This window comes from Phycodurus eques, chromosome 4 (genome assembly GCF_024500275.1).
Source record: "Phycodurus eques isolate BA_2022a chromosome 4, UOR_Pequ_1.1, whole genome shotgun sequence".
NCBI lineage: Eukaryota > Metazoa > Chordata > Actinopteri > Syngnathiformes > Syngnathidae > Phycodurus > Phycodurus eques.
The window spans coordinates 9,400,460-9,472,548 of record NC_084528.1 but is presented as its reverse complement, the minus strand read 5'-3'; the positions used below and the strand labels follow the sequence as shown (position 1 = coordinate 9,472,548).

At 41.0% G+C, this 72,089-nt stretch overlaps 1 protein-coding gene across 4 annotated transcripts; it reads right to left on the bottom strand.

Moving 5' to 3' along the window:
• Positions 1–15,468: 15,468 nt before the first annotated feature.
• znf516 (zinc finger protein 516) lies at positions 15,469–70,070 on the bottom strand. Of its 4 annotated transcripts, XM_061673885.1 has the most exons (6): positions 69,786–70,070; positions 33,677–35,932; positions 29,502–30,722; positions 25,662–25,766; positions 23,031–23,101; positions 18,908–19,068 (listed from the first exon to the last, which is right to left on the bottom strand). In XM_061673885.1, exons 2-6 carry the CDS (start codon positions 35,415–35,417, stop codon positions 19,009–19,011), a joined length of 3,198 nt encoding a protein of 1,065 aa, XP_061529869.1. In that variant the 5' UTR covers positions 35,418–35,932; positions 69,786–70,070; the 3' UTR covers positions 18,908–19,008. The 4 variants fall into 4 exon arrangements, with proteins under 4 accessions (XP_061529867.1, XP_061529868.1, XP_061529869.1 ...); XM_061673883.1 differs by lacking the exon at positions 23,031–23,101 and having other exon boundaries at positions 15,469–19,068; XM_061673884.1 differs by lacking the exons at positions 23,031–23,101; positions 69,786–70,070 and adding an exon at positions 57,163–57,463 and having other exon boundaries at positions 15,469–19,068.
• Positions 70,071–72,089: the final 2,019 nt, after the last annotated feature.

Here is a 72,089-nt window from a genome sequence, read left to right as displayed (position 1 = left end):
AGAAAACCAGACCTCACATCTTCTACATGTCATGGCTGTATAGTCTCCGCTTTATTCGAGTGCACACCTGTTTTTTTTGTTGTTTTTTTTCTTTTCTTGATGTGTGTCCTTGACTGCAATCAGTTTGTGCTTCCATCTGTATTATATAAGCAATGACATAGTGTGTCAGTAAGTATTGTACTATGGCATAGACAAAAAAAAAAATAATCATAAAAAATGCACGAAGTGGCATAACTCAAAGTAAACATTCAAGGCCAGTGTGACAGGATAGCTGCTCAATTATCAGATCCGCCAATCTGACACAAATACGTACACCTGATTATAGTGCAAGCATACAAACAATGCTGATTAACAAAGGCATCTTAAAATAAAATCAGTAGAGGTTTTGGTTTCAAATAAAGATTTAGGAAAATTCTGCCTAAGACAATTACTACTGTCATTCAAGATATCAACCAAAGACATCAGCATCCTGCGGCATCTCATTTCAGCTAGTATCAAGAATTTGTTCTGTGCGTGTATTATTTTGCACTTTCTGTCGCTTTTTTGCAACATTTGTTCTAAGATGAGGACAAGCCTTAAGAGGGATTGTAACGTTAAGGCAGAGTGTTTTTTTTTGTTGTTGTTGTTTTTTTTTTTGTTTTTTTTTTGGGAGGGGGGTTGTTGAAAATTGTTATAAATAAGTCCTGAGGCATATCTGTAACATGACTTAGTTTTACATGATGCCTTTATTTTATTTATTTTTTACATTTTAAAATGAATGATGGATAGCTATTTTTATACTTAAATACCAATTAAGACTGTGGAATGCAGTTAGGGTTAATAAAGGTTTTATAATGGTGACAGTTTGATCCTGGAACAGATTATTTCTCCTTAAATGGGAAACATTTTGGATTTCATTTGACCTTAGAGGTTGATCTGTATTAAAATACCTGTTTTTTTGTTTTTAATTATTATTGTCAATGCTGAAGTGTGCCAGTTTTCTTGGCGCCTCCTAGTCAGCTTGTGGTGGAGGTCTAGTTCCTCTCCTGTGTCCTGCAGCCTTCTGTTTGGGTACAGGATGACTGACGCTGTCATAACGTCTGGCAGTCAAACAGACCCACTCCTGACGGGTGGCGGCAAACGCAATGTGACACAGTCGGCAGTATCTGGTTTCTCCTGCACTACATTTCTTATGGCTCAGAGGGGCTTAGAGCGGCCATGGGGAGCGTATCTCACTCTGTGTGTGTGTGTGTGTGCTGTGTGTGTGTGTGTGTGTTTTCAAATGGGAGCATGTTCAAGACGATGATGTTAAGTAATATTGTAGTACCAGAACAAATGTAATCACACAGTCGGAACAGACTGTAAGATTCACCGATGCTTGTTCACGTCTGAGAGTCTATAGCACTAAAATAGAATAAATAAGAATTTTTTTTTTAATGACAAATTTGCTCACATATGTGCCTGGAATATTGTATGCAAAGTTCAAATCGAATACATGATTTATTTTGGACCTTGTTGCCATTTAATACATGAAAATGTCAATTTTAATCATCAACATTTCAATTGTGGCCAAATGTAATGGCTTTCCTCTGTATAAAAAGTAACATTCCTATTGTAGCATTGTTAAATAGACAATACAGTTAGCGGTCTCTGCATCGTGCAGGAGAAAAACAAAAAGGCTTATTAAGGATGCTTACTAACATATTTGTCTTAAGTGTACCATACAAAAACAAATGTAAAACTGTTATTCTTCTTTAGAGCCCAAAATGTCCTGATCGATCCAGGATTGATTTCATATTACATAAAATAGAAAACCCATTACACTCAAATTGCACTTAACTCAACATGTTCTGAAGACAGAATAAACCTGGTGCTCGCAGATGAAATGTTATATATCCTCAGGCTCATTTCAGTGTAAAAGGAGCCACATTCTGCCTTGTTGAGCAGCATGAGCAGAAGCATGGCATCCGTATGATCCATGCACCAACCGAGCTCCTTCTTCACCCTCCTCCTCCTCTTTGAATCCTACAAGCAGAAGATTCCCAGCAGAGGAAACACAGACGCTCTCTGGGTTCCAGGTTAAATACAGACACCGCCGCGCTGCTACGAGCCTCCCAAACCATCGCAGCCCTCATCCTGCCATACATAGTGTGCCATCTTTTGGATGCTGGAAGAACTACCTCGCCTTGTTAGCCTTTTTCTTTTCTCCTGCAAGATCATAAAGTTAGTGAAATAAAGTCATTTGATGGTCTGAGGATGGATATATCCCTGGCAACGTGAAGTGGAACTTGAGGAATTTAGCGGAATGCAGCTTTGTTGAGGTACCGCTCTTTTTTACCCCAAAACCTTTTAATTAAAGCAGCCATTCATTCATTTTACGAACCGCTTCTCCTCACTCGGGTCACGGGCGTGCTGGGAGCCTATCCCAGTTATCTTCGGGCGAGAGGCGGGGTACACCCTGAACTGGTCGCCAGCCAATCGCAGGGCACATAGAAACAAACAACCATTTGGACTCACATCTACAGGCAATTTAGAGTCTTCAATCAACCTACCCTGCATGTTTTTGGGATGTGGGAGGAAACCGGAGTGCTTGGAGAAAACCCACGCAGGCACGGGGAGAACATGCAAACTCCACACAGGCAGGGCCGGGATTTGAACCCCAGTCCTCAGAACTGTGAGGCAGACGCCCCAATCCACAAAACAAAATTCTAACGAGAGAAGTGGATGAATGCGAGAGCTGCACGTAATCCAGGCAGTTAAAACAAATTAGAAATAAATACATCTTTGCATAAATCCAGTTGTGTGTGCACCAGAGAGGAAGGCTCGCATGCACGTTTGGTTTTTGAACTGGAAAACAGAGAGAGAGAGATATTCACCTTCCAAGGGTCACTCTCCTCTTCCTGCCTCATTAAAAACAGCCCCATTAGCAGTGTTCCTTCAGAGCCTGACTGCCGACAGACATGTGAGTGTGTGCATGTATGTGTGTACGTGGGTGTGCGTGTGTGCGTGTGTGTGTGTGTGTGTGTTTGTCCGCGCGTGTGTGTGTACGCTGGATGCTAAAGACATACAGCGTTTTGGAGGCCTCTGGGCTGCCGAAGAATACATTAAACAGTTAAGAGCCTCTCTCCTCTTCCTGACTGACTCCTGCTGGGACTACTTAGCATTTCTGGGGTGAAAACTTCTTCAGCAAGGTTGTCAAACACTATATACTAATTACACGGGAGCTAAATTGCTCCTGTATGGTTATTTAACGTCTTTTAGGTGACTCTTGAGTTTTTAAAGCCTGTTTGTCTTGGTCTGATGAAGAGGAGTATTCCCTAAGGAGGGGGAAAGCAGCAAGTACAACCCCAATTCCAATGATGTTGGGATTTGCAGGTTTGAACGGTCCTTTCACTGTTTTACAAATCTTAGAACCCCAATTCCAATGAAGTTGGGACGTTGTGTTAAACATAAATAAAAACTGAATACAATGATTTGCAAATCATGTTCAACCTATATTTAATTGAATACACGACAAAGACAAGATATTCAATGTTCAAACTGATAAACGTGATTGTTTTTCGCAAATAAATATTAACTTTGAATTTAGGGCTGCAACACGCTCCAAAAAAGCTGGGACAGGTGGCAAAAAAGACTGAGAAGGTTGAGGAATGCTCATCAAACACCTGTTTGGAACATCCCACAGGTGAACAGGCTAATAGGGAACAGGTGGGTGCCATGATTGGGTATAAAAGGAGCATTCACAAGCAAAGATGGGGCGAGGTTCACCTCTTTGTGAACAAGTGCGTGATAAAATAGTCGAACGGTTTAAGGACAATGTTCCTCAACGTACAATGGCAAGGAATTTCGGGATTTCATCATCTACGGTCCATAATATCATCTAAAGGTTCTGAGAATCTGGAGAAATCACTGCATGTAAGCGGCAAGGCCGAAAACCATCATTGAATGCCCGTGACCTTCGATCCCTCAGGTGGCACTGCATCAAAAACCGACATCAATGTGTAAAGGATATCACCACATGGGCTCAGGAACACTTCAGAAAACCAATGTCAGTAAATACAGTTCGGCGCTACATCCGTAAGTGCAACTTGAAACTCTACTATTCAAAGCAAAAGCATTTATCAACAACACCCACAAACGGCGCCGGCTTCTCTGAGCCCAAGCTCATCCAAGATGGACTGATGCAAAGTGGAAAAGTGTTCTGTGGTCCGACGAGTCCACATTTCAATTTTTTTTGTAAATTGTGTCGTGTCCTCCGGGCCAAAGAGGAAAGGAACCATCTGGACTGCTATGGACGCAAAGTTCAAAAGCCAGCATCTCTGATGGTATGGGGCTGTGTTAGTGCCAATGGCACACATCTGTTAAGGCACCATTAATTCTGAAAGGTACGTACAGGTTTTGGAGAAACATATGCTGCTTATTTCAGCAAGACAATGCCAAACCACATTCTGCACAACAGCGTGGCTTCGTAGTAAAAGAGTGCGGGTACTAGACTGGCCTGCCTGCAGTCCAGGCCTGTCTCCAATTGAAAATGTGTGGCGCATTATGAAGCGTAAAATACAACAACAGAGACCCCGGACTGTTGAACAGATTTGCAAATCATTGTATTCTGGTTTTATTTATGTTTAACACAACACAACACAACTCATTGGAATTGGGGTTGTAAGATTTGTAAAACTGAAAGGAACGTGCAAATTCCTCCAGAGGTGAAAATCCGATCTGATTTAATGTATTTGTAGGTCACAGCTGGTAATAGAAAAGTGCCCCGCCGCCTCAATGCAGAGAAGCAGCAGCTCTACTCTCTCAGATGACCGAGCTTCTCCCCCTATTTCTAAGGGAAAGCCTGGACACGACCAGGACAAAAACCACACTGCACCTCCTGAATCTGAGATTCGACTTCACAACCCTGCCGAGGAAACTCATTTTGGCCGCTTGTATCCAGGATATTTTTGTTTCGGTCTCGACCCACAGCTCATGACCATAGGTGAGGGTAAGAACTTAGCTCGACCAGTAAATTGAGCGCTTCGCTTTCGGCTTAGCTCCTTCTTCACCACAATGGACTGATACAAATTCTGTCCGTAAAGGTTATAAACAGAATTGGTGACAAAGGGCAGCCTTGGCGGAGTCCAACCCTCACCGGAAACAAATCCGACTTACTGCTAGCAATGTGGGCCAAACACTGACACCGGTTGTACAGGGACCGAACAGACCGTATTAGGGGGTTTGGTACCCCTTACTCCCAAAGCACCCCCACAAGGCTCCCCGAGGGACACGGTCGCAAGCCTTTTCTAAGTCCACAAAACATGTAGACTGGTTGGGCGAACTCGCATGCACCCTCAAGGACCCTGCCGAGGGTGTAGAGCTGGTCCAGTGTTCCACGACCAGGAAAAAAACCACACTGCTCCTCCTGAATCTGAGATTCGACTTCACAACGGACCCTCTTCTCCAGCACCCCTGAATAGACCTTACCAGGGAGGCTGAAGAGTGTGATCCACCTGTAGTTGGAACACACCCTCCGGAAGGGGGACCACCACCCCAGTTTTCTAATCCAGAGGCACTGTCCCCGATGTCCATGTGCAGAGGCTTGTCAACCAGGACAGCGGCACAACATCCAGAGCCTTTAGGAACTCCGGGCGAATCCCCACATGCCTAAAAGGCCTGATAGGGCCGCCTCTCACCGTGGGCAGCTCCTGAATGGAAGAGAGTCCAACCCCTCTCAAGAGTACTGGTACCAGAGCCCAAGCTGTGTGTGGAGGCGAGCCCGACTATGTTTAGTCGGAACTTCTCGACCTCACACAGTAGCTTGTGCTCCTTCCCTGCCAGAGAGGTGACATTCCACATCCCAAGAGCCAGCTTCTGTAGCCGGGGATCGGATCGCCAAGGTCCCTGCCTTCGTCCACCGCCCAGCTCACACTGCACCCGACCCCTATGGCCCCTCCCACAGGTGGTGAGCCCATGGGAAGGGCGACCCACGTTACCCTTTCAGGCTGTTCCCGGCCGGGCCCCATGGGTGCAGCCCCGGCCACCAGGCGCTCGCCTTCGAGCCCCACCTCCAGGGCAGTGGTAAATAAATAAATAAATATACATACCTATTTTGGTTAAAAACAAAAAACAAATACAAATTAAAATAGAAATATTCAAATTGAGTAACTAAGTGTTCATGCTGTAAAATTGCTGAAAAGTGGAAAAGAAAGATGCCGAACAAACAAAAACAAAATTGGAATCTAAGCTACACAAGGAAAGAAACGCTAAATGAAAAAATAAAAATTGTAGCGGTACTTTCATTCGACAATAGACAAACAAACAGTAAGCACAACTAGCAGACTAACTGACCATATACCAGAACCAAGTGATGAACAAGAACTGCGTGGGAACAATGTAGGTAAGCAATGCACATAATACAGCATCTTCCTTCTGCTTCTGCTGCGCCTATAACCCACTTATTGCCATTGACAGCAGGGTGATGCATTAAGCTCTGCCTACCAACCCTCACCAAGGAGACTGAAAAAGAAAGACATGCAATCAGAGAGAGTGGAACATAACATACGTAGTTGATGGAGACAATTGTATAGAGGAAGTTCATCCAAACATTTAAGATTACTGTTACAGTCAATGAAAATAACACATTTACTGTGCTCAAAACAACATATTTTGTCAAAATTTCAAACCTGGGAGGACACGATTTTCCAGACTTTCATGAGTAAAAATGAGACTTAATTTTAGAATTACACACATACATACAGTGCATTCCATAATTATTTGGAGGAGCGCTTGTCAGAACAGAACTAAGATGCTTGTCAGAACAAACTCTTGAACTATATTTAGCGGAAGGCACATTATAATCTTAATTCAGCCCTGTTTATCCGTTAGTCTTGGGCTGAGCTAACATGTAGTACAATTGTGGGCATTTGAGTATGAATCGCTATTTTAAGTTAAAAAAGATCATGAATTGTTCAATAAGTGAGTAATTCATAATGCACAGTAGGCTTGAATTGAAATGGATGTTGTGTTGTCTTACATGATAAATTAGCCTGACATGATAAAACAAACAGTATTATTGTAAGTAATCCATAGTAGCCCATAGACAAAGTATTTGACGGTAAAATCTAAAATAGAAGGATCAATACACAATAGCTTTTATGCTAGAATTTGGACTTCCTGGTTGGAGATTTACACTGGCGTAATGAGCATTAGTCATTGGGCTATGAATGGAGTCAGGCAGTGAATGACAGTTTGTGCATGTAGACATGGTCTTGTACAAGTGATAAGAAATAAGCCCACTGGTCATCTATTTAACCTGAACCAGGTTTCAAATACTGCACTCATCAGAGGTGCCAATAACAAGGAGTGCCACAGAAAATTACAAGGGGAATTTAGGTCTGCCGGCTAATGGCATTGGCACGACACTTTGCCAATACACATTTAGCACAGTGGTTGTGCAGCTGGCCCGAGGTGCTGGTGGAGACTGACACGTCTCTCTTGAGTCTGTCTCGGTGGGAGATTGGCCTGTCTGTCAAAAGTGAGGGTCCTGCCATTACCCATGATCACCTTAGATCTTCACACTGCCTCCCTCTACACACAGCCCCGTGCTAAAATACCCGCTCCTACCTTTGTCCACAACATTCGTCGAAGTGTCCAGATAGATATCGGTGATGTTGTGTTTTAAATTACACTTATATATATGTACTGAACAAAAATATAAACACTTTTGTTTTTGCTCCCATTTTTCGTGAGCTGCACTCCAAGATCTAAAACTTTTTCTACATACACAAAGGGCCATTTCCCTTAAATATTGTTCACAATCTGTCTATATCTGTTAGTAAGCATTTCTCCTTTGCCGAGATAATCCATCACAAATGTGAACATGTAACAGACCGGGACTGTACGAACATGCACTGTAAAGACGCCGATGTTAGCCACGGCTGCTCGGTTACTAGCATTACTGGAGTGTTGGAAAACACTAAATGTGATTGGTTTGAATTTTTTGAAATGTAAATGTAAAATCAATTTAAAAAATCACAAAGTGGTGATAAACTTACCTGTCGAGCAGAAATGTTGCTAATTCTGCATGGTTCGGAAATCCTCTCAGATGCCTTGGCTCCTCCAACTCTGAAAGGCAGCTTGTAGGTGTAATGGTGCTGGGCCAGTACGTGAACCTCACTCCCCTGATGCCTTAACGAGAGGCTGCTGGCTGGTAGGCTGGCATCTTGGACTTTTAGCCTGGCTGTTAGCACACTTATCCCTCAACCAGTGAGGATGGTGGCAGTGGGTGTTTGAAGCCCAGCTGTGTTTTAGAACACCGTTACATGTTTCGTCTACCTTTGGTTGTCTCGGAATCTGCCTATTTCTTTCTTTTAATATATTTGATAATTTCAGCATTTTAGGAAAGCTCCTGAAGCCCAAGGAAACAAGTCAGCGTAAGGATGCGGGCGTGTGCCCGCAGCGGGGCGTGCTGGTGAGTGCGTGGCGAATGATTGAACACTTCATCAGTGACAACTTCTGTCTGATAGGTTCTTCCTCAGGCGCAATGGATGCTTTAAAAAATATATTAAAAAAGTGAACTCTTCTTTGAAATTGGTTCATTAACAGCCCATAGACTACCCCTGCAAGTTTTTTAAAAAATCGGTTTAGTAGTTTGGGGGTAATCCTGCTAATGGTTTATTCCACAACATCCGCACATTGTACTATGGTTTCATTCTTTCTAAATTACCACAACAATTAACATAAATGTGAGGTTGGTGGCCTGTGTCACATGCTTGGGAGGGTCATGTGACCTCTCAGCAACACTAAAATAACCCAAAGCCACCTGTCCTCGACCTAGGTTGGGATCATGACTCTTTGCCACAGCGAGCAGATAGGAAGTGTCCTTTGATTACAACACAATGTTCACTTTTCACACAGTCACAGTCTCCCATGCGCTGATCCAAGCAAGGAAATCACAATAGAATGCAACACTTCTTCAGACCGTGTTATCCACTATGGCCTTTGCTGAGGAGAGGTTCTATAGTTACTGGGGAGAAAAAGAGATGGAGAGTCCTAGACAGCATTTGTTTGAAATAGAAAGCTGAAAAGGGATGTGCTCACTCCCCCTTTTTCTTAATCTTCCGTGACGCCTATGTCAATTGATAAACGTTGTGACCGATAGATTAAATTCCCAATTTAAAAGCTTGATGACACCCCCAAAACACCCCCATATTTTTTTAAGTCTCCTTGCTTGTTGTGTTCTTCAAAAGGCGCTGAAAAAAGTGTCTGTGTGTGTGTGTGGGGGGGGGGGGGGTGGAGAGAGAGAGAGAAGAGTCTGATTTAAGAAGCAGCATTAACTTCTTACTAGCAGCAGTGAGGGCTAATGAATGTAGAAGGGGAGACATATGAAATGTCATTAATGTTAATTCTAATCACTTTTTGGCTATTAAGCACAAATTAGTGAAGGCGATGTTAAATGTCATGGTCTGTCCTGGGATTCATTTAAAGAGAGGGCGGGGGCCACGGAATAGGTTCTCATTTACATACTTAAGATCCAACCTAATTCTCACAAGGGCTGATGGGAAATGAAGCTGAGCCGAAAACCAATGACGATGACATGCAGGCTTGTGAAAACACAAACGTTTTCTGGCGGCTGATTCTTCATTGTTCCCGCTCAAGGTTATGTTCTTGAGCTTGTCGTCCAACGTCATTCCCTTGAATAATTCCACTCAGGCTTTTCCTCCCTCTGGCTTTGAGGTTTGTGCTATTTAAGACCAATCATGTCAATGTGGAGAAGAATTAATCCTGCTTAAAATATATTACATGACTAGAGTGTGTGTTAGCATCCTCTTGATTCTGTCTCTGGATATAAGCTTTTGTTTGGCAGAACGGTAGATAGTTGAAGTAAATAGATAGTAAGAGCAGTTCATTGTCAAGCTCACTTACATACTTGCAGGCGCAAACATTTAACCAAAGAACGATGTAGTATTTTAAAAGAGACTCGAGCTAAAAAAAAAAAAAAAAAAAAAAAAAAAAAAGCTCTGCAAACTATTGCCTGTAATTCATAGCGATGGATAAATTAACCTCAGTGCTCCAGCGAGGCCTCTGCCTTCTGGTACATATTGTTCTAATGGCAGCCCACGGTCTTTGGGAATATCCTGCTTTTTGTGCTGTCCTCGTTCTTTCCTCTGTGGCTACACTTGACTGTGGGAGAGTAAATAACATTTGATCTGCATAAACAGCCCCTTCCTGTTCATTACTGTCAGAGCATTGGAGTGCAGGCGGCGGAGGTCAGCGAGTGAAGGTCCTCCTCAGGCAGGAGAAATGCCTGTGGTAGCTGTCACTCCTCTGCACCTCCCCACCTCTTCCTCCTCCTCCTCTTCCTCCTCCCAACCACCACAACAACTCAAAGCCGCCAGCCCTCCCTCCATGCCTCCATCCTCTCCCCCTCGCCTGCTCTCCTATTAGCACAGGCTCCGGGTCATAACCTTTCTGTGGCATTTTGCGATACCACAACCCTTTGATTAGTGCAATATTTACATATTTCACTGCAGAGAGGGCATTTTTGTGTCGCGCATACTTGAAGTGTTGTAAATGTGTTTGGCCTTTTGCCTGGGAAATGTAGAGGAGCCCGACTCTCGGGTGGGAGTTGCATTGTCAAGGCTGTTGCGCTGCTATACACTGTAGTGTTTTTAAATGTATTTGGCCCTCCGGAAGCCACGGCACTGTAGCAATTGTACATGTACAAGTGCCATTTGGGCTCTGATGTTACCCTTGTGCTCGTGAGGAAAACCATTCAGCAGGCACTAGAGAGACATAGTGCTCCCTGGTGGCAGATACAGATCAATGTGCTCACTCCCACGCTGAAGCAGAACCTTTGGAGAGATTTTCCTGCAACAAAAATGCAATAGATACCAGAATATTTTCAAATGAAAAGGAAACAGTCGATGTTTGAGTGGGGAAGGAAAACCTACCATACTCCAGCTTGTATTTTATGAAATACAACAACAAAAAAAAGTTTGGATTTGAAAGACGGTGAGACGACCAGCACAAACTTCGATTTGTTTCAAAACATTTTTCCTAAATAAATAATGCGAAAATAAAGACTACATTACAGCGAAACTGTTGCCATCATAAAACATTAACATTTTAACATTCTGAATACCAGTGTAAAAATATGTGGTTAATATAATGTTAATATTACAAGACAATAAGGGCACGATTTACTAAGATCCCAAAAAGTGTCGCTACATTGCGTTTTCACTTGCGAAGAGACTGTGCGCGCTGTTGGTGGGCATGTTACTGTAAGATTGTGGCGCATCTAGCAACAGGTGTAAAAGTGGTGCAGCCATAACCTTCGGTACCTCTGATGGTTTAAACTATGTAACATTTGGGAGAGCACCACAAAAGTGAAGTGATGGAATTTAATTGAAGTGATGGAATTGGAAGTGTTAATGGAATAGCGAAAGTAACCCTGGATCTTTTGCCACAATTTTTGTTACTTACCCCTCTTGAATCACACCCAGCTCGCACGTACAAAGTGTAGTCTATTACTGATTATTTTGGGGAAGCCAGCAACTGCATAAAAGCCATGTTTCGTAAGATTTTGGGTTCTTGCATTTCAAAAATGTTTACACGATTTTAAAGGATCGGTTCTCCCTTTCGCCTCTCATTATACCTAGATCTTTTTATTACCACAATAACAGCAGTCGACATTACTCATAGGGGTGCTGGTTCATTTTCAACACCGCTTATCCTGGTTATGGGCACGGGTGCTGGAGCCTATCCCAGCTGACTTTGGGTGAAAGGCGGACTACGCCCTGAACTGGTCGCCAGTCAGTCGCAGGGCACATACAGACGCGGACAACTATTCACAATGTCACTGAGTGGGAACTGAACCCACGCTGCCCGCACCAAAGTCAGGAGAGTGTACCACTACACCATCAGTGACCTCTAACCTCAAAGATGAATGCTTAATATGATTTGATCACATACAACACATAATTATACAAAGACATTAACCGCTGTTAATATTAAAACTACAGCTTACAAACAATAAAGCACCTTAATGTTGATGCAAAGTGGTGATGCTGGAGTCTTACTGCATATAATTTACATCACCTTTCTTCTTCTCACTCCTTGTCGGGGCTTGTCCTTATGGGATAAGTGTTGTAAAAAAGAAAAAGAAAAATCAAAACTTGCATATACTTATGGGACGTTAACATTGGACCGTTTCTAAATTTCGATCCACCTATCTGTTTTCTTTAAGGGGATGACAGCATTTTGTTAGTATGTTGTAACTTGTATGTTGTGGTCATCTAAAGTGCCTTAATTGTTTGATGCTTGCTGAACTTTGCCACATTTTTGCGCGGCATCCATCCATCCATTTTCTGAGCCGCTTCTCCTCACGTGGGTCACTGGAGCCTATCCCAGCTGTCATCGGGCAGGAGGCGGGGTACACCCTGAACTGGTTGCCAGCCAATCGCAGGGCACATAGGAACAAACAACCATTCGCACTCACAGTCATGCCTAAGGGCAATTTAGAGTCTCCAATTCATGCATGTTTTTGGGATGTGGGAGGAAACCGGAGAGCCCGGAGAAAACCCACGCAGGCACAGGGAGAACATGCAAACTCCACACAGGCGGGGCCGGGGATTGAACCCGGGTCCTCAGAACTGTGAGGCTGACGCTCTAACCAGTCGGCCACCGTGCCTTGGCGCGGAATATGTTGCTAAAATCTCAAATTTATGACCGATGTGGCTTCCAAATTAAGTATACAGTAAGTCAGTCTGAATGTAGAAAAATGAAACATTTCATGTCATTATGGCATCGGTAGATATCTGTGGTGATACCTTTATAAAATCAAACGAGAACGTGAAGGATCTGCGATTGGCTGGCGACCAGGTCAGGATGTAACCCGGCTCTCGCCCAGAGTTAGCTGGGATAGGTTCTAGCATACCCTCGACCCTAGTGAGGATAAGCGGCACGGAAAATGAATAAATGAACGAACGTGAAGGATAGTTTTCTCCTTCACATCTACCTGTCATATCCATATCAGACTGACATTTGGCATGTTTTCCATGTCATTCAGTCATTCTATTTCACTGTGCAGTGTGACAAAGAAAGGGGATGTCAGCCAACAGGTTTCAGGGAGCTCAGGGCCGTCACAGTGACTGATGAGGTTGGAAAGGGTGACGGGCAGCTGCAGTCTTTTCTCAGCCCGCGGGCCTGCCTGGCATTAGCGTTATGCGTTATGTTCTCAGAGGGAATCCGTCACTCTGCCGTCACTCAAACTGACAGACAAATGGTGCACATTGACACAGTGGATGAAAGAGACTGGCAAAGTAGCAACAAATCCCTATGTGGTCCTTCAAAGTTGAAGGCTATGGGTTTCTCATCACTGCTGCATGGCAGGTCCCCTTCAAGCGCACGGCCACACATGGACATCAAGGTGCCAACAGTCCAGGCGCCTTCAAAGACCACATCCATCAGATGTGTCACATGCTATGAAAGGGAACAGCTTGCACTTATAGCTTTGGTCTCACGTGTTTTCACCTCATCTACACTAGTCATGACCGCATTTACTCCCTTTTGCAGGTAGACTTGAAACAATGATACATTAGCCTAGAAATGTGCGGCGTTCCATTCGACCGATAAATTACGAGTTTTGTTGTCTCATGGAAATAAAGTCACACTTTAAAAAGTCCAGCCACAATGTTGTCCACTCAAACCTCTATAAATAAAGGTTTGTAGAACCGCGTAGCTTCAGGGAGTAATCTGAGTCTGTAAATCGTTTGAATGGTAGATTTTCCTTTGACTAATCTATAGCTTTACACAGATTCATGATTTTTTGATATTGTTTTGAAGATACATACTATCCAGCCAAGATAGGGAATAAATAATGATGTTTTAAATTTGACAACTGTCAGCAACATTTAAAAAAAATATATATATATCAACGTCTTCATTCTGACCTCATTTGCAGAAGGTTTGTATGTATGTTTGCAACCAGTAAACTACTTTACTGATTGGACCAAACTTTGTTCAGGCCTTCGAAATGAGAGAAGGGAGAAACCAATGAAGTTTGGTGGCACGATATTTTTTTGTAATTAAATTGTAAAAAATCTCCATCCATCCATTTTCTGAGCCACTTCTCCTCACTAGGGTCCCGGGCGTGCTGGAGCCTATCCCAGCTGTCATCGGGCAGGAGGCGGGGTACACCCTGAACTGGTTGCCAGCCAATCGCAGGGCACATAGAGACAAACAACCATTCGCACTCACAGTCATGCCTACGGGTAATTTAGTCTCCAAATAATGCATGTTTTTGGGATGTGGGAGGAAACCGCAGTGCCCGGAGAGAACATGCAAACTCCACACAGGCTGGGATTGAACAGGGATTGAACCCCGCACCTCAGAACTGTGAGGCTGATGCTCTAACCAGTCGGCCACCATGCCGCCTGTAAAAAATCTGATTCATAGAAAACAGTTGTCAACCAATATGTATAACGAGTTTAAAGAACTGGAAGGGAACATTGGGTTAAGAACTGTTCTAATCACCAGCTAGGGTTAATGTTTGGTATAGAATTTTTCATCTTTTTGTTTCATCCCATTAAACTAATCCTAATATTGGGTCAATCTCCATTCGTCAGAAAGTAACAAACATTAGGACAAGCAAAAATATTGGCACTCCTAAATTGAAATTAATGTATTAACCGATTCACGTTGAAAGCAGTTGTTTCATAGTGCACGCTGCTAATTGCAGAAACTGATGGAAATAGATGCTCTCCATGTTGTGATCGGATAAACACAAATACGGAACCCCACAATGTTTTTCATCCCACTTCTGTTAACAGTTCAACCATGGTTAGACTGCTAGTTTATCACTGTTCAGCTCATCTGCCATCTGCCAACTCCCACCATTTCCTGCTCCATTTACAGTATCTTGTGTACAGTATTCAAACACACATTGCATTCCACCGAGTTGCTCTTTTTGTTTGTGAGATTGATATCTGAGGATTCAGTGTCACGTAGTTTTCAGGATAGCTGAGAGTTAATTGGATAGTGTACTTGACGCTTCTGTGAATCAGTGAACTGCTATGCTTGATGCGGCGTATCTGTAAAACAGGAACTCTAAAATGGGAACAATTCCTTTTTAAATGTCATAATAATGACCTTGACTGCTCACTGGTTTAAACATTATGGTGGCATCAGAAGAATCTAGCTATCCATGATATGTGTTGGTGTGTGCAGAAATTGTTTGATAATGTGCTCAGCTGATGACAGTGAGTGCTAATGGCAACAGTAGGTTCTGTGAGCAGCAAAGCAGTGTACAAAACATGCTGTGTCATTTGTGATTCTTAGAGGCAATACACTGAAGGGTCTTTGGTAAAGTTCACACCAGAAAGGTGAGTAAGAATAAAAAAAATGAATCTGAAGATTGTTTCATCTAAATGTGGATGTGTTCCATCACAGTGGCTGAGAAGCGATTCAATCTGGTGAGGACAACCAGATGAAACAGTGCAAAGGTTACCATTTTGTGTGTCTTTATTTTGGACATGATGACATTACATGTTTTTGAAATTTACAAAAGTGTAACAGAACTGAGAATGGCTCAGACGAGGTAGAGCTTTCACATCGGCTTGCTGGCTTGAAAATGACAAAACAAAACAAAAAAACAACCACCCAAACAAACTAATGACCTAGGAAATCAAAATTACCAAAACCTGTCTTGCCTCTGTCCTCGTGTCCTTTTTGAAGTGATAATAAATATAGATTTCAACCAAAACAGTTGGAATAATAAGGTCTTGTTAGGTACATGAATCATGAGGTTCAATACAAATAAAAAACTCACAGACACAAAAAACTAAACTTCAAATATGTGATAAACCCCCAACCAAAGGAAGAAAAAAAAAAAACTGTGGGAGGCCAGACACGGCGAGCTAATGACAAAAGTCCTACAATTTAGGAGAGAAAGACGATGAACAATCTCTTACATCTTCATGAAAAATAACCTTGACTTGTCAAACCTTCCATGAAAAAAAATAACAAAAAAGGTGTGACAAACAGGCATTACAAAAAAAAACATCATATGTCACTAAAATCTATGCAAAAAGCTTCTAAACCCAAAATTACAAGCGTATAAGTCGTAACTGTTATAGTAACATTCTCAAAGTAACGTTGGCTAGAATTGAACAGAATGAAAGGTTAAAGCAGTAATCTAGTCTAAGTGCACTAATTATGGCATTTGGTTTTGTTCTACCGCTGTATATAAAGAGTTTGGTAAGAGTGGATTACAGACAAACCGTTTATATTAGTCACTCCAGCTTCACACTTTCGCTAAGTCACACTTCGGAGTACAAATTCCTAACTGAGGAGTTAATCTTAAAGGGAATTCTGTACAATGTGGGCATTATTAGTACTATCCTACACTACAAGGCTAAAATATCCATTTTCAAGTATTTTCACTAACCACACCCTTCGATGCACTCTTTTGTGTATCATTAGACATATTAAGGTACACAACATAGTATGCATATCTCAACAATCTGCTGGTTTTACATCCATTGTTTGTTTTTGTAAACAATTACTGAGGTTTCAAAATAAACTAATGGCCTTACTCGGTATGTCAACTGGTTTGAATAGTTTATGTGTGCAAAAATGTACCCAACACTTAAGTTCCCTGACAAGTGATGATCTGCTTGTATCCAATGAGTCAAGGCGTGGCTTACTCAATTTAGGGGTTGCTGAAGAGACAAGCCCAAAGTAGAGGATACAACAACAACAAAAAACTATGTGAAGACCAGCCCCTCCTTCATATCAACATGCCATTGTAGAGGAGGTAGGAACAACACAGAGGATAGAGGCCACAAAGCGTGGATGTTAACCATCCTTTTCAGTAGACTGGAAAACATCCAAACACCATCTGTGTAGACTGTGACTGCTCTACAATTCAATAGGGTTCAACATCACTATTTGGTAGCATGGCTGACTGAATAAGAAAAGTTGGAAGAATCCTAGAGGAAGATCCTAAAGCCCCGTTGGGACTGTTCCATCTTGGAATTTCCTTTGTTTTACCAGGGAAGGCAAATGAGAACAGTTTCTCATTTACATTGCCGACCCGGAGGCAATTCAGGGTTCAATGTCTTATCCAAGGGCTCTTCGACAGCAGACAGTCGGAGCCGTGATTCGAACCGGTGACCCCTCGGTCTGTGGACAACACACACTACCGACCACAGCCGTCCTTGTAATAGTTCTGTTCGACTCTCCGATCTAACAGTCGACAAGTCCTTCAATAGTAACCTTGTGAGAATGTCATTTAGTCTCTCTCAGTAATAAACCAAAACTTCATCTGTGATCAATTGTTTCATCCAGTGCTAATATACAGTGCAAACGGTGATAAACACAAAGCAGTTGACCAAATTTAAGATAACTGTAACCCGGTACATGTGATACAGGCATCTTGAAGTGGTCGCACGCTGCAGTGAACATACTGTACGTCATTAAAAGGTCAAACAGAGCATATTTTTACTAATAGAAATGTTAGAATGTAATGTCTATTGGTGTGAGCCCGAGCTGGCATCCTTGACCCGTTTGAGGGATTTTAACATCAGCCTGTGGGTGTAAAAAGCTTGCAGCAAATTTGGACTGAAATTAAAAGACCACAAAAAGACTACTATAGCCATTTAGCACAGAGCAATCACACTGGCTAGCAGTAGCAGAACCATATTTGTCTCCAAACATGCCCCAGCTGGCCTTTACTTGGTGTAATTTCAATCTGAGTCTTCAGGCCGCTCTCACTGCAGGTTTGCACTGTAAATCAAAGTCAAAGTGTCAATGTGAGAAAGGCTCAGTAATTTAAAGGAGTTATATAGATGGAAACTGCCGGCACTCAGCCCCTTCCTCTTCAATTGACAATAATTGTATGGCCATAAAAATGGTACACTCATTTATAATGGCTATTAAAAAGCAAGTCTTTTTAATGAGCATTAGTGCAGTCTCTCTCTCTCTCTCACACACACACACACACACACACGCACACACTCACTCTCACTAATCATCCCCCTCACAGTGGTCACCCTTAAGATTTCACGAAAGAGTAGAGCCAAGTGACTTTACCACATTTGCACATGCTGACACGCACAAGACATTTTAATGGCTTTTAGCCCAGAAGAAGAAGTCTTTATGACTGTGATGATGAGTCGATTCATCAGTTATACAATGCAGATAACATTTATCGGCTACTATACTTGATAATCAAATAATCACTTCAGACATTTTTTTTAAAGCTGATTTGCTGCTGCGACCTCTCAAATATTTTGATTCCTATTGTTTTTGCTCAAAGATTTGAAGAGAACATCATTCAATTTGATAATCGGTGATAACAAATTCATTAAATCAGTCAGTAAATCAAGTTAATTAATAAAAATAGCTGATTATAGACAGATTTCTGCCATCAGGGATACATCTAGAATTAAAAAAAAGGATTTATAAAGAAAGAGAAGAATGTTGGCCACTACAGTAGCATATCACAGCAGTTACATTAAAAAAAATTTTTTTTTCAAATACCAGTGAGCTAAGTCTAGGACCTGAGAAGGAATCGTTCCACACATCTGATCATTATTTCCAAGAAGTACAGCAAAAAAGGTTTGTGACTTAATAGTTTACTCTTTTCCCATTGTGTTATTTTAGTACTGTAAAGAGCAGCCAAGCCATTTTTGTATTTATTCATGATAAAACCTCTCCCTCAAACAACAAACAACATAGAAAACCCTCATTAAAGGATGATGGCTGAGGCGAACAAAAGGTTTCACATTGTCACCCATAAAATCCAAAGTTGATCAGAGCCTCATACTATTTTTAGATGTGATGATGGCGTTTTCAGTTGATGCGAGTCCCTGACTAGCCAGGACTAAAGTTCAGATGTCCAAGAGAGGCCTTAATGCGGATTTTGTGAGGTGGGTGGTGGTCTTAACTCTCTCTGCTCCTCGGGGCTCAGTAACAAGTTCCTTGAATCTGGGTACTGGCCGTTGTCAAAAGGTATGTGGTGGACACTCTGGACGTGTGTCTTCAGGTTCCCTTTCTGAGAGGCTCTGTATGGGCAGAGCTGGCAGCAGAAAGGCCTCTCTCCTGAACAACAAAACAAAACACACACAAAAGCACAACGTTCCAAAAGGTCATGTGGTGGCGGCCAAGGACTTGGTGACATGACATGTAAACCACAGATGAGCGAGTGGAAATAGAATGGGGAGGAAAAGACACGCATAAGCCACATTTAGAAGGAAGAAGGGAGACTTTGTATTCACAATATGGACTCAAATATTAAGACACCTGGCAATTACACCTAGTAACTGAAAATGTCATAAAACATGGAATTAGTCCACCCAACTCCTATGAGATCCAACCCTGAGACAAACATTCACACTCTTAATTATTACATTAATTTATTCCATTAAGATGTGTCCTAATACTTGAGTCCATATAGTGTAGGTTTTATTTCAATGCAACATGCCCGACAAACTCCTTCTGGAGAATTAAGCCACACAATCCTGTTTAAACAGTCCTCATTTTATCTCCATGTATTTCACTCAATCAACCCAGCCGCCCGATGGTCACCTCCACCTCCACCCGCACCCACCCCACCCACCCACACACACACACACACACCCTATCGTCTAATTAGACTGACCTACAATGGGACAGACATCAGATCTCAGCAAAAAATAGAAAGATAATAAAAAAATAAGCAACTCACACCTGAACAAAACAAATGAGATTGCCATTTAATTGCACCTAATTATCATTTTGATAAATGGAAGAATATCACAGCTGGAAAACAAATGACTCCTTGTGCCCCTCCCCCAGCATTTTCCCTGAAGAAGACAAGGGAAATATAGCAGTTATCATACATCATCAGAAGTACAACAGAGAGAAAGAAAGAGGGGTGTTTGAGGAAGAGAGCGATAACAACAAAATAGGTATAATTAATCATAAAGGAAAATAATAAAATAGCTGGAAAAGAAGGTGAGGAGTGGACGTGAAAGGAAAGCAAGAACCTGGCTGACATCGTCTTGTGAGGAAACATGGCTGACGGGACTGCCGCACTACATTATACCAAAGGTTATCGTCACCGTAAAGCAACGTCAACACTGCATCTAATTGGACCCCTCCGCCAGACGCCTGCTCCCATCATTCATATAGTGCGCGGTAAATCTCAGTCATGTGGGGCGTGCGCGTGTATGTGTGTCAGTGTGATGTGTGTGATTAATAAAGTTGAGGGTGCAGCGTGTACAAGTGAATGTCAACGCCGGGCAGATTTACTTCTGTTTCCCACTCGGCCTAAATTCTTGTCTCTTGTGACTGACTCAAAAAACGAAGAAAAGGCATTCACGGATGGAAGGCTGTGAGTTTTGAATATGTATGCTCTGATAAAAACAACTTTATTTATTTATTTATTTATTGTCTCTACCTTTGACTGCAGTGCACAGCAAATGTTATCCTGTTAATCTATTTTTTTTTTCCAACCGCATAGACATTCCAACAGCTTCTTCCCTCTTGCGATCAACTTCTTAAACACCTAACCTATAATTCCATTACAACAAGCTGGCAATTTTTTGACTTGAGTTCGTTGTCACATTTCTGTGGGGCCAATTATGTATTACTCGTGCACTCACTGTAGTTGTCTCGCCATGCTGCACTATTTGCATATACTGGCCACTCATGCCAGAGTAGCATCTGCTCCATTTGCACACTGATTGAGGAGTATCTGTAACATTTGCACAACCGACATTGTCCCAGATGATCGCACTACTCGTCACTTTAAACCGCATACACTCCTTGAAGTCTCAGCGCCCTTTGCACAATGGTCATTGCACCGGACTATTGCAATATTAGTCGTTCGAACTGCTCTAAGTGCTAGAGGACTCTGCATCTTTTTGCACAATTGTTTTTTGTCAATGTCTTTATGTCCCCAAAGTGTTCTGTAAATTGACTGTTTGTTGTACTAGAGCGGCTCCAACTACCGGAGACAAATTCCTTGTGTGTTTTGGACATACTTGGCAAATAAAGATGATTCTGATTCTGATTCTGAATTTGAACTTGTCATTTAAATCCTGAATGATAAACTTGTTTAGCTGGAAAGTCAAGTCGCTTACAACAACAACTTACCTCGATATTTAACTGTATCAAATGTAATCTTCCTTGACGGGGTTAAACATCACCGTGTTTGACATGCTTGTGCTTCACTTTAGTCACTAGTTACAAGTTTTTAAGAAAATATGTCAGAAAAGTTATGTAAAATATGACTTGTGTCCCTCTTAACTAGCTAAATAAGAGAATGTATTGATATACCATATTGAAAACACCTCTTAGTCTGATGCACTGCAGTACTACACTATCAAAGACGTATCATTGATTATTATACAGCTCTTTGCTGAAAAAAAGGTTGCACATGATTAAAATGTAGTAAACTGAAGTCATTTTTTGAAACATTTTCCTTTCTTCTTGACAATTACATCAGTTGAGCATATTTCAATCATGTGCAACCTATGTACATGTTCAAATTAAGTAAACTCAAAGGATTTTTTTCAGTGTTGTATTGGTTGTGGCTGATGAGTGGAATCTAAATATAATGCATCCAATATACCACAATAATTTGTGGCCTCGTCTCTTGAATAATCAATAATTTGTGTATTGTGCTTTTAAAATTTAATTTGCTTCCAGTTATGCCTAACATTATTCAAAGTCCCATTTTGAGGTGAATGTTTAGTTTATGCATGCAATGCCAACGTTGTGGTGTAGATTATAGATTATTATAGATTATGGTATAGATTTTTTTTTCAAAAACTATTAAAATATTAAATATTTTACATGCCTACCTCGTACCTATATCTATATCTATATATATATATATATATATATATATATATATATTAGGCTTTACACGATCAAGATTTTTGGGGCTGATCACCGATCAGCAAGTTTAAAAAAACGATAACCGATCACCGATCCGAGCAATGTGTCTAAACTGTTCATTTACTGTATATACTTGGATACTTCATTGCTAAATAAAATATAGATTTACAATAAATAAAGTATCTTTGTTCCTCTATTTATGCCAGTGAGGCATAGTGACAGACAACAAATGAATGGTCTTCTATTAGATGGCAGGAAGTACATAGAGTAATTAATGTATCCACTTTTTGTGACATTTTTGTTTGTTGGTGTGCCGTGAGATTTTCAATTGTAAAATATGTTCCCTGGCTCCATAAAGGTTGGAAATCACTGCTCTTCTAATCAGTCAGGTCAAACCAACATTGCATGACAGAAATAATGGGTGGTAACTTACTGTAATTAAATGACTTTATTTTTAATTAAATTACTTCACACACACCAAAACGTTAGAGCATGATTCAACAGAATGGCGGCATGTTTACGTACAACCATTAGTGCTAGCAATAGCTTTCTAGGCTATATAAAGTTTTTTTTTTTTGCCTGCTTGCAAGCCGTATCGTATTAAAAGTACGTGAACATACCTCAAGCAAGCCTTAAATTAACGTTCTCTCCTCTCCTGAGCACTGGTGACCATCAACACACGTTTTTCCCCATTTTGTCCTTATAATACAGTCGGCGCGATCCACTCTTGTTGTCGTCCCCACGGTAACGAGTGTATCCAGTCGCATTTGAGTTGACAAGATAAAGCCCAATGATCGTAAAAAACAGGATGTGGTGGTATCGGAATACAAGATTTTATTGCAGTAATCTTGACATATTGCAATCCTGAAAGAGCAAATTTGTCTTGTAGTCTGATCCGAGCATTACGTGTTGTCTGTCCCACACCGCCGTCATGTTTTTTTTTATTTTTTAAATAAAAAAATTACTATTTGTACAAATATGATTCCCCATGACTAAAATATTTTGTAAGGATGCCAGGTGCGCAGTGTGTGACACAAAAAAAATAAGTAAACAAACACACAGAGCACGACTGCAGGTAGAAGTCGACAACATTGCACAGCATGCAGACAAGTGCAACAAAAAGACGACACATGCAAAAGCAATGGTGGAGCTGAGTGATTAGCCATTGTGCCACATACTTGTTTGGGACCTTCAGAAGCGGTGCTGTGAGCGTCAGTACCTCTGTGGAGTCCATTAAAATCAAACCCAACTGTGGGGTGAGAAGGAGGATGAGGGTGGGGAGGAGGAGGAGGAGGAGGAGGAAGGGGAAGGGGGGGCATCTGGTTAAAAGCTCTATCAAGACCCACACAAGCATTTGGTTTTCTCCTCGTGCCACCAGCCGCACAATGAAGTGCGGCATTTGCCACCAGTGCTCATGCTAATGGAGGGGAGCTAGCAGTAATGGTGATGGCGGTGGTGAAGGTGATGATGATGGCGATGGAACTCAGTGGAGCCAAGTCAGTGATTTAATATGACGCATCTTAATAGAGGCCTCGGGGTGGCTGGCCTTTTCTATGCGCGTATGTCTATGCTGAGGACAATCGTCGGTGACAACATTAATTACAGTCTTGGCTAGTGTTTACAGAGCCCGTGTATGGATAGGCGTGAGTGTGTTAATGTTTTGTGTGTGTGCATGTGTGTGTTTGAGTGTTTACAATAGAGCTTAAGGGAAGCTGAATTTTGCATCACTTACCATTTGGCCTCTGTCACTTAGAATCACTGGCGATGCCACATATCATTCACACTCTCCATAAAGAAGCTACTTATCTCACTGTCTGCCGTGATCACTGCATGCTACCATGATGGACGTGACAGGACAGGGGAGGGAATAGTGGAGCCAGAGACAAGTGAGGTAGGAGGCAGAGGAAAGAACGCAAGTGTAGGAATCCAGAGGGAGTGGAGGAAAATATAGAAGTTGTCAAAAGGGAGAGGAATTTTCGAGATAGACGGGACAGCGAGAATGAAATTGAGAGTCAAGCAAAAGGATGAGAAGGGGAGGTGGTCAGTGGGATGAAAGAGAAATGGAAAGGAAATGAAGGGAAACAAATGGTATGGTATAGAAAATCGGGAAAATATAAAGTAATATCCACACAAACGTGTACGAACAAGTGAAAAGAAAAGAAAAGAAAGTAACTCCATATACAGAAACTCCAAATATTATGGGAATAAATTCATAACATCACAAGAAAAATGTTATAGTTTTACGATAATAAAGTAATATTCCTAACAAATGTAGCTTTGAGGACTGTGGATGATCTTGTTGAGTTATTTTCACTACCAATGAAATAAATGCATTTTTTTCGACACATCAACACCATCATCAGTTTAATGTGATGGCTTAAGAAGAAGAAATCTCCTCTTTTGTGAGGTTTGTTCAACCATCTAACACACATCACAGCTGAGTTTAGGCGAGAGGCAGCGTACGCCCTGGACTGAGCACAACTCCACCAACAAATGCTTGATTCCGAATTTTTTTCCAGGCTACTTGATTGCTTAAAAAAATAATAATAATAATTTTTAAAAAAATAAAAAATATATTTTTTTAAAAGCCTTCCAGTTAGGGGTTATGGTGCCACCTGTTGCTTTGGCACAAGCTTCACAGCCTGCAAATCTGGAAAAGGTTTCTCGTGAGATTTTGATTTTGTTTTTTGTCTTTTTTTTTAAACACCAGTGAAGCGGACGGAGATGTTTTTTTTAAATTCCAGAGTAAGGAATCATAACATTTAAAAAATAATAATTAAATAAACATACGTGCATATAGCTTTAGTGAAGTTGTCTAATAAATGGCACTGGAAGACATGCAAATGGCCTCATGACACTGGTGTGAATAAATGATGGTGTGCTTCATTGGAATGCACAATTGCATCTCTCTAATTGACATGTGATTAATAATGTATACAATTTGTCACAGGTCAGTATCCAGAGAAAACATGTTTCAGTTTAAAAAATAGCGAAAGCTGCCCAGCCCAGGGCAGGGAAGGACTCACAGACAGCCTGTCACACTCAACTGAACAAAAAGATCAGGTTTTATTTATTTGGGTACATGCAGGAATGTCCGACAATGAAATATTGTTGAGAGAGTGAATACTTCCATGCATATATTCTCCATAATTCATGTGAGTGTCTCTGTGTGGATAAATAGCTGAGAAAGTGACGATGTGCGTGCACAAGTGTCATGCGAATGACTGCAAATGTGCTAGAAGATGAGTAATTACAAGATGGGGGGTTATTTTACAAACTAAAGAAGGATATTGGCCGTTTCTTACATGTTGACTTAACTTCCTTTACTCTTCCTCTTGCTTCATGTGTGATTTGCTTTTGTTTTACTACCAACCACAAACCACTGTATCAGCGTCAACTTGCGACTCTCATGTCAAATGATTCGCAGATAATGCATACTACACTACAGTATATACAATGAAGATTTATGCTGAATCTACTAATATTTTGCCAGTCGTCTAACTAAATAAGGCAACCAAAATATAAGAAACAGCTTACATTATAATGAAGTGTAGTTAGACACAACTTCAAACTATTGTTTACCAAATCTTCTGTTAAGTACTCTATGTTTCCACAATCATGGAACTGCTGAGTTGTCTTTGTAAAGGCGTATTTACTGTGGTATCTTATAGTGGCTCCCATTAGATAATGCAGGTACACAAACCTTTGCCTGGAGAGTGTACATTATCAATATGCCGTGTAAGCACATTATAAGGAATAGGAATATTTGTATGCTAGGGAGTAGTGCAGAGGTATAAATGGCTATTTACCTGTATGGGACCTCATATGAGTGCGCAGGTGGCTGGGCTGACTGAAACTCTTCCCACACTCGTGGCAGAAATGCTGTCCCTGTCGCATGAGAGACCTCAGCATCCCTAAAGACAAACACGTACACATTTGCAGGGCTGGCATGAATCAAGACGTTAAATACTGTATTCGTAGTTTATTTTACTTTCTCCAGAGATATGTAGATATTCCAGGATCCCAAGATTTTTACTGTCATAGAGATATTAAATTAACCATTTTGATTGATCCATGGTAGCTCTACGACTGCACTGCATCATTCTGGGAGTTATTTGTGGCTTTAACTAGCTAAATGAGAATGGCATATATTATTGAACACAAATGGCAAGCATGTGCACACATAGACCCTTAGTGGTGCTTAAGCACCTGCTCTTTTGCCTTGGATGAACAAAAGTGCCCTTTTTGCTGCAGCCCTTTTTTTCTTCATTCATCAATACTGTATTAAAAATATAATAATAATTACCCTCTCTGTCATCAATTCCACCCAAAGTGTTTTTATAAGAGGGGCATTTATTTAAGTCCTTGGGAGAACTGTACGTACAGTATGCTCCCACCTTTATTTATTTGGAGTTAATCAGAGGCAGTTTAAATGTTGGCAGGTGTGTGTTGACCCATATTTAACATGAGTTTGAATATGACTGCTTAATTCTGAATATAGCCACATCCCCATTTGTAAGAGGGTGTGTGCACTTGTGCAACATAACCTCAGTTGTTTATTTTTACTACCCCTTTTTAAATGTTTTTTTTCCCCCAATTGCGTTGTACAGGTTATATGTTACAGCATATTTGTTAATAGTTGTATTATTGGTTGTGTTGATTGTGTTAACAGAAATAAATACATACGTTAAATATATAGTACTGTTTTTTTTCTTAATTGTATGAATAATTTTGACGATGGGTGTCTTTTTTTTTGGCTTAAGCACCTGGCCCCAAAAATTTTTGTGCGAGTGCCTGACAAATGGGGTACAAAAAAGGAACTTGAAATAGCATAGGAACATTTTTAAAATATACTTCACACATCTGGATAATAGTGCTCATTCTATGATGTTATTTACAAATTGGAGTGGAGAAAAACATGAGCATCATCATCAGTTCATTCCAAAACCTTGTTTGTTTTGTTTGAGGCCAAATCAAGTCGTAGAGGTCAGTAGTGTGCACACACTGAACACGTGCACATTCGCACAGAAGCATGGCTTCAGTGGTGCAGGTAGGCAGCATGAGTAGTGGACAAGTGCAGGCATCATTAGTATGTCTAATGTGTCATTATGAGCGGCTAGCTCTAGGGGCTGGACTGCTGCTGTCACACAGCATCATTTCACAGGCTGACAGCCAGACACACACACCGCATAAATTACAGGCAATTAAAACGCCCGGCTGTGATGTGCCCGCTCCGCTACCCGTGTGTCACATGTCAGGTGTGCGTGCCTGCATGTGTATATGTTTAAAGAGTTGTATATACGCGGCTTTGGCCGGGGCACACGCTGACCACCTTTACACACACAGTTACACGTAATGATGCACACATGCATAAAAATTGAAGTTGAAAAGTGTCACTTGTTAAATATCAATTGCTTCCAAAGCCGTCAATTCATTTACATGACAGGGCTTGATTATAGGTAGAGATTTTTTTTTTCTTACATGACCTAACTTTTACTGACGCCACAACTATTCAAATTTATTTTATAATCCCTCGCCTCTCGATAACTGGATGATGACCTATGTGCTGAATCAGAATTAGGGCCCGCCCAATATGGATTTTTGGAGGCTGATGCCAATTCTGATCTTTGGCTGAATAAAATTCCAATAACAATATTAATTAATCAGCTGATTAACTTTAAAAAAAATACATATAATAAATAAAACTACTTTTTGTGTGCATTAACTTACAACAATATAAATATGAATTACAGGCTAAACATTTGATTGTTTTACAATAGGTCACTGATGGTGTAGTGGTGCACACGCCTGACTTTGGTGCAGGCAGCGTGGATTCAGTTCCCACTCAGTGACGGTGTGAATGTGAGTGCGAATGGTAGTCCATGTCTATATGTGCCCTGTGACTGACTGGCGACCAGTTCAGGGTGTAGTCCGCCTTTCGTCCGAAGTCAGCTGGGATAGGCTCCAGCGTCCCGCGACCCTAACCAGGATAAGCGGTGTTGAAAATGGATGGATGGATGTTTTACAATAATTTGTCTTTTAGTATTTGTTTAACTTTACAACAACCTTTTCCCGATTTTTTTGAATATCATTATCTTTTGTCTTATGTTATATGTTTAATGTGTAAAGAAAAACAAAATCTGCAAAAAATGGACAAATATCTAATTGTCAACACTGTATCCAAGACCCATAACTGGATCATGGCTATGTAACTCTAACTCTATACTTTTGGGGAGCATGATGGTGACACTAAAGTCCAACGCAAGAGACCTGCTGCAAACCTCTTCGGTGTCCTTGTGTCATGTCTATTTGCATATGTTTACATGTGGAAAGCAGGTGGAAGCAGGACAAGGAAGATCAGGGAGTGGGAGAGAGGTGACAGAGAGCGTCTCTGGCACCCCGACTGCCGGCTAGCCTCTGGTTACTTCACTTCTACTCTGAGCTGCCAGCCCTTCTCAATGATGCACTAATGAAAGACAAGACAGAGCTGGATGGAAAACACAAGCACACGTACACACACACACACACACACACACAGATTGCAGATGGAAAGGGAGAAAGACTTAGCTGCTCAAAAAAGGTCACTTTATAGCATGTGACTCAAAGGGCTAAGGCGGATGGTGACGATATGCGCCTGGACGGGTGACAGTGATGTCATGCGTCTGCTCTGGGGCTGTTGTCTTTGACCCCTAGCTCCACACAGCCCCACTTGACCTTAGAGACACAACTGAAAATGGGAAAATAATGTTGATGTTCGGTAATGACCATTTCCAAAGCAGCTGGTGGGGTAATTATTCTGTCTCATCTCGCTCTCTCGCTCTTTGCCTCTTATGTTTCCTCTCGCCCATTTTTTTTTTTTTTTGCCTCCCCCGTTCGCATCTGTGCGAGTCTCTCATCAGGCAGAGCCGTGACCTAAACAGTTTGTGACAGCTTTCTGGGAGAGTGGAGCTGGACACGAGGCATGCCTCACAGACCTGAGCGCACCAAAGGTTCTCTCACGTCTTTCACAGACAAATATAAAAATATTCCACAATGAATATACAGATACACACACATATTTTAGACTGAAAAACACACATGGCATACTTGCTGCCCCAGATCCATCCGCTTATCATACCTCACAAACATGCACACAACTAAATGTAGTCATTTTAAGACCTCATTTTGCAGAACTTTGTCAAAAAAATGTGTTGAGTTAATGTGCTGTGTGGTGTTGACACTTTTATTTTTGTTGACTGTTCAGATCCTTGTCGCTAAATATGAATATTTACCCCTTAGTATGATGCAGTACAGTGCCATAACAACAATACTAATCGTTCATTTCAATCAAAACTGTGCATTATTATATGATATATTATTGATGGAATAATTTTAGAAACAGCTCTCTGTTGGCTATCATTAGTGCAATGTAACTAATTGTGTGGCTGGTCAGTGTACATTTAGATACAGTGATATCTACACACACGCAATAGAATCACTGTCGAGTCTAAATCCAATTCAAACTTATGACTAGTCATAGAAAATTAATATTTTATGGTGCTCAGATTTGTTGTACATGTATAAAATGTGTATGATGTGTCTTCTTCACCTCATTGCTTTGTGAGCCATATTGATCAAAATAAAAAAAGAAAACAAAAATACTTCCTTACCATTGGGATCCAAAAGTGAATTAGTAGCACCCCAGTGGTGGTACAGCGCAGACAGTTCATGGGGGCTGTAGTTTTTGAGGAAGCTGAGGATGTTGTTTGGCATTTCTAGGATTTCTGCTGTTTGCTCCTGCTTCACATTCCCAAGAGCCTCTGAGGTTAGGGATGACGATGAAGAAGTCTGCAGAATGCCACCACATGCTTGCATCGCTCCGTAGTGCCCCGCTGTGGAGCTGTGGATGACGCTACTAGGCCTCGTAGCATTAGTCTGTAGCTGGCCACGGGAGTTGGTGAGTGGTTGATGAGAGGAGCCTCTAGCACGGTTGTACTCTGCTTGGGTACTGTACTTGCTAGAAAGCATGAAGCCAAGTCCCTCCCGAGGCATCATGTAACATTCTGCCCTTTTGGAACCTGTAGCAGAGTTGAGGCTTTGTGCTTTGGAACGGGAGAGGGTGCTGGTACTCTTCTCCTTAGAGGTGGAGGATGACAGCGAGCTCCTCCAGGAAATATCAACTTTGGGTCTGGAGCGGGGAGGCTGATTCTGAGAGACTCTCGCAGCATGAGATCCTGAGGTGGAAGTGGAGGGTCTCGACAATAAAGATGAAGAGTGAGAGGACGATGATGGTGTTGTACCTGCACGACAGCCTGTTTTGTTCTTTTTTAGTACTTCGTTGGACTGGGTTGGGGGCCATGTGCGTTGGGCACGTGGAAGTTTTGGCAGCGGAGGACAGACCTTACCTTCCAAGACTGGTGGGGGGCCAGTACGTCTCCTGGAGGCCAAGTCTCTCGGCCCCTTGGTGTTGTTTTTCAGAGCCCATTTCGGCACCAGATTGGAGCTGCTACTGGTCATGCGGTGAGCCACAGTCTGGTGCATCCACAGAACCTCAGGATAGAGGGTACAATGGGAGCAGAAGGAACATTTGTGGTTTGGGAGGTTTTTCCTGTCTAGGGTGATGGGGGCTTGGCCCCTGTGACCCTCAACCCTCACACATAAGTCCACAGGGGTCAAAACAGGCTCAAGGGGAGAAGAGCAAGTTGCAGAATGAGAAGGAGGGGATGGAATATTTTCTTTCTTCAACTTGGGGTATGCATTGGGTGTGACTCTAAGAATGGGACTGGTTCTGTCTTCGGAGGCAGCCGGATGCTGGACACGCACATGAGCCAGGTAGGTATGTGACTCAGTGGTAACAAAGTCACACAGGCTGCAGATATAAGGCTTCTCATCTGTAAACGAGCAATGTAAAACACAAAAGGTCAAATATTGAACAAATTACTCATCACCACAATAACTGAAAAAAATTATACTCATGAAACACATTTTGATTCTATAACTATGAATCGAAATATTATTTTGAAACTACTACTGTATTAAATTTAAAAGATTCAGGTGTTCTACACTGAGCAAATAGACTACTGTACAGGAATATAGTTTTGTGTGCAGTTTTAAGATGTCTCCACTTGAGGGCGGTAAAGCCCCACATTTGAGAGAAAAACGCCATCGTCATTGAAATTAACACTCAGTACAGAAGTTTTATCTAGCGTGTTACAATTAAAAAAAAACAATAACAATAAAAACAAAACAACAAAAAACAGAAAAAAAGTCTGATGAAATGCATTAAATTATCTCTCAGCTAAATACAGACACACACAGGGTCACATTACAGATCCTCTCTGTACCATTTTCTTCTACCCTTTTTTTGTACACTAGTAACTTGCCATCTGTTTTTCGTTTGACTTCTTGTTGGCAGCAATGACCAACATACACTGCTCACACGCTGCCATGATAAAACAGCTGAAAAGGAAGCTTAGCAGTCTACTGATAACATGGATATGAATTGTTTTTCAGGCCACTGTTGTTGTTTTTTTCCATACAATTTTAAATCTCTTAAGTCTTGAAAATCTAATTACAAGCACATGTGAATAGGCCGTACAGTATGTGCAACATATCAATAATGTAACATGTACAGAACACACTATAACCTCACTAGGAATAACCATGCAATGACAACAAAACATTCTATATTGACTTGATTTGCCATTACTGTCAGTGATAATAAACAACACCCTGTCTAGAGGGGTGTTTTCTTTTTCAACCCCCCTTATAGCTAAATAAGGTTACTAAATGATTTGTCCATCTCTCATGATGTAATGTATTTCTACACATTCGCACACTACATTTGTGTTACATACAAATTATGTTGTTGTTTTTTTTGTTTAGTTTTTTTATCTTGGGTCCACATTTGATGATTGCAAAACACACTTTCCACATTCTTTACACAATGTTGATTTTGCACACAAGAATACAATTTCAATCTTCATCTTCTCAGAGTGACTACTCTGAAGTATACATACACCAAAACCACAGCTAGGGTTGTTAAAGTAACACATGATGTTAACTGGGTGTTGCAAAGGTAATAAAATTAGAGGTCATGAAAGTAAAACAATGCATAAAGATAGGTAACGAGATAAAAACCAACCCAATAAAAATCTACTCACACACAGGGGGATGAGGGGGGGTTTCCTGAGACAGGAAGACCTGAAATAGCTCACAGCTCAATCATGCCTGAAGAAATGTTTCTGCTATTTTTGATCACCACTGTGAGCAGGAAAAACTAGGAACAACTACTGCTAATGCTCTCTTTACAGTTTTGAGCATTTACAGCAAATGCATTAAGCCATTAACACTGACGTTTTGAAAAGCTGAGTAAGACAGCCCACGCATTTGCTGCATAGACAGAAAGCTTTACCTTGCCAAATTTCATCCACATAATTACGATGGTCTGCCCTTGCAAGGACAGATTAACCTTTTTGTTTAGCTTTACAGTATTGTTTATACACTTTATTGGTTAATGATGTGACAAAAATGTCCTTTCCCTAACTGCCATGCCAATAAAAGGCAGTGAGTTTTAATAAACGTGTTGTATTTCATTGATATGTGCACTGTGAAACTGTAAAGATAATTTCTAGGAACAGTGATTTTTACAGTGCAGTATGTAACAAAAACACATGCAACACAAGTACTTTTAAGTTTTGATATTCAGCCACATGGTGGCATCTGTTACCACTCCACAAACACTGAAGAGCTGAGGAGAAAAGTACCCTAAATCCTATTTCATGACCAGATATTTACTACCCGTTGGTGGAGTCATGAGACTATAGTGGGTGGTTTGAAATGAGCAATGAATGAAACTTCAGTTTATTGCATGTTTATGATGCTATGCCAGCAAATTAAGTCAGCAAGAAGAGAAGATTGGTTGTTAGCACTGTCATACACACAGGCACCATAATCCTATGTGGACAAAAGTATTATGCTTGAGCACACAAAGCCATTTTAGATAATTACATGCTTCCAATTTTGCAGCACGGTTGACGACACGTTAGCACATCTGCCTCACAGTTCTGAGGACTCGGGTTCAAATACGGCCTCGCCTGTGTGGAGTTTGCATGTTCTCCCCGTGCCTTGCGTGGGTTACTCCGGTTTCCTCCCACATCCCAAAAACATGCATGGTAGGTTAACTTAAAACTCTAAATTGCCCGTAGGTGTGAATGGTTGCCTGTCTATATGTGCCCTGCGATTGGCTGGTGACCAGTTCAGGGTGTGCCCTGCCTCTCGCCCAGAGTCAGCTGGGATAGGCTAGAGCACGCCCGGGATTCTAGTGAGGATAAGCAGTATGGAAAATGGATGGATTGATATGTTTCCAATTTAATGGGGATAGTTTGGGAAAAGCCCTTTTCTGTTTTGAATTTGGTGTAGAACAACGCACCGGTGTGAAGCCTTGGCTATGAAGTAAAAGAGAGAGTGAGGTCCAGGAGCACTTGTCAATCATCACCGACCTCTGACTTCACAAATGTTATTCTGGATGAATGGACAACAATTCCCCCAGTAGCTGGTATCTTCCATTAAATTTCCTGTAAGTGTATCACTTCTTGTGCCCATATAGTGTATTTATTAGTGAACAAACTTCATTACACCGTCAGAAAAATGAAACACATTGGTAGATATATGGTTGTCGTCCCCCCTAAAGATACCAACCTACACTAACTAATCCAACCATCCATTGATCAGGGCACATTATTGGACTCCAAGATAACATTACCATTTGCAGAGACAAAAAGACAAAGACATGCCCCACACCGTAAAAGTGTCAAGCATTTTTCTTTGGTGAGTAGTGACTAACCTGGAAACTCTCCTGAGTTAGCAGTGCCCATCTCAGATGCCTGGTCTCTGAAAGTGGACGCTGGCGGAGAATCCCCATACCCCGGGGTAAAAGGTCGGTTTGGGGAGCCTGATTCTGGGTCACTGGTGGAGCTCCACTGGTCTTTACTTCCGCTTTTTTCCTTGTCGCCCGCTGATGTCCTGCCCCTATCCTTTCTATGCACTCGCTGGTGGACAATCATCTGGTGACGACTGCGGAACATCTTGCCACATTCAAAGCACTCAATGAATTTAGAGGGACCTTGCGACTGGGATGGTCGTCTCCGTTCCTGGCGAGATGACGGTCGGTACTCTGAATCGCTGAGGCTTTCCGGTGTCTGGTCTCCAGATGAAGCTTGGTTTCCCAAACCAGAGCTGTTGCGGCGACCTGTGCTGCGTTTTTCTTGAGATTGAAGGGCAAAACTGCTATTCTCTTTCTCATAAACTACAGCGGCTGTAGCACCTTCTTCCTCTCCAATACTTCCTGCATCACTGGAAGGCTTGTTGTTCTCTACTGGTTCTACAACTTTTCCTTTTGTAGCTAAATGCCATGCTTGGTAGCTGCAAACTGGATCAAGCTCTGGGATTCTTTGACCCTGTATCTTATCACTTTCATTCTCCTTGACTTTTGTTCCAACAGGCTGAAGGCCTAAATAGTCAAGCAAACGTTTCTTTGTGGCTGGTGAGTCCTCATCATCACTGAGCTGTGATTGGTTCTGAGACTTCTTTCCATAACTAAGACTGTGGACTTTATCATGAGCTCTCAGGCTCTCTTTGCTATGAAACAGGTTCCCACATTTCGAGCACATTTGGTAGACAGACGCAAAAAAGCCAACAATTTCAGGATCCTGTGCTACATCATTGATAGTGGCAGGATGCTCAGTAGAATCAGATTTTGCACGAGAGCGTGATCTGGTGTTGTGTGTTTTCATGTGGGATTTAAGGAACCAAGCTTCACGGAAGCGTCTTCCACATATGCGACAGCAATGGTCCAGGATTCCTGCATGTTTCTTCATGTGTGACTTTAGGAACCAGGCTTGTGTGAACACCTGGCCACAGGTTTCACAGGGAAAGGTCCCATCACACTGGGATTCAACTGGTTCAGCCACGACTTCTTCCTTAACACGTGTCTGCTCGCCTGTGTCCACAGTGATGTGGACCTTCTCAATGTGGCTCAGGAGCTGGTCTTCCCTCTGGGCCTCATAGCCACAAAGACGGCAGCAGTAAGGCTGCTGGTCACTTATAGGTTTCTCTCTTTTCAAGCTCCTTACAGGCACTTTCCTGCGACTATTGTCTGCATTATCGCCACTGATCATGCGATTACAAGCTGAGCTGCTCTTGGTTGGACTTGTGCCTCCATCAAGACCCTCTGAAACACTCATCTCTTCTTCCTCTGCGCCCCCTTCTTCGTCCTCATTGGAGTGGTGGCTGGAGAGCGTGCCCAGTTTGTGGCTGCGTATGTGAACTTTGAGGTTGCCCTTCTGAGAGGCCCTGTGGTCACAGTAGGGGCATTTATAAGGGCGTGCACCAGTATGGCGTCTCATATGCTGTGACAAAGAGCTTAGGAAAGGGAAGCTGCGGCCGCAAACATTGCAGTCGTAAGACCCTGACATTTTGTCATCCTCACCCTCAATATCATGTTTAGAATTGGCCTTGATGGGAGTCAACCTTTCCCCCTGATTTCTCACCTGGGTATCCATCACCCCCACACTAGGATTCGTCATGGGATTTGATCTACCCTGTTTACCTGGCCTCTTTCAGGCAAAAAAGCTCAATCTACTGCTATCTGTCGTTGCACATCTAGAGATGTCAAGTTGGCCTTTTTTAGTTAATTAAAATGCTATCTGCTTGCAGTCATTCAGAGATGAAGCTGCTGTCACAGCAACTCATTTAACACTGTCTGGTTACAGGAAACAATGCCATCTAGCCATCTTCATCTATCACTCTCGGTAATTTTGGTCAATATGAATTATTCTGTTCTACCAGTACCCTAGCATAAAGAAAACAGTGTTTGCCTTACAGTGTAAACATTATGAGATAGATATCTAAAAAAAGTTGTATCTGATGTTTAATTATATCCGAATAAAGAGGGACTTTAATTCTTCATCTCTTGAGGTATCGTTTCAAAAAGTCTCGATATCATGATTATTAAACCACACTTCCTTTCTTCATTCATTTCACTGGCATCTGTCCTCCATCTTCATATGTACACATATCAGCAGTCATCTACAAAATCCACCTAAGAATGAAGACAAAGAAAGTGGAATATTGAGGTAGATAGAAAGTGGTGCATGGGGAGGAGATGGGAAAGAGACAAAAAGAAAATGTTAGCAAAATTGTTTGCACTGACATATTCACTATTAGTGTACATCTGATCATTCATTTTCTATCACACTTCTTATTCTAGCTGACTTTGGGTGAGAGGTGGGGTACACCCTGGACCGGTTATTTGTAAGTGAGTCAATTGCATATTTTTTGTATGCGGGCGGAACCCAGAGTACACAGAGAAACCATTTGTGTACACAGCCCAACAAAAACTAGATAAGAGGCTTTGACTGCAAGAGTAACAGTTAATATAAAACTGGAACAGGTAATATGAGAATGTTCTAAGATTCTTTCTGAGTTAATTAATCCTTTCAGTAAGATAGACATTAAAAATGAGGAAGATTGGTCACGCTATCCTAAAACAGATTAAAAAAAATTTAGACTCATCGAACACTTCATTAGGTACACTTACACATCATGAGCTAAAAACTGAGCTGATTATTCATTCACTCATTTCCTACTGTGTATCCCTTTCAGCCTAAGCAAGCTGACTTTAGGCAAGAGGCAGCGTACACCCTGGACTGGTTGCCAGTCAATTACAGAAAAACAACCATTCATACCCATACAACTGTACGGTACCTCACCAACTATTAGAGGCTTCAATTAACCTATCATAACATGTATGTACCGAAAGAACAAGATCCCGGATACAAGCGGCCCAAATGAGTTCCGGAGTCTCCCTTAGAGATAGGGTGAGAAGCTCGGTCATCCGGGAGGGGCTCAGAGTAGAGGAGCCAGATGAGGTGGCTCGGGCATCTGATTCAGATGCCACCCGGACGCCTCCCTGGTGAGGTCCCACCGGGAGGAGACCCCGGGGACGACCAAGGACACGCTGGAGAGACTATGTCTCACGGCTGGCCTGGGAAAGCCCCGGAATACCCTCGGAAGAGCTGGATGAAGTGGCTGGGGAGAGGGAAGTCTGGGCTTCCCTGCTGAGGCTGCTGCCCCCGCGACTCGACCTCGGATAAGCGGAGGAGAATGTATAGATGGAAGGATAACGTATGTTTTTTGAAATGTGTGAGTAAGACGGATTTTCCTGAGAAAACCCATGTAGAAAATGGGAATGTGGAGATTATAATCCTGTGAGGAAGACGTGCTGACCACATACACACATGGTTAATGCTCAAACTTTTGATACAGGTCTTGTACCTGATCTCAGTAATTGTACATTTATACTATATGGCTACTAATTGTAGATTAAGTGTGGCTGTGTACATCGCCTTTAACTGTATTTTTGCACAACATCCATCTGCATGATTGTGCAGTGATTTGTGCAGGGTTTGGGGGCTCTGAAGCCACACCAGCTGAGTTGACACTTTACACAATCGCGGTGGGGGAAGAGCGGGGAGGATGTTCCGTGTTCACATCAGCAAGATCAGCAGCGCTGCCATATTCCCTCCCCATAATGGCCTCACAAGCCCGCCTTCACTCACATGACAAGGTTCTTAAGTACACAAAAGGAAGTGTCTCTTCAGACAATTTACCTTCTTTTCTCACTGGAGCTGAATGCTGTCGCAGTCAGGGTCAAAATGAAAGGGAAGGAAAGAGGGATACTGTGATACTGTGGACAAATTTAATACCACATACTGTTTATTTACTTTGGCACAGGCAATGAGATTTATTTTCATTACTTGCTTAGTTATTGTTTAGAATATTTTGTTTTTTGAAGTAATAACAAGACTTCTGCTTTACCCTATAGGTTTACCATATTTACAACAAGATTAACCCTAAATTAGCTCAGTAAACTCTCGCCATAAAACAAGATAGACTTTCACCAACTATATTATACCATCACTGTTAAAATTCTGAAACTTTTGAAAGATTAAAATTAAGAGAGGATTCCAGAAACTCAAATGGTGGACTATATGAAATTACACTGATGCTATTGTTAAAGATCATAGTGGAGCGATTGCCAGGCTCTAATTATAAAAGGATAATTAATCACCATTACAAGAGGACTTAAGCACACGAACCATCATACATCCTTTTATCTTGCACTGAAAATTAATACCCTGTACCAGAACCACTTATTTATGTAGGCTATTTATACAATTGAAATCAGTGAAGCTTTAATGGTTCACACTGCTTACTGCTCAAGTCCTGAAGACAAAGTCAGAAGTGGGTTAAAAACTTTAAAATACCTGTGTACTGTACTGTAGATAACACCAAAAACTGAGACTCCCACTCAGTGTTCACATAGCTTGTTGCCATTTCAAATATTATATAAAAGCAGCAGTAACTAAGTCATACTGCATTCCAGTTGTATAGATAGAGGGACTTAAAAAAAAAATATTTGTTTATTTTTACATCATTTGGGCTTCCAGCTCATGAAATCAGGAATTCAAAAAATTTGAATACTGTGATGAACTCAGCCCAAATTTTGCAGGCCATAAATGTTTGAAACTGAGTGTCACACACTAATCATCGACTAAACTCAAAGCACCTGCACAGGTTTCCCCAGGTGTCATTAAATTGCTTCAATTTGGTTAAAATGTCTGTTGGGTTCAATATGGGGAAGACTGCAGACTTGACAACTGGCCAGAAGACCGTCATTGATACCCTCCATAGGATAGGTAAGCCAAAGAAGTTCATAGCTAAGGAGGCTGGCTGTTCACAGAGTGTTGTGTCCAAGCATATCAATGGAAAGTCAAGTGGAAGGACAAAATGTGGCAAGATGCACCAGCAAAAGAGATGACTGTGGGATTCAGCAGATTATCAAAAAGAGAAGATTCAAGAATCTATCAGAGATCAAGAAAGAGTGGAATGAGGCGGTAGTCACAGCTTCAAAAACCACCACATTCAGATGCATCCGGGAGATAGGCTACAACTGTTGTGTTCCTCGGGTCAAGCCACTTCTGAGCCTGAGCCAACATATAGGAAGCGTCTCAACTGGGCCAAAGAGGAGAAGGACTGGACCGTTGGCCAGTGGTCCAAGGTCCTCTTTTCCGATGAAAGTAAAGTGTGCCTTTCATTCAAGAATCAAGGTCCAAGGGTTTTGAGGAAGACAGGTGAAGAACAGAACCCAAGCTGCTTGAGCTCCAGTGTGAAATATCCATAATCAGTCATGATTTGGGGTGCAATGTCAAGTGCAGGTGTTGGTAAACTGCTTTCTTAAATCCAAGGTCACCGCAACAGTCTACCAGACTGTTTTAGAGGACTTCATGATTCCTTCTGCTGAGGATCTGTATGGAGATGCAGATTTCATCTTCCAGCAGGACCTGGCCCTTGCCCATACCGCCAGAAACACCAAAACCTGGTTTGATGCCCATGCCATCACAGTGCTTGACTGGCCAGCCAACCCCATTGAGAATCGATGGGGCATTATCAAGAGGAAAATGCGGGGCACCAGACCCAAAAACAAAGAAGAACTGACAGCAAACATCAATGAAATCTAGGCTTTCGTAACTCCCAGGCAATGCCACAGGCTGATTGCCTCAATGCCACGGGGCATCGAGGCAGTGATTAAAGCAAAGGGATTCCCAACCAAGTATTGAAGATTAACATACCGTTTTGAAAGTACCATATTTTGATTGATTTAATCTAACCCTAATTTCTTTCTTCATTTTTTTAAGACCGAGAAAGAAGTGGATGGTGAGTTCTTCAAAAATTAAAATTTTTGGAATTCCTGATTTCATGGGTTTTATGAGCTGGAAGCCCAAATTATGTAAAAATAAACAAATAAATACTTGAAATTGTTTAAATTGTGGGCCCTGCATCTATAATCTATGAAATCTTAACTTTTTGAATGGAATTATGGAAATAAATAAATTTCTCCATGATATTCTTATCTTTTGAAAAGGGTCTGTATATATATATATTTTTATATGCAATAAGTACTGCATATATATATGCAGATATGCAATATATACGAGTCAAAAATCTCTTAAGTTATTTCATAGTCTTCTTTCTTTAACGGATGGATACTAGCAATTTCGGCTGTGCTATGTGTAATATAATCTATCAAAGTCATGAAAATATCATCATCAAGCCAACAAGAACCTTCAACACGGACCCAAAGGTTTAAAGTTAATTTTATGCATTCACAATGCAACGCTTCCTTGAGTGATGATTTGTGTTCTTCTCGTAAGGGACAGCCGTCATCTGTGATGCGCTGATGTTCCATACAAACCAAGAGACTTCTAATTTGCAGTTGAGGACAAATACACACAGTGGAGAATCAAGAGTGAACCTTCTGTCTGAATGCTGACAAACACACACCCGCACACAAGCAGTGCAACTGTGGAATTAAGGCGCAAAACAGAGGGAGGGGGCTTTTAAATTTGCCCACACATCTTTTGGAAGCCGATGTGCACACTGTGGGGTTTTAACTGTGTTCCATACAGGCAGCATTGAAAGTTTAACTGTTTGTACAGTGGGTTGCTCTCTCTCTCTCACACACACACACACACACACACACACTCATTTGCAGTGGAGAACATACAGTGAATGCTTTGCAAAGAAAAAAAATCTTGTTAGCCTCTACACAATTGCTCATGAATTGGAGACACTAGCTGCTCAGAGTGGGACAAAGAAAGTGGTGCTCTCCCTAAAATGCAGTGACACACTAACACACATGCACAGTGTGTATTCTCAGACCAATCAATAATCCATTATGAACAAACTGCCCAAGCCCCCCCCCCCCCCCCCTGCTCCCTCGTTGCGCTAAACTACTAGACAAGGGGGTCTGCTGTAGCTCTGTAGTGAAGAGCGAGAGGGGTAAAGCTCAGCTGGATACATACACGCACACATACCTACATACACACACACACACACACACACATACTCAAACAGACCTACAGTCCATCCAAAATGTACACAGAGAAAATGGACGGTTTCCAGGGCAGCTGTGGAATGAAAAAAAACAAGTTCGTAGAGAAAAAAAAATGTTGATTCAGTTAGAGAACGGTTTTGAAAAGCTGAAAAGTTCATGTCTGCAACTGAAAGTGAAATCTACAAATGTGTCGTATTATACTGCAAATTTAATAATGCATAGATGAAACAAATATTCTGTCTGTATTAAATTAAATTGTTATAGGAAGTAATATTGCCTAAATTATGCACATTTGTCATTAGGTCAACATGGTATGGTGGTTTTCCACATGCTGTACAAACATAATGCAACATGTAATCAAATGTAATTAGCTATATTACTTTGAGAAAGTAATTGAAATAGTTAAACTACAATTACATTTTCAACACGGTAACTTGTATTCGTCACCAACTACATTTCAAAAGTAATCTTCCAAACATTTCATGTTATCCAGATTGTGCCTCTAACTCTAGATTACTTCTGATTTACCACAATTTAGTCAGTTTCTGTCACCGGACTGTCACAGCAGGTCATGCTCATAAGCAGTATGAGCAGTGGGGGATTTTGTGGCATTGTTGGCCTCCCCTATTCCCATACTATCCTCGGTTCTATCAGTAACCCCCCACCCCCACCCCCCACCCCTACCCTCCAAGCATTAAACCAAACCAGGACAATAGGGGGGAGGGGGGGGGGGGGGGTGCGCTCTGTTTGTCCCTTCTCAACGCCCACCCCACCCAATTTGCGTGAGAAGGGCCATTAGATAAAGAGTCCACTGGGTCTGTGTGTATGTTTGTGCAGGAAGTGGCAGGTGTTTAGGTCAATACTGTTATTTTATATTTTGGTGACCGCTCCATGCTAGTGGGATTACTTGACATACCACAAGGGAAAAGGATGGGTCCTCAGTCTCAGGTCATTTAGTTAATGATACAGATGTGATCCAACTTTCTATAGGCTAATTGTTCTCGTGGTTAGTGATAATCACCTGCAGGTTACACACCAGTATCAAAATTAGAGAGCTAGATTGTGTAATCATTATCTATTCTTATACAATTTAATGTAATCTAGTGATCAAAATACAGTACAACTATGCTAAAGGCCATGTTTCGCTCTCAATAGCACTGCATACTGTGTTGTTGTTTGATAGGGTACATGTGCATATGCGTGTCTCTGTGTTGGGTGTGCATGCTCCCCCCCATCAAACTGTTTTTCTCACACTACTCGTTAACCCCTGGGTGCTCCAGTCTGTAGACGCCCCCCCCATGTCCCCCTACAGCAGAGCAGCATTCTTTCTCTCTCTCTCTCTCTCTTTCATGCACACAGGCACGCAATGTGTACACTTTGCTTCCTCTTTTCTAAAACTGGATCCATACTTGAGCATGTAAGAAAATAGCAGACGTGCAATATAAGGGAATAGCTATACTATAGACTGTTATATGATGAGCTTCTAACTGCTAAATATAAATTGACACCTGATTTAAACACTTGTCTAAAACTGAACACAAATCACACATCCATCCTTAATTCTGCATGTCAAAACTAGGAAGTTACATATGCAATTTACAAGTTCGGACATCAGGCAAACACAGTCAAACAGTAACAAAAAAACATGGCTGATGGCCACAATGAGCAAGTATTTGCTTTGTCTGAAAAAAATCGTATTTCACTGTTTTACAGCTAATGCCGTTCTGATCGAGTCCAGTCCACCTCACTTTAATTTTGTGCCTGAAACACGACAAAACCAGAGGCGTCATGGTGTCTGTGCCATATTCAGGGACAATATACTCACCCACAAATTCTTTTTTTTTCATCCTTTGTGTATGTGTCATTCAAAATGGAGTTTAAACTATCCTCCACAGAAACAAACACAAATGGCAGAATTGTTTTATTAATGATTTTACTGAATTACTTGCAGTTCTTTGCAGTGATTTCGACTGTTTAGTCATTACAGGGGACTTGAATGTGCATGTGGGTGAACCCAATCATAGGCACGCTGAAAGAGCTCACTGCTGGTCTTGAATTGTTCGGTCTAACTCAGCATGTGACTGGGCCCACCCACAGCAGAGGGCACACTGTAGATGCGCTCATTACTAAGGGTGTTAGTATTTCAGATGTGAATGTCAGTGATGTTGCTTTATCTGATCAGGTTTCTTTAACCTGTCTGTTACACCAAAACCAACAGTTGGGTCTGCAGTTGTTCAAGGATTACGAGACTTTGACAGACAAGGAAGTTTTTTTTCTGAAATCATCACAAACTGCAGTAACAACTCCCATGTCATATTTCCCACAGTATACACATTAACAAACCCTCCAGTTTTACTGCCCTTGGAAATAACCTCTGCATCTAAGTGCAATGACTTTTCAATATAACCCAATGACAAATTTCAAGGCATTAAAAATGCAAGTTTCCATTACACAAATAACTACTACGCAGCCAGGTAGACACCTAGAGCTGCCACATTTCTCACCTGTAAGCAGTGCAAATCGAGGTACTGCGTTGATGAGTTACCAATACCCACTCGATATATAAATTCTGTGCTAGCAGTTTGTTACCGCCACTGTTCATCTGGTCACACTATGTCACTTCAGTCTGCTGTCATTAAGCCCCTTCTAAAGAAGAGCAGTCTTGATACCACAGTACAAAACAACTACTGGCCCATATGAAAACTGCCATTTTAACAGAAAGTCCTAGAAAAAGTTGTATACCAACAACTTACTGACTTTCTCCTGTCTAATAATTCTTTTGATACTTTTCAGTCAGGATTTAATCACCACCACAGCACCGAAACAGATATGATCAAGCTGAGAAATTATATCTGCCGGAACACAGATGCTGGCAAAGTCTCAGTTTTAATTCTGCTCGACCTGAGTGCTGCCTTTGACAGAGTCGACCCAGGTGATGTTATTACAGAGGTAAGAACACTGGGTGGGAATCTGTGGTACTGCTCTAAACTGGTACAATTCCTATCACGAGGACAGGATGTACGTTGTTGAAATTTGTAACTGTCTCAAACCAAATGGCTATCACCACTTGTTGTTGCCCAATCTTGGAATCCTTATTGTTCAATCTTTATGTTTCTATTTGGCCAGCTAATATGAAGCTATAAAGTGTTCTACCACAAGTACGCAGATTACAGTACAGTACATGTTATAGCCATATGACCCTTCTCAGTCTCTGAGAACCTCAGGGACTGGTCTCCTGCCAGTGCCGAATGTCAGGACTAAACATGGATAGGATGCAGTTCAGTTTTATGCTGCTAAAATCTGGAACAGTCTCCCATAAAATTTGAGACGAGCCTCAAATCTGACAATGTTTATTTAGATCCAGGCTGAAAACAGTTGTATTTAGCTGTGCACATTTTATCTCCTCACTTTCAATTTAATTCATGAATGATTGTTTTTATGTTTTATGGAATTATTTTATTTGCTGTCATGTAAAGCACTTTGAATTGCCTTGTGTATGAATTGTGCTCTGCAGATAAACTTGCCTTGCCTAACCTTACAGTCCTGACATCAAACCTGATCTTTGCTGGCAGCCTTTAACTTTGTGTCCACATTTCATTGAAAACTTTAGAGAGGATATATATGATATGGCAAACCAGTCCCTATGCAGAAGAAGTACATGGCTGTATCTAGTAGGGATTAAGGCAGACCTTCCCAAAGAGGGAACCGCAACCCCTGGGGGAGCAGGTGGGAGGTCACAGAGCTATTGCATAGGGGTGTGTGACAGGGCTGGAAAAATTACATGAATTAATCTTCAGTAATTGTGTCAACTTTCAAAGCAAAGGCAAACATATACAATGTACTAGGAAGTTTCTAACAGAGCCTTTGCACGTGAACCAATTCAATTAGGGATGCACGATAACTATCGGACTGATAACTATTAGACTTTACACCGATTTTATCGGCCTGATCGGTATCAGCCGATAATTAGCATTTTATGCTGATCGGCTGATCGGCTTTAATGTCATAATTCACCGATCCGAACAATGGCTCCGCAAAAGACATTTACTCCGCGTCGCCATCGTCCACACTATATTTGAATCCAAAAGCTAGTTTATTTTTAGCCTTATCGCGTGTCTTTTGACGCAGTACTGTAAACATCTGATGGCCAATAAAATTATTAAAAAAATAAAAAATCATGTCGGCAGTGTGGGACAGACAACCCGTCTGTGACAGACAACACGTAATGCCCAGATCAGACGACATGACAAATTTGCTCTTTCACGATTGCACTATGTCAGACTACTGCAATAAAATCTTGTAATCTTGATACCACCACATCCCGTTTTTTTACAATCATTGGGCTTTATCTTGTCAACACAAATGCGACCGGATACACTCGTTACCGTGGCGACGACAACAAGAGTGGATCGCGCCGACTGTATTATAAGGACAAAATAGGGAAACCGTGTGTTGGTGGTCACTGGTGCTCAGGACAGGAGAGGACTTCGTTTAAGGCTTGCTTGAGGTATGGTCACGTATTTTTAATACAATACGGCTCACAAGCAGGCAACAAAAATGTTATATAGCCTAGCAAGCTAGTGCTAGCACTAACGGTTGTACATTAACATGCCGCAGTTCTGTCGAATCATGCTCTAAGGTTTCGGTGTGGGTAAAGTAATTTAATTACAATCAGGTAATTTAATTCCAGTAAGTTAATACCCATGATTTCTGTCATGTTGTAATGCTGGTTTGACCTAACTGATTAGAATACATGACCTCACTAGAGCAGTGATTTCCAACCTTTATGGAGCCAAGGCACATATTTTACAATTGAAAAATCTCACGGCACACCAACAAACAAAAATGTCACAAAAAGTGAGCTCAAGCCGATAGAGGAGCAAGCAGGGGCAGTTTGGCCACATGCGGAAGCACGGTTGTCGCGGAGGGCTAAAAGCTAATGTAACAGCAGCTAACCCCTGCAAACGCCCCTCCACCGTTCGCTCACTGGACAATAAATTAGATCATCTATAAATGGAATTAACATCAAAACACACAACGGCTCTCCTTCGTTCGGCAAGGAAAGTGTGAGTTCTTATCCACTAATGACGCATCTGGTGGCTTGCTCAAACACCAACATGTCTCCCCTGGCTGGCGCTCTTTGCCCAACCACAAATTCAAAAATGTCTTTAAAAACATTAACATGAATGATCGTCTGTTCTTATATTGTTCAAAATAAAAAAAGATTTGAGCCTGTGCATTATTCAAATTTGAGGGAAAAAAACACTTTCATTGTGTTATCAATACTATAGTATTGATTGCACAATAACAAAGTACATTTATACATTGCATCACATCTCAATCTAATTGTACTTGTGTATAGAGACCATAAAAATATATAATTTTATTCTTATATTACATTACATGTTATACTGTATACAGGCGGAACAGTGTTTACTGGTTAGCAAATCTGCCTCACAGTTTTGAGGACCCGGGTTCAAATCCGGCCTCGCTTGTGTGGAGTTTGCATGTTCTCCCCGTGCCTGCGTGGGTTTTTCTCCAGGTACTCCGGTTTCCTCCCACATCCCCAAAACATGCGTGGTAGGTTAATTGACAACTCTAAATTGCCCGTAGGTGATGTGATTAATGGTGTGATTAATTATAGTTAACTTTTAATTATAGTTCATATGAATAAAAATGCATTCTGTGTACAATACAATTATTTACAATATACCTAAGTAGGGAGTCCACGCGCTAGGTATCCATCAGTTTGAGGGACCTTGGCCTGGAAATTATTGAAGACCCTTGATAGAAACCTTTAAAAAAAACATATATCCGTTATCAGTATTGGTATCTGCTTGGAGAAAAAACAGGTTATTGGTAACGGTAGAAAACAAAATAATTATTGTGCCTCCCTAATTTCCATTATATTTATACTGAATATATAGTGTAAATACGGAAACAAATATTTTAACTGTCGTACAAACAGAGAAACCTAGCTTTCATTGGGTGCATTCTCATTTTCTCCACGTTAAATTCAGTTTACCGAACTCAGAAAACATGTTCTTGCTCATAATAAACAATGATGTTACCGTACTTCACAATCTCCCTTTTAATTCGGTTTTAAAGCTTGAATCTCACATGCATTTACATTTACACAAACTCTTTCACTATACTGAGTAGTGTGCGACCAATGCAAGGTTTTTTCTTTTAGTTTTTTTATGTATTAGTTAAAGATGGGTGGAAGCAATGTTTTATTTTGAAGAGCTTTCTGATCTGTGACAGAGCTCTGTTGTGAAGTGGTTCTTCCCTGCTGTATCTTCTTTTTTTTTCAGCTTGTCCCGTTAGGGGTCACCACAGCGTGTCATCCTTTTCCATGTAAGCCTATCTCCTGCATCCTCCTCTCTAACACTAACTGCCATCATGTCTTCCCTCACAACATCAACCTTCTCTTTGGTCTTCTTCTAGCTCTCTTGCCTGGCAGTTCCATCCTCATTATCCTTCCACCAAAATACAGACACTCTCTCCTCTGGACGTGTCCGAACCATCGAAGTCTGCTCACTAACTTTGTCTCCGAAACATCAAACCTTGGCCGTCCCTCTGATGAGCTCATTTCTAATTTTATCCAACCTGGTCACTCCGAGAGCGAACCTCAACATCTTCATTTCCGCCACCTAAAGCTCCGCTTCCTGTTGTTTCTTCAGTGCCACTGTCTCTAATCCGTAAATCATGGCTGGCCTCATTCTTCCCTGCTGTATGATAGCTTTAAAAAACAAGTACTGTAGTCGTCTTATGTGACCTTTCTTTTTTACCTGAATAATGCACGCTAAAATCAGGCGAGCGCTAACGAGCTAGCGAGCTAAGGACATCGCTCGACAACGGTGGGATCGTTTAATACGTCAGCGGCTTGCTCAGTTGTTGTGTGTGCGTCCCCCACATAAAAGAGACACAGGAAAGTTAGATGTTTATGAACCATAACCACAGCGGCACACATTATTCAGCCAGTAGCTGACTCCAGACAATTTGAGCACACAGCGTACAAGCGAACATATTTAATTGACAGGTGAAGGGCTGTCTGTCTCCAGTGCCTTTAGCAGACACACCCACACAGCCCTGCAACTCGTGGGTGGGCCTTATTTTCTTGATTTCAGAGACTTACTTTACATACAGTACATGGTGAATTTTTTTTTTTATGCATTCAAATTTGGCAGGCTTTTTAAAAACACTCTTCTCTGTGGTATGTCAAATTTACAAGGCATTTTTGCCACTTTAGTGGCTCTATAAGTGTGACTGTGGTTAACTCAATACACGGGAAGGCCAGATTTGACAGGGAATGCCCATAATTTAGGGTTGCTCCACCCACGTCAGTATCTGGCATGAAGGTGCATATGTGACAAGACTTAAGACTTCTTGATATTCGCGCGGGCGACGACAGTGCTGACGTCACTACGGCTATCCCACACGCAGTTTGCCATTATACTTTAGCACAATCCACGCGCGCTGTTTTGAAAATGTGCAACAGTTCTCCTCCAAGTCGGGGGTGTCGCTACGGCTGGTATTGGCTAGGACATCACAGGGTGGCGTTTACTCTGCATTTTTTGGCCAATTCCGGGAGCCATTTTTACTTTCCTTTCCGGAACAAAGCAACAACAATGGCGACCGTGGAACAGTGTCTGCTAGAACAAATGGACCTAGATGACCAGATGATACGTTTAATTATGCTGCAAAATCGATCAAGAAGGCAGCGGCATATGTGATATGTAGAACCAAGGGAAACGCTGAGTACGTCATCACAGCATGTGACTAAAACGGACCAATCACGAGAGATGATCTCTGCGGCATTCTACGCGCAGCAACAATTTGTGCCGTGTGCGCATCAAGTGGCGCACAAGGGGCCGTACGGCCCAATGCGTCGGTCACGTGATGCAATGCAGGCGTTGTCGGCCGCGGGAGTATAAAGAGGCTTTTAAATTTAAGGGATAATCTAAGCTGTCTGAAAAGTACAAAACAGCATGCCTTTTCCCTCTTGCACGTATAGGAGCATATGGCCCTAAGTGAAACAATATTCACACTAATCTTCGTTATTTCCTTATAAGGACATACAATGAAGACTAAGAATTAATGTTATGTACATGAGCACATACAGTACAAAACATTCAGAACTGTACCATTATAATTACAACTCACGCAATCATTGATGTCTTAATGTTTTCTATTCACCTAAGTGCTTTCTTCCAAACCGTAAGCATTTGCAGAAAAAAATACCATGGTTAAATGAATAGGTCAGAAAAATACAAAAATGTTTCCTGCAAATTAAAAGATAAAATATCTGTGAAAATGGATAGAGTACGCCAGGTACCAATGCTCGATTTTAATCTAAATTGAAATTCCTCTGTCTTTTCACTCAATGTCAGCATGTCCGCTCCTCTCAGAACTCTCGTTACCATCTCCCTCCTGTTCTCTACTATTCCCTGCTGTCCTCCATCCATCTGCAGCCCCAAACAACCTCTGCAAGACCTAAATCAGTCTCTGTGAAGTGTAATTAAACTGGTGACCTCAACACTACCCAGCAGTCTTTCACACACTCACACTAATGTAACCGTTTTATTTTGCTCGTCATTGCGCCAAGAAGGCCCAGCTATAAGTGAGGACACTCACATGCACAAGTACACACACACCTGTCCTTCACAATATCTGGAAACGATTTTGATGCGCTAAATCTTTAAGTGGGATAGTGTGCACTCCGATAGTCCTTTTTTCAAGATGATCAAATGGAGAGAAGCTATTATAGCCCTTCGTAGTGAACTACTACTAATCTTTGTTGGTGAAATAGTGTGTGATTGGTTGCACAAACAAATAGAGGACAATGTCTGAAAGCACACTACGCAGCTAAAGTACCATTTTAAACTATATCACAAATTTATAGTTTTCTTTATATTACCATAAATCAAAAACAATACTTCAAAATGTGGCTTAGAGTTCAATTGATGAGCATAAATGTATCTTGTGGGGGAAAAACAAACAAAAAACTGTGGAATAGGTTATGTGTTTAGAGGGCACAACAGCTACTGTAACTACAAGGACATGGGCTGTAATATGAATAAAAATAATGCAGTTAAATTCTTATCATTTATAAACAAATAGCAATTTGTGACATTCACCAGGAAATAGCTGCCTGGTGATCTAATGGAGTATTTGGGTATTAAGTGTCCGTCGTCTATTATGTCTACACCAAATGAAAATGTTGACGCTTGAATTTAATTCTTCAGCCTTCACATTTACTTGAGATCTAATTGTTCTCGGTTGCTATGTAGCTTGATTTTAAACCTGTTTTTATCTCCGGGGTCAAAGCTAAGTCAGTTGTCAGTGGTAGATACAGTATGATAACATAAAAGGGCAACAGACCTGGTTTGGACTCTTCCTTGCCGCCAGCACAAACTCATGCACACAAAACTACAGTAAGACAAGGATAGCTTTGCACAAAGATCTCCTACAGAGAATGTGTGTGGGCTCAAACAAAAAAACAACATTGCTTGGTGTCTCACACATTGATGGAAAGTACAATCATGCCAAAAAGTGTGATACTAATGCACAATACACATATCCTTATTGGATTACCATAATGAAAAAAAGAAGAAAAAGAGAAACACTGGCTCAAATGACAAGGTCATAATGAAATCCTAGGCTCGCGGCTGAGCTGGAGCCTATCCCCGGTGACTTTTTTGGCGAGAGGTAGGGTATATCCTCGACTGGTGGCTAACCAATCGCAGAGTACAAACGAGACAAGCAACTATGCACACTCACATTCTCACCTAAAGACAATTTAGCACAGGAATCACCAACAGGCACCAGGTAGCCTCCAAGGATCACACGACTAGCACGTGGGCCTGTTCTAAAAATAGCTCACTAGTGATGGGATGTTGTGATTTCCATTTGAAAATTTTAACACTTACAGAAATGTATAGAAAGAAAGGGTTGCATAGTGACTTTAAATCTTCTACCATGTTAAATCATTATTGATAATTATTGTGAAAAACCATCAATGTGGTCAGTATCTTCCCATCCATCCATCATCCATCTATTTTCTACCGCTTCTTCCCATATAGTAGATTAATATAATTAATTATTAAATATAACATTACAGAAATTATAGGAATTTTGTTATTTCAGAAGTGTGTCTCAAACTGGTAGCCCCATTAATCTGCACTGAAGACATAGCTCTCAGTTTCAAAAAGGTTGGTAACCCCTTCTTTAATCTTCAAATCGTATTCATAATGACAAAAAAAATCAAAGTATATATGTGTTGAGCTTTAAAAATGTGAACAAGACCATCCACTACTTGTGACCATAAAATCGAACAAAATAACAATCTTTGGAATATTATAAGGCAAGTCACAGTAAAACTAATAGAGATTTTGAAATTTAAGAAGTATCACAATGTTTATAGATTGGAGGTCATTAACATTACACTGAATGGATTACACTGAACATGCATCCCCATTCCATCCATCCATCCATCCATCCATCCATCTATTATCTGAGCCGCTTATCCTCACAAGGGTCGTGCGAGGGATTGCTGGAGCCTATCCCAGCTATCATCGGGCAGGAGGCGGGGTACACCCTGAACTGGTTGCCAGCCAATCGCACATTAAACAAACAGCCATTCACACCTACGGGCAATTTAGAGTCTTCAATTAGCCTATCATGCATGTTTTTGGGATGTGGGAGAAAACCGGAGTGCCCGGAGAAAACCCACATATTCCTTCATGACAGGTATGGCCTGCAAATGAATAAATTATATTTATATATGCATTAAAGAGTGTATAAAGTGGTAGGAATTGTGCTTAAACATCTGCCCTGGATTTATTTGCCAATGATAGGAAAGGGACAGTCTCTGGGAATTGGGCTGGTTAATGATAATAACAAACTGTGATCACATTGTAAGGACAAAGAGTTTTTGTACAAAACACAATGAAACTTCAACTACATGACACATTTGTTTCATATGCCACCTGACAGACAAAGACAGATTATGATCACAATGACTAGCTTTAAAATAAAAAAACAAGTCGAGGAGCCCATCTGGGTCAATCTTATTTTAGTGACTCTTATTGATGAAATCATGCCAGCTTGTTAACCTGTCGGGTTTGGAAAGAAATATACACTAATGGTGGGGAAAACAGGGCATGTGAATGGAGGAAGAGAGGTGGATGTCAAGGAGAGTAGAAAATGCAGAACAAGTGATAAGAGGAAAGGCAGCAGAGGGACGATAAGTGCTAAGTACTGATGTAAAGTCACAGCAAGAGATAGAGTGGTAGAGTTAGAGCTGAGGGAGAGCGATCAAGGGGGGCAGATAATAATGAGGACGGAGAGGCTGTTGTATGCTGAAAATGTCCATCCTAAAAATAAGTGTAACACAATTAACACTGCAACAATTAACGATTTTGAAATTTAGGAAATGTACTGTATTTAATGATTGAAATTGATGAATAGTGATCCCAGTAATATGTTGCTTAGTATGAGGTGTTACGGTAATATGACCACTTTTTTGCGCAACGAGTAATCTCCAGCAAATAATCAGATTAAAATTACTTATTCAAGCCACCGTGCATTACTATTATGGCTATGATGAGTCTCACAAGGCAAACCGAGGGAGTTTTAGCTTGCAAAAGAAGCTTTAATGAGCAACAGCAACTAACACAGTTAGCAAGCCACCAGGTAGTTTGCAATTTAGCAAACATGATGGAGAGACCATCGTCTTTCATTACACGTTGGTTTGGACAAAAGTTAGTAAATCTGGGTTCAAATCATCATGTCATCAATCCGTAGTTATGCTAGGTATCGCAGCGTACACGGGGGGAGTCCGCTATCTGTTTTCCGGGTTTGGTCATGTGTCGTTCACAATGCAAGCGGGAGAGCAGTTGTGATGTTAATTTTGATCACCATCACAGGGACAAATTGCCAAACATGGCGGCCCCCTTGAAATGAAATTAATCTGATTCATTCTTATTCCACAAAGGCAATATCAAAAAGAAGGCCACATTTAGACTAGTGGTGGCACAACCAATGTATTCTTGCAAAAACATTTTGGGTTTTGTTTCCGTTTAATCCCATGAGATCTAACTTTGAATGTGAAATGGCTGTTACATCACCAAGAAGCAAATGAATGAGGACATCTACACCGATCACACCACTTTCCATATTTAATATGGTGACCACGTTTACGTACAATTCTGAGCCAAGGTGGGATCTATTTATGTTAGATGTCTATGAGTACCAGGATGCAAGACGGTTTAAAGTCAGTGGAAATGGGTATTTTGGCTATTTAGACCTCCATAGAGTGACTCTCTTAACACTATAAAAAAGTGTCTATAAAAGTGTCCATTTCATTTCAGAAAACACCTTGGTTTTGTCATACGTGTCCAGAAAAGGCCCCTCTGATAGCTACTTCTGTTTGACCCAGTTTTGTATCCGCTTTGTCCATATTTGCCTAAGACTGCCCCGTTTCATCTGATTGGTTGCCTCCGTGTAGAAACCCCAATTGTGAGAGCACACGTGTTTGTTCTGTTGACAGCACTGGCTCGGGAGCGGAGAGGGAAGGCGGAGATCTTCGCTTGTGACATAGATAAGCTCAAGAATGACCGAATTCAGGCCTCTCGGCAGAAAAACGTCTGGAACTCAGGAATGCGTGGATGATTGAGGACTTGCAACAACTAATCAATAGGACAAGATGAGAGAGGACATTCAATCCATTCCATTCAATTTCAAATGGTAAATTTAGGTGAGCACCTGAGAAGAGGGCAAATGCTGCATTACTCATGTTTATGTAGCTTTCCCTGGTGAGATTACACACTTCCAACGGGAGTTACCTACTGTACAAACAGCCAAGCAGCAAAATAGTCATTAACTCAGTCAAGCAGCCAGTCATCCACCATAAGATGACAGGCTCTTTTACACAAGAAATAAGTGCTGCAGAATTATACACACCGTCATTCTCTCCACATCGCAGCAGTGGACAGCCTTACACACATACACACAGACTCAAAGACTGTGGGATATAGTTACTAAAAATGGAGACTACACGCCTCTAGAGAAATCCTACAATCATCAGTTTCTGAACATCCATCAACTTGTGCGAAAACGCAGTATGCAAGTAAACAGCAGTGATGTGCTCAGTTATAGGTATAGGGTAGTGCTATTGTCAAACACATGTTAATAATTTAATGGCAACAATTCATTGATCATGAACCTTTAGTTCAGAATGCATTTCGGTCTGATTGTTTTGCTGCACTAAATAAATAAATTCTTACAATATATTCAATCTTATTTTAAAAAATACAAAAATAATACAATAAAATATTATAGCGGTTGTGTAAGTACCTACTAATGTCATAATTTAGATGCTGTTCCACAAATACAACATGTACTACTATAAAAGTAGTGTATTGCATAGTGCAAGCAGTTATTTGACAACAATGACATTGTATCATATAAATTTCCTTGTAAAGATTTGTGTTTAATGTCACCTATGCCGGCGGCACAGTAGAAGATTGGTTAGCACATCTGCCTCACAGCCCTGAGGGCCCACGTTCAAATCCGGCCTCAACTGAGTTTGCATGTTCTCCCCGTGCCTGCGTGGGTTTTCTCCGGGTACTCCAGTTTCCTCCCACATCCCAAAAACATGCAAGGTAGGTTAATTAAACACTCTAAATTGCCCGTAGGTGTGAATGTGAGTGTGAATGGTTGTTTGTTTATATGTGGCCTGCAATTGGCTGGCAACCAGTTCAGGGTGTACCCTGCCACTCGCCCAGATTCAGCTGGGATAGGCTACAGCACGCCTCCGACCCTAGCAAGGAGAAGCGGTACTGAAAATGGATGGTTGGATGGATCAACTATTCCAAATAGATAATAAGAAAGAAAAAAAAAATCTGTCTCAAATATAAAGTATTCTCTGCGACAGGCTAAAACAGTGGTCACAAATATCCACACATACACTAACACAGCACACCAATCTCCACCTAAGATCTATCTGGGACAATGATGCCTGTGGAGGCAATTGCCCAGGTATTTAGTCCCACTGCTTGTGGGACTTTGGTCTCCGTTCCAACATTGAAATGAATATGTAACATTAGGATGTGTGCAGTATCCACTGACTATCGTTGCACAGTCGTTGCATGAATATCGAAGACAAACAAGACCGACAGAACACTTTTTCCGCCATTAATTTGACTTAGAATTTGTGCAACTCAACTGATTTCTTTTTATATCTTTTTGAGAGGGGAGGTGAAAATCAACAAGTGTAATAAATTTGAATGTGATTGACTTGTACTTGACGTTTAACTTGCTGCCTTGTTGGCCAGGTCTCCATTGCAAAAGAGGATGTTCTGTTTTATCTGCACAAGGATGCACTTACTCATATAACTGGCAAGTGGCTGTGTTCAGAAGTAACAGATCACATTCAAACTCATGCTCAATGGGAGTCCACACACACCTACCACCATATCAATTTTTAAGTGAAAAATAAAACAACACATGCATCGGGCCTTACAGAAACATTATTTGCTTTATCCACTAAAATGACTGAATGAAGAAGCTGTATGCTGACCAGACGTGTGTGTGTGTGTGTGTGTGCGTGTGTGTGTGTGTGCGCGCGCGTGTGTACTCTAACAGAGTAAAAGTTCTGTTTGTTCTTAACATAAATATGCAAGTAAAAGTAAAACGTATGCTTCATTAAATATACACTGACAGGTACAATTCATGCAAAATCTTACTTGAGTAACGGAGTAAATGTAGCGCGTTCCTACCAACCTCTCCTCACATGTATGAGACTAACTGTATGAGATTAGGACAGTATAAATGGGTCAGTGACTCATATCTCATTTACAGGACTTGTTTTTGGGGAAGATTACCTTTTCGGCCGTTCTTAGGACGACTAATTGGCTGGTTTTGTTGGGTTTGTCAAGTATAATCTGATGGGATTACCAAACATGATTTTTCAGTAGAATTCAGCAGCCAGGGATTAGATGATCAGAACCAGTTGGAAAAGCAATTGATTTTCGTCACAGGTTTTAGTTTTGAAGATACAGTAGTTAGATATCAGCTACGATCCAATTTTGGGTACTACCTTCATCCTAAAAAATACTTCATTTCGTTTACGGATTGGGTAACCAAATCATCTCCCAATGTGATGACTTCAGATCAATAGAATTAGAAGATGATTCTTAAATGGCACACTTACACGACAGTTCTCATAGATCCTATTTTGTAATGCCACTTCCTCACTATTGAGTTACTGATACTTCTACATTAGTCCAGTATGAGGAGATAGAGTAGCAATTTCCAGATATACTTTTATATGATGAAAATTAGCACAATTTAAAACTTCATTTTGCAGTCAGTGACATTGGGAACTGTATAAAGAAACACAGTCCAAGTAGTCTTAATGAAAGTCATTTGCTGTGGTTGTTTTATTTTATTCTATTTTAGCTAACTTGGGCGGCACGGTGGCCGACTGGTTAGAGCGTCAGCCTCACAGTTCTGAGGACCCGGGTTCAATCCCCGGTCTCGCCTGTGTGGAGTTTGCATGTTCTCCCTGTGCCTGTGTGGGTTTTCTCCGGGCACTCCGGTTTCCTCCCACATCCCAAAAACATGCATTAATTGGAGACACTAAATTGCCCGTAGGTGTGAGTGTGAATGGTTGTTTGTTTGTATGTGCCATGCGATTGGCTGGCAACCAGTTCAGGGTGTACCCCGCCTCCTGCCCGATGACAGCTGGGATAGGCTCCAGCACGTCCGCGACCCTAGTGAGGAGAAGCGGCTCAGAAAATGGATGGATGGATAGCTAACTTGTAAGGATGCTTGTGAAAGTGCATATGAATCTGCATCTTTAACAAAATGCATGCCTCAAATTACGACAGTTGCTTTGTAGCAGTCACAAAATTAAGCACACAATAAGAGATTCAACACAATTGCTATATCAATTTTGCCTTGACAAAGACAATACCGAAAAGCAAAGCTTTGATTAAAACAGATGTATTAAATTAACAAAGTATACTATTAATGCAACAATATGTTGTACCTTTAAGAAGAAGAAGAAGAAGAAGAACAAGAACAAGAACAAGAACAAGAGCAAGAAGAAGAAGAAGAAGATTATTTTCCTTTTTTTGGAAACCACTTTTTTAAAAAAAAATAATAATAATAATAAGAAAAAGACATTGCTACAACTTTACCAAGAGAACAAAACTCAGCCTTACAATAGGGCTGAATGTAAGGTCTTTTTGTTTGAGAAGGAAGAAAAATAATACAAGTTATCATTTATGGATATGTGCTTATATTAAAAAATAGTCAGGGAAAAAGATAATAAAATATTGACATAAAAACGTGGTGGTCATTACCAGTGGGCCTTGCCTAGGGCTTTCTCTCCCCAGCGATCATCCTCACATCTGGATACAATGTGAGAACAGTGCATTGAGGCCAAGGGGATAGCTGAAGGGAGAGTGTAAGTGTGCTGGGGAATTCTTTAGAAAAGATTTAAGAGCCAGTGGAAAAGGTGGTGGTGCTGATGGTGGATGTGGGGTTGTGTGTTGCAGTGGAGAAGAGGAGGGGGGTCTACTAAAAGGATCCCTGTCTTTGGTCTCTTCTTTCCTGTGTAGTTGACTGCAAGGCCCCCAAGCTACAGACAGAAAGGCAGCTGGGAACTGGGGTCAGTAGCAAACAGCAGCCTCCAAACAATCTGGAAGCGAAAATACAGGTTTCGAACAGTTATCTTGTGGTACCATAGGAGATAACATTAGATATAATAGGCAGCTGACAATGTACTTGTTTGACCACTATAAAGAGGTGGTTTGAGAACAACCGAGGACAGCATTTTGTTTATTTTCGTAACACAGGAAAACTTGCATCTTATCAGTTAACCGTGATAAAAATTCTGACGGTTTACAGATTACATTTGTTATTTTACATTTTTAGATTTACATTTGTTTTTTGGAATTCTCTCATCCGGTGTGCAACACAACAGCAAAAAGAACGAAGAAGATGCAGACTGTAAAAGAAGAGCAGAAACACATAAAACGTTTTGATTTACAGCGTGGGTAGCAAAAAATTGTACACCAAGGACTACTCTTTTTCTAGTATTTGGGATGTAATATTGGCTCTAGGGTGCCTCCGTAAATATTTCAAATATGACTTAAAATCATCCCCGCATTCCTGAGTTCAAAACGTTTGTCTGTCAAGAGGCCTAAATTTAGGTCATTTGAATTTCTCAAGCTTATCTACGCCAATAGTGAAGAGCTCCGTCTACCTCTCCGCTCCCGAGCCACCGCTATCAACAGAACAAACACGTGTGCTCTGACAAGTGGGTCTTCTGTACAGAGGCAACAAATCAGAGGAAAGGGGGCAGTCTTAGCCAAATGTGGACAAAGCGGATACAAAACTGTGTCAAACAGAAGTAGCTGTCAGAGTGACCTTTTTTGGAGACTCTTATGATAAAACCAAGGTGTTTTGTTTTTTTAATGAAATTAACACTTTTATACTAAGTGCATGTTAGAAAGTCACTCTATGGAGGTCTAAATAGCCACAATATGGGACCTTTAAAGTGTATCCATCCCTCCACTTTCTGTACCGCTTATCCTCACTAGGGTCGCGGGCATGCTAGAGCCTATCCCAGCTGACTCTGGACAAGAGTCAGGGTACACCCTGAACTGGTCACCAGCCAATCGCAGGGCACATATAAACAAACAACCATTTGCACTCACACGGGCAATTTAGAGTCGCCAATTAACCAACCTTGCATGTTTTTGGGATGTGGGAGGAAACCGGAGTACCCGGAGAAAACCAACGCAGGCACGGGGAGAACATACAAACTCGACACAGGGTCCTCAGAACTCTGAGGCAGATGTGCAAACCAGTCTACCACGTGCCGCCAAAAATTATATCAATTTACTCATATTTTTTGTTTACTTGTTGCAATGTTGTCGGTACATATATATATATATATATATATATATATATATATATATATATATATATATATATATATATATATATATATATATATATATTAGCAATATTGTGTTATTGTTAACTATGTTATTTCATAAGAAAAGTTAAATGCTGTACACATAAAATTATTATTTGTTTCTAAATATGTTAAATATGTTTGAAGTCCTTCTGTGACCCAAGTGGGATAAGCGTTACGGAAATCAATGAATGATAAGTGCTGACAACATTTGTTAGCGGGCCCGCTAGCGAGCAGGCTCCTGGACCGGTGGTGGGACCGTCCAATTTGCCACCACCTTGCTCCGTGCAGCATGTGTGGGTCCACAAAAAAGAGACACCAGGACACAAGTGGTAGGGGAGCTGATTGGAGTAGACCGATGACATGACACGGGTGAAACCAATGAGACATGAGCGAACATGTCATTTCGAGCCACAAGATAACAATTCAGAGATTAGAATGCCACTTGACCTGAAAACCATCTTGAGTATGAATAATCTTGGGCGTAGTGCATATTGTCTTATTCGTAGAATTACACCGTTAAATTATCTAATTATCATCAATAGTCATTTTTTTGTATTCCCATACAATGGAATGGTTTGATAGGGTCCACATGCATGGCCCTCTCCCTTATACGAATGCACTCATGCACCCACACATTCACAAAAAGCATCATCCCAAGGTTAGACTGACATCAGGGTCTAACGATTAGTTCTTCTGTGGACTGAATGATTAGCTGCAGTAGCCTGGAGACATTTCCAGCTTGTTTCCCTAAGTTAGTCAGACAGGCAACATCACTGGCGTTGAAGCTGCATAGCAACCAGCCTCTTAGTTGCCCAAATAAGAGTGTTGACTGAAGAATTATGGGAAGAGACAATGTGGCGTGTGTAAAGGTATTATTTGTTTATCCAATGTTTTTTTTCTCATATTTCAGTAGAATGATTATAATAGTTGTAAAAGTAGAGTTGTAGTAGTATGCGAGCATGAATGCATACATGTTTATAAATCCGTAACGGCAAGATATTCTTCAAATATTATGTATTATAATATCTAGATTGGAAAACCTCTGGAGAAGCTCTTGAACACATGAAGCAGGAATTGGCTTGTGACTTCAAATAATATTGTTGGTTTTGCATTTTCAGTGAGTTCTTTGAGTCAGATGGTAGCTGGGAGAGCATTATGCATATGTTACACATTGTAGTCATCTTGTGATTTCAAGTCTTTATAATAATATTAATTAACAAGTCTCAAAATCACATCATCATTCTGACCAATTTTCACTCTCATGCTGTATTCTTACAGCGCTCTACAGTTGTCAAATTAAACCATTAACTTGTCTTGGCCAGCTCTTATCACACGACACATACTTTTTTAACAGAGAAGCAGGGTATAGTCTCACTCATTTTGAAATGTGCATTCTCACATCTTTCATTTGGTCATTGCAACAATTCTGAAGGAACTCCTCTGGTCACTCGTGTACAACTGATGGGTCTGTTGAATGTATTAAGGACATGGTGCTAAACCTGCTCCAGATATAAAACTGTCTACTGTCTACTATCTATTTGCTGTGATTTAGCTTTTATAAGATGTTATAAAGGATATACTGTATGTACTCTTTTTTAGTCTGTTATTTTCAAAGACACAAAACTCTTATCTACTGTTAAGTAGGTGGACGAGAACATCATTGTGCAAGCGTACATGGCGCGTGCATGTGCGTTGATCATCAGAAAGGTTCCAAGGTGAACCACACCTTCTCACCTACTTTTTTCACAAACTAAGTTTGATTGATGAATAAATTTTTTGGGATAAAAGAATAATAACTCAAACAGTTTCCCAGAGATTTTTAGTTTTGCAACTATCTATATCCAAGGATGATGCCATAACAGTCTCGAAGACTTTAGAGGTAACTGGGATGTATCATAATTACAGCTTCAACATTTTTCAGTAGTGTTACAGTTACAGTATTATTTCCTCAACTGCTGGGCAACATTCTGTCATAACTTTCTGTATTTGCGAAATTTATAGAAAACATCGAGGCATAAAAGCAGTGCAAAACTGTGCCTAAAACCGCTGTGAAAGGCGCTTTTGTTTTGTCTATGTGGCAATAACAAACCTCACTTTTATTTCTCTCAAATAATATACTATTGATATAAGAAAACACTATGGGGAACTCTCATTGGTACTGTCTTTCATTAGACACATTTATTGATTATTTAAAAAATGTGATGTGTGTTTATCAACTGCAACAAAGCAGCAGATGCTAAAAAGAGGGAGCCTCTCATTTTAAGAATCTGTTACACCAACCCCCACTCACTCTTAATGCCCTCTGGGCTGCTGTGAGTTTGGATTAAGTTTAGGTGCCACGTCGCCTCCCTAAGAAGACCCACTGTCAGTCCTTCTAAATACATGGACTCATATGCCCCCACTTTCTGAACAACAGGACCTGCTCGTAAAATGATGCATGATGTAATGATATAGCAAAATATAATTTGTCATTTATCTGTATTTCACAGGTGCTAAAGATACAATAAGTGTATAACTTAAATGTTCATTCAGCGGCCCCTAATTTTTAATGTAATAAATATAATAAAGAAAGAATGCAATAGCTAAAAACTTTTATCGTCAAACATTGTGTTAGCATGTTCTAATACAAATAAACTAGTGCCAATTATTTTGTAATCAGAAGAGTATCTGAAATAATATGTATTGATTTTGGTTTCATTTTCATCGAGCAAACAGATACAGGGTTTAAATAATAGAATTCTAATGATATTCAGTTAAAAAGTGTATGTGTGCATGTGCAAAGCAGTGTCTACTACAGTGACATCTGGACTGGATGAAGAGTGCTGTTCCTTCCCCTGGCCGCTCTCCCCTTCTATCTCTCTCTTTCAATCCCTAATCACAATCACGTGGTTTTCCCCAGATAATCTTATTTCGCTTCTTTAATCCTGCATCAATCACTGCAACAATGCTATGAGCTGGTCAGAAATACAAGCAGAAATCTATTAACTATAATCACTGTGTCAACTAAAACTGATTAGCACAGTTAAATAATTCCTACATTCAATTGCCTGTTCTGTGATCAAAATTGCTATTTTAATGGATCATTAATGAGGTGTATGGCAGGGAACCAACAGTGTTAGTGAGGGATAATGTTGATTGAATGCACTAAAAGGTATTTAAAGTGAGAACATTCTCTTTTTAAAATGTCATTTTATATAGTCCAATGAAAAGTATTACTCTTCAGGCTGAAAAAGAGCTCTAAATCTGCTTGCATCACAACACAGGTTCATCCCTTGTGGCCGTCCCGACTTAAAACAAACAGAATACTGATAAATGGGGTTGATACTTAGCCATTGTGATCAGATTATTAGCTTCTCAGTAAGGGTGACCTCCTGTTTGATAAGGCCCTCTGCCACTGCAAGACAAATACTGTACTGCATTACTTTAACTGTAGCCATAGTCATAGGAGTGGAAATAGTGTGCTAGGCAGGCAGGTTATTCCAGTGGGGTTATTTGTAGAATTGAGAAGTGTTCAAACAGCAAATATGTCAAATTCACACCCACACTGAGGTGCAGATGACTGTGGAAAACATCAGCATAAATAAGCATTGCTTGTGTTAAACATAATGATGTCATCAGTGGGTTTAATCAGACATAAAAGTATCACCATGAAGTAAGATAATAGCAAATGGCTGATATGTCTAATAATTACATTGCACTGGATGCAAATAAACTTGGATAATGCAGTTAGCTATAGTAATAGGCCAGATTCACTGCTTACATTCTTAGTAAATGGTGATCTGTGCAATGAAAATGCTAAAAACATGCATATGCTATTTTTGGATCTCAACCATTTTTCAATAACACATTTACCAAAAGCAGATTTTCAGAATGTTCCCCGATTTCTGAATTGATGCTGTGATTCATTGCTTTGTTTGAGTTAGTAATGTTAGACAATTGGGAATGTGTCTAAAGCTGATAGGATATTGTAGTCTTTTAAACATTTCCCCCTTAGAAGACATTACAACGCCAAACTTCAATTAAGATCTCACAAACCCATGGTTTACAACCTTAGTTCTTGTTATTTTCAATGCTTGTTTTGTTCACATGACCCATATCAAATTATTTTATTGCCAAGTGAATGTAACCCATGTTGTAATTAAAGATACTTCTAAAAAAGCAACATTATTATTTATTTGTTATTTTTGTGTCTGAATGGTGAACACAATTATTCTCTCGCTTATAGCTGTTTTTGCTTTTCATCAACCCCTTTGGGAAGTCTCCTGTTTTAACTTCTAAATGCGATACTAATTTCCCTAGATCATCAAAGAAGCTATGATGAAAGTATGAAATATCCACTTGGCTCCTCCCTCGTGCATGTAGTATGACTAAAATGAGCAAATTCATTGTTTGTTCAAAGTTAATGTTAGCGGATTCCTTGCACTACTGTTTAAAATAATTCCAGTGCAAACGTTCAACTTTTGGCCACACTGACTAAACAATAGTGGTATTATCAACAGTTGAGACCAACACAACACATTCCTCTCGCCCCTTGCTGCCAGCAAGGGCGAAGACTAAAATGTGCCTGTGCCTGAATCCCCACAGCAGCACCTCCCCTGCCACCCAACAACTCAAAACTCTCTTCTATATTAAGCCTCTGATTACTACATCAATTTCTTAGACTCTAATTTAGATAGCGATGTGGCTTTACACTGCACTACCTGACTTGCTTGGCACTGACTTGATTGATCCTTATGGGAGGGGAGGATGCAGATGTGACCCAAATAAAGGGATTAACTTCCCACCTGCTGCTAGTTTCCAAAAATGCACCAACTACGAATAACGTAGCAAATAGCACTAATGTATACATACAGTATATTACAAGTTGTAAGGTGGTAGCTGCATACAATTTTAATTCCATGGCATGAAGCAGTGTTTCCCACAGAGGCTCGTTTATAATTTAATCCTGGATCTGTTTCTAGGCTAACACAGTGAGTTTTGCCCTTTAAGAGTGGAAACCCCCACCATGCAGAAGAGGATCAATTCCATCACTGCAAAATAGACAGCAGACCTTGTACACGATCAAAATTGAGTCGAGAGAGTCACGTACAACCCCAATTCCAATGAAGTTGGGATGTTGTGTTAAACATAAATAAAAACAGAATACAATAATTTGCAAATCATGTTCAACCTATATTTAATTGAATACATTACAAAGACAAGATATTTAATGTTCAAACTGATAAACTTTATTGTTTTTAGCAAATAATCAATAACTTTCAATTTTATGGCTGCAACACGTTCCAAAAAAGCTAGGACAGGTGGCAAAAAAGTCTGAGAAAGTTGAGGAATGCGCATCAAACACCTGTTTGGAACATCCCACAGATGAACAGGCTAATTGGGAACAGGTGGGTGCCATGATTGGGTATAAAAGGAGCTTCCCTGAATTGCTGAGTCATTCAGAAGCAAAGATGGGGTGAGGTTCACCTCTTTGTGAACAAGTGCGTGAGAAAATAGTCGAACAGTTTAAGGACAATGTTCCTCAACGTACAATTGCAAGTAATTTAGGGATTTCATCATCTATGGTCCATATTATCATCAAAAGGTTCAGAGAATCTGGAGAAATCACTGCATGTAAGCGGCAAGGCCGAAAACCAACATTGAATGCCCGTGACCTTCGATCCCTGAGGCGGCAGTGCATCAAAAGCCGACATCAATGTGTAAAGGATATCACCACATGGGCTCGGGAACACTGCAGAAAACCAATGTCAGTCAATACAGTTCAGCGCTACAGCCGTAAGTGCAACTTAAAACTCTACTATGCAAAGCAAAAGCCATTTATCAACAACACCCAGAAACGTCATTTAGCCAGTAGTTGACTACAGCAAACGTACAGTATTTGATTGAAGGTGTAGGGCTCATTTCCAGTGCCTTTTTTTTTTATTCATTCAAATTTGGAAGACTTTAAAAACACTTCTCTGGTGTGTGTCAAATTTAGACTTCTTTGCCTCTTTCGTGGGTTATTGACTATCTATACCTCTGTGCCAAATGTTTAATCTTTGTTCAAGTGCAATTTTTGTGAACAGAGCCTGTGTCTGTTTTATTTACACATATTTTTTAATTCATCTAAGATATTTTATTTGTTCTACATTTCAATGCCACTGTTCAATATTCTTTAGCATTAAGTTAATTGTACTTAAAAAGGATCTACTTCAATTATGATGCTCTAATATCATTACATCAGTGGTATTAAAGAAAAACATCAACAACACTATCGTTTATCGTGACAGTTTGGGGGGAAATATATCCTAAAAGACTTATCATTCGATAAATAAAAAGGACAGTGTTTTTTCCGGACTGGATAAATGACTCGACAAATTCCCATTTTAGTGGTGACCAGCGTGTAGCTCATGCAGTGAGCCGACGTCACGCGAGTTGGACGGCTCCACTGCGAAGTGGCCTGCTACTTTAGCGGCTAGGCTAGTACGTATTAGCTGCTACCGGACACGTGGACCGCCGGCGGACCAGTGTTAGCTCCGTCCAATACTAATAAACTAAAACTAATGAACGCCGTGCCCCCTCAAACCAAATCCACAGAATCACGCCTGCTTCCTCAAGTCTCCTCCGCTCCATGCTGTGTGTTGACTGTCCGAACTACTGTCCACAGTGAGACTGTAGATTTGGCCACAAACTCATCTAAGGAAATATTTACATCTTTATCATATAAGTGCCTTCTATATTGTATGTGTTTGTACAATGTTATTCTTTGAGGAGTCTAATTTACGTTATTCGCACAGATGTGACATTCATAGTGAACCTGCTGCGCTGCCGATTGGAGATCGTCAAATTAGAAGAGTCCGCCGCTGGAAGTGGAGCAATTTTGAATTTCAAAGTGAGAGCAACAAAAGTGATGTGTTTGCTGCTTGAATGTTGCAGACTTAACATCGCTTTGATAGAATAGAATGCCTTTTATTGTCACTATAGAGAGAGGTTTGCTTTGAGTCTACTTATTGATCAAATGTTATGTGCCCTTGCCTATTTGTACTTTTGTTCTCTTAGAAAACCACCTCCACCCAACTAAACATATGCATGAAGAGACAATTGTATTCAAGGAAAAAAACTGACGTGAAGGAAAAAAAAGTCAGAAATGTTTAATTTGCAAGAATTTTCATGAGTGCCCCACAAACGGTTATTTGATCAAATGTGGGTACCTTAAGCATTTTTTAGTTCCATATTCATGTATAATTGCTATTCGAGCGATCCGGTTCACATGATTTGTGCATGAGTGGTGTCGTCACAGTGGCTGGAGGAGCTAAGCCTGAGATGCAGTTGGTGGAAGATAGTGTGTTTAAACTGTACAGGATTATACATTTCTTTGTGTGCTTTAATGACAAGCGAGTAGTACACACATGTATAAGTGCCCTGTTTATAGCAAGTACCTGTGTGTTATAAGAGTGTTTTACACAAAGCTAAGTAGGGAAAGATGCTGTACAGCAATTGCCAACTTAGCGGCCAAATAAATAATGATAATATCCATCCATCCATCCATTTTCTGAGCCGCTTCTCCTCACTAGGGTAGCGGGCATGCTGGAGCCTATCCCAGCTGTCATCGGGCAGGAGGCGTGGTACACCTTGAACTGGTTGCCAGCCAATCGCAGGGCACATACAACCAAACAACCATTCGCACTCACATTCACACCTACGGGCAATTTAGAGTCTCCAATAAATGCATGTTTTTTGGGATGTGGGAGGAAACCGGAGTGCCCGGAGAAAACCCACGCAGGCACGGGGAGAACATGCAAACTCCACACAGGCGGGGCCGGGGATTGAACCCGGGTCCTCAGAACTGTGAGGCTGACGCTCTAACCAGTCGGTCACCGTGCCCCCTAATGATAATATATAAAATAAAAATATGCAGTCACATGATGCCCCCTTAATGTTTCTGTCTGCCCCCTCAAGTATGTATTCCTAGAACCGGCCCTGCTCCACAGCCTTGTTCCATGTGCTGCGTGTAGATCCACACAACAGAGACAGTTAAAGGGAAAGTTAACTTTTTATTACGTTCGCTAGCACCCAAGATAAGGATGTACTTGGATTATTATACTCAATCTTTCTATCAAAGTCAACAATACTGTCATTTATCGTGATAGTTTTTAGTAAGATACATCGTCTTAAAAAATTTGCTATGGCGACAGGCCTAATGACAGGCCTACCGGTAGAGGGATGTAATGAAATTGAGATGCAGGTAATCAGAAAACTTTACACTGGTAGTGTGTCTTTCTCTGCCCCCACCCCCTCCTCCTTTCCGGTTTGAGGCCAGCAGACACCAGCGGCACTCATTAGCTAAGAAACAGATCTTCAACTACTGTACACCGCTAAAGTAAACTAAATAAATAAAAATACCATTTAAATAAATCAAAACACTTTTACTCATGTACTTCCAATACTTAGGTACATTTAATATCATTAAATGACTTTTGATATTTGGCGGCACAGTGAACGATGGTTAGCACATCTGCCTCACAGTTCTGAGGACCGGGGTTCAAATCGCCACACAGGCCCGCCTGTGTGGAGTTTGCATGTTCTCCCCGTGCCTGTGTGGGTTTTCTCCCACATCCCAAAAACATGCGTGGTAGGTTGATTGAAGACTCTAAATTGCCCATAGGTGTGAATGTGAGTGCGAATGCTTGTGTCTATGTGCCCTGCGATTGGCTGGTGACTAGTTCATGGTGTACCCCGCCTCTCGCTCGAAGATAGCTGGGATAGGCTCCAGCATGCACGTGACCCTAGTGAGGATAAGCGGTACAGAAAATGGATGGATGGACGGACTTGATATTTAAGTACAGCAAATGTCAGACAGACACTTTCAGACTATGAAGTTATATTCTTCAAGGTGACTTTAATTTCGACCAAAGTTATTTTCTGTTAAGATACTTGTACTTTTAAGAGAGTATCATGTTCAGGTACTTGATAAAAGAGTGCATTCAAGTCAATGAAATAGGGAAGGGGGGTTGCATGAGATGGGTGTGTGTGTGTGAGATTTGATTAGGAGTAAAACATATGGAATAGTTACTGAACACTTACAAAATTTGGCAGAAAATTTCACACTATTATTACCATAGAAATCTATATTGATGTTTTGATAGAGTCTACAGCCTCATAGGTAAATGACTCTGTTCATGCTGACAAAGGCACAAGGTAGTAATGAGTAATGAAAACAACAGTTAGTGCTGCCATTCAGCAAGGGGGCTGCTGCTGTGGAATGTGAGGCTCCATTCATTCACATGGGTTAAACATGCATTTCTACCATCACAAAGCCCTGCCTTGTCCTCATTGTTTCTTGACACATCAGTAAAACGCTTTCTTGCACTAAAAAAAGATATTAACTGGATATGAAATTCTATCCACAAAATACAGGGACAAAAATGTGTTTATGTACGTGTGTGGGTGAGTGGGGGTGGGAGTATGGGGGGTGACTTTACTTTTGGAAAAGATATAGTCATGGCAGTTGAAAGTTCATGATAAGCACAGAGGATGTGAAGCATACAAGCTACTTACAAAAGACAAACAGCTCCACTGACAAAACCGGAATATGTGTATATGGCACAATAGTGGAAGATAGCAACAAGAGTCAGTCAGGTCAACATCTTTAAACCTGAAATTGGATTCTTTAAAAAGTTAACAGCCACAGTCGCATTAATTTTTATTCATTAGACAACTTGTAACCACAAAAAAAAAAACTCGTCAAACTTGGTTGATGTTCCTGTTTTTACTCTCTACAGTCTCTGTCGACGCAATGCTGAACAAGCAATAGAGACACCTATAAAAACACTCTCACGCTACATGAAAACACTGTACAGTATATGTCTGTTTTTTGTTTTTCTTTGTTACTGAATCACGTGTAAGGATTTAAAAGATCCCAATCGAGTCTTGATTCATATTTTCCATAAAACCTGTCTGACTAAAGAATCGATGGCTGTCAGTGACTCACTCACTTTGGCTATGATAAATCATGAATTACTTTTGTGTGGTGTTGCTGGCTGTTGTGTGATTACACAGCGAGAGCAGCTGGGTGTCGATGGAAGGGAAAAAAATTTGTGCCTGAGAACTACATGCAATCCCGTCTGCAAAACTGGTCTCCGTCTCTCTCCCGTCTTTCTCTTTCCAGTGAAGGAAATAAATACTTCTCACAGCAAGTGCAGGTGAAGGAGATCACAAACAAACCTAGGCTACTTGAATTGTAGCAGAGCCCATTGTTATTAAATAGGCCTACTTTAAACGTAAAATACGTGACAAATAGTTTTGGGTTTTGACTGCGTGCATGTGTGCGTGCGTGTGTCATCAAGGCTATATTCAGCAAAACTTCCAGCAACATTAAAATTGGACACGCCTAGATTTGTGATCATTCTTAGATAAACTGTAAAACAACATCCAGTGAGACAGCTTTGCGTGCACGCGCACCTACGTGCACACACACACACACGCACTCTCTCTCTCTCTCTCTCTCTCTCTCTCACACACACACACACACACAACAAACTATATTTTACATAACAATTATGATAGGTCTGCCTCCCGAGGGAGGATGACTACGTAGAGTAATCTTGAAACCTTAAATAAGAATTTTGAAGCGCTTTGCATTTATTTTTCACTTGACCTATTGTCATCTGTCTGCTACCTTCAGTTCGTATTGCTAAATTGCTCCCCCCCCCCCCCCCCCACCCACCCCCCAAAATGAACTTATATTGCCAGACATAACATACATTGTCGCATAATTACATTATGGGTTGTTTGCTCTTCTTTTGCGAGGTTCCAGTGTCCTATGAGTTCAGCAATTGCTCAAAATGACCCTTTATCTCTGTTGTAGCAGATGCACTTTTGGTTTTGTCACTCTTATGGGAAACGAGTAGTTCAAAGGAAGCACGCGCTCTTGGCGAAACAGCGGGCGACTCTTAACGGCAGCAGCGCAGCAAACACACCAGGGAAAGAACAAATACATATCTGCAGTCACTTCCTTACCAGTTGAAACACCGTTGAAGCTCCAACACACGCACACACAAAAAGACCGGTGCGCCACTCCAAAAAGCAAATGTCAAGATCGAGTCCATATCCAGCCGAGGCAAACATGGATAACAGGATTATGTGTCTTCCCTTGAAGCCATTGACGGCCAACTTTGCAGAAATCGAGTACAACGATAATTATCTGTTGTGGATTCCAGTCTCTTATGTTGGGGAAGAGTACAGGTTCCTCTCTCACTCCACTCTCCGTGTGTATGTGTCTCTCGTCTCTGTAGTTTCACCGGCGATGCCTTCACTGACACTGCGGAAAGCTCAATTTCATAAGTGAACAGTAGAAGTCAGTGAGTGGCAGCAGAAGCGTGGAAGATTACGGTTGTAGCCGTCCCATATTAATTACACACTGAGCAATTGGACCATTGATTAGAATCTCTTCTCGCTGCCCCCAGTAACGCGTAGCGGGAGACTAAATTATACCTATCAGTGCATATCCATCCATCTATGTAAGTATACAACTATCTATCTTTTTAGCCATGAGAAGAAACATTTGCCCTGTATGATCTGTTGTCTTAGCTTGGTTAATGTCGCAGCTTTGAGTGTGTCCATGAATGTATCACAAGTTGAAAGGAGCCCTGCGCGAGACTCGACATTGTTCGACAATTGAAAGCAACAACAGAAAGTTTGTCCCCAAGTATATAGTCGTGAGTAATTCTCTCATCAGGAGACAGTCCCCATCCAACGCATGCACAATCACAACGCATCCACAATCAACTATGTACATGCACGTAGCTGTTACGTGAACTTAACACTGTATATAGGTCATGTTTATACATATATATATATATATATATATATATATATATATATATATATATATATATATATATATATATTAACATACATTGGTTACTGGCGCATATCTATGTTCCTGTGAGCATAGTTGGGGCCATAATATGTAAGTTGAAATCCAATCATACCACCATAGATTTGGCTTGATCAGGTGCTCCTCGTAAGATTTGTGACAGAGGAGTGCAAAGAATAATCAGAAGAGTTGTCCAATAGCCAAGGACCATCTGTGGAGAGCGTCAAAAAGACTTAGAATGAGCAGGTACTGTTGTCACAAGGAACACAGTGAGTAATGCACTCTGCTGCCATGGCCTGTATGCACGCTCACCACGCAAGACCCCATTGCTGAAAAAAAAGAATGGCAAAGCTCGTTTAGAGTTTGCGGAACAACATTTGGACAAACCAATTAAATACTGGGAAAATTTAGTCTGGTCTGAGGAGAGCAAAATTAAAGTCTTTGGATGCCATAATGCACACCATGTTTGGAGGAGAAATGGCACTGCGCATCACCCTAAAAACACCATACCAACAGTGAAGTTCGGAGGTGGAAACATGATGGTGTGGGGCTGCTTTTTAGCACATGGTACTGGTAAACTTCACATTATTGAAAGAAGGATGAATGGGTAAATTTACCAAGACATTCTTGACAAAAATCTGCTGCCATCTACGAGGAAAATAAAAATGAAACGAGGGTGGACATTTCAGCAGGATAATTATCCAAAACATACTGCTAAGGAAACTCTCCATTGGTTTCAAAGGGAAAAAAATAAACCTGCTAGAATGGCCCAGTCAATCAACTGACTTGAATCCAAACGAAAATCTATGGAAAGAACTGAAACTCAAGGTCCAAAAAAGAAGCCCACGGAACCTTCAAGATTTGAAGACTGTTTGTATGTGACTAGTTTCTACATACAGGACGCATCTTGAAACTGTCATTGGAAACAAAGGCTTTTGTACAAAGTCTTAAATAAATACCAGTTGGTGGGTTCAATACTTTTTTCCCCCTGCACCATTTCACATTATTTCACATAACTTAATTTCTGAGCTAATTTGTTCTACTTTCTTTGTATGTGTGGATTAATCGGGTTGTTCCCAACATCTGGCGAAATTTTCAGGTCAATAGCAGCTTTGAAAATATATGTAGTGAGAAAAATGGTGACGTGTTAAATACTTAGCTAGATAGATTACATGACCTATATGTGCCCTCCACAACCCACAACCCAGCAGGCAACAACGACATCCTGTAGGTTCCTCTTCAATAAGGGAAAAAGTTGCATCGGCAAACAGACATTCTATTGACCCCTCCTCCCTTTACTCCTCCTCAGCACACGTTTCCGCCTCCATGCACAAACACACAGACATACAGACAACGTACACAGACACGTACACAGACACACGGGACATGCGCGCACATGTAGATGAAGTTGCACAAAGACAGGATTGCTAAAACCAACAAATGCT

Coding starts and splice junctions, on each gene's coding strand:
- znf516 (XM_061673883.1), bottom strand. CDS start 35,417: ATGACGAATCCTAGTGTGGGGGTGATGGATACCCAGGTGAGAAATCAG. Junction 25,767..29,501: donor TTCACTTTTGGATCCCAATG/GTAAGGAAGTAT, acceptor GTTTGTCTTTAG/GGATGCTGAGGTCTCTCATG. Junction 19,069..25,661: donor TCATATGAGGTCCCATACAG/GTAAATAGCCAT, acceptor TTTGTTGTTCAG/GAGAGAGGCCTTTCTGCTGC.